This window comes from Hevea brasiliensis, chromosome 7 (genome assembly GCF_030052815.1).
Source record: "Hevea brasiliensis isolate MT/VB/25A 57/8 chromosome 7, ASM3005281v1, whole genome shotgun sequence".
In the NCBI taxonomy this organism is placed as follows: domain Eukaryota; kingdom Viridiplantae; phylum Streptophyta; class Magnoliopsida; order Malpighiales; family Euphorbiaceae; genus Hevea; species Hevea brasiliensis.
In genome coordinates, this window is record NC_079499.1 from 100699417 (window position 1) to 100765615 (window position 66199).

Genomic DNA, 66199 nt, shown 5'->3' on the forward strand with positions numbered 1-66199 from the left:
TATAAAGTAAGAGTAATTTCTATTTTGGGTTTATTTGATTTTGATTGGAAGCGGAATTTGAGACTAGCACCCTGGTAATTACTCCCTCTTTCGACCATTTTTATCCATTTGACCATTTTTATCCATTTTTATTTATTGCATTTAAAATTTTCTTTTATATAAAATTATTTGTCACATTTAGAAAACTAATAAGCATTAATTTTTTTTTTTTTAATTTTACTTTTTATCTTTATTAAATATAATAAATATTTATATAATTTGTAGGTCAAATAAAGGATAATTTAATTAATTATTAATATATTTTTATAAAAATGAGATTTTTCTGCAAAAGTCAAATGCGACAGATAAAAATAGATGAAAGTAATAAATTTTACCACAAAATAACATGAGTCTATGTTTATATATGCTCTAAGTTTAACAAGCTTCACCTGAAAGGGTGTATAAGGGGACAATAATAAAACCTATCTGGGACCCAGCTTAAGTTGATTATCACATTCAACTAAGTTGCATACATAAACAAAGCTAGATAATTAGGCACTCTGTCCATAAGGTAAAGAGGTGACTCAGAAAGTTGTTGCCCCAAGGTTAAAGAAGAAGAAATATCTCAGGACAAATTTTTATTATTAAGTAATTTAAATGCAAATCCACCAGCAACATAATATCAATTAAATCTTTAATTGGATCTTTAACAAGCTTGCAGTAGCAAGTTACTAAAGTGTGTATATAGTGCTAAGCTACTCAAAATATCTATATGCAATGCAACCTTCTATTGTATATAGTAGTGGCAGCAGGCAATCTGCTCACTGCGAATCATCAAAGCAGGGTTTCAGCCCTGTTACCAGACATTTCAATCTGCTTTGCGATCATTTCATTGCTTAGTAGGAGGTAGGGTGTGAATGAGAAAAGACTTCATGTGCTTGCACAGCTCTTTAGGCTTCTCTGCATTAAGTGCATGCCCCACATTTTTCATTATAACTAATTCTGCGTTTTCACCAATATGGCTGTAAAGGTAAAAGAAGAAAAATCATCAATCAATATTCAAATCAACTCAAGTTGCCTTTAAGGTTCAATGCTGGTAACACATTCCAGCGGGTTACTAAGAAGATGAAGATAACTGGGAGTAAAAGGAGGAGGTAGAGCAAAATGCTACTACATTCTAGACTAACCTTTTTAATCTATGTGCCAATTCCAGAGGGAAGAGCTGGTCATATTCTCCCCAGACTAGTAGCGTAGGCTGCACATAAGAGAAAAGTACACCATTAGAAGGTGATCAAGAAGATAAAAGAAAAAGTAAGTTGAACCAGAGAACAATAGAAGGAGCTAAAACCTGGGTTATCTTTGGAAGATTAGACAGTTTTCTATCCTTGCCCAATGCCTGAATCAGTTCTTTCTTCTCTTGACGATATTCTGTGCACATCACCTGCCCATAGAACCAAAATCGTAACACAACTTTCATAACAAAAACATCAGAACATATTCCAGTTTCTCACAATAAGAAAGAAATCAACTTTCTGCATCAAAAAGAATTTCCTTACATGGAATCACGGTGTTACTATAAAATTTACGCATGGCATAGGCGAACATCAACTCAAAACGGAGAGAAAGAAGCATATAACATGATCAATTGTGTTTAATCATCCAGAATTTCACTCTTTTTTCCACAACGATATCTATTTAGAATAGCATTCAGAGTCCTCTCCCTTGCTCAAATCAGTCTTTACCCTCACAATTTCAATTGCAAAGATGTGCAATCTACCAAAACAGAACATGCTGTTCTGAACACATAATTTCTCATGAATTAGTTGAAAAAAATCAAGTGAGATATTAACATTCTCTTCCTCTGGCCAACTACATAATTAGACTTATTAAGCAAGTCCTTGCTCTGTGGAGTTCACAAGAGCATTCAAATCAAATTTACTGGCATTCAAGGCCATTAACTGCAATTGAGATCCAGATAATTACATGAATTGAATTCAATGAAACTCATAAATATTGAAGAAAAAAAAAAGCAGGCAATTCAAAGGATAAAACTGGATTAATCAGACCTCAATATAATCATTTAGAACGCAAGTAGGAAGGGTCTGTGGAGGTTTGTGAAACGTCAATCGCATCAACTCTCTAGCTTTCTCGGGAGTCTGAGGCAACAAAATACTAACGGCCTCATCCACACTGCTCATCTGAGACAACCCTTCCTCCATGTCCTTCTCTTCTAAGCTCACTCCAGCGCACCCCAGCACCACTCGCCCCACCCGCTCCTTAAACTGAGCCGCCATGCTGTACGCCACGAAACCACCATAACTCAGCCCCATGACATCCATCTTGGCAACATTAAGCGCATCCATAACAGCCATGACACACTGGGCCTGAAATTCCTCGGTCCTTTCGGGTCGGGTCGTGTAGGAATCGCCGAAGAAAAGGAGGTCCGGGACGTAGATATTGAATTTGGACTTCAAGAGAGGGATGAAGTAGTTGAATTGCCACATTGCATTGGCACCAAAGCCGTGGATCAAGAGCAGCGTAGGCTTGGATTGGACATGAGTTTTGGGGACCCAGCAGTGCATGTGGGTGCCATCACCGAGATCGGTGGTGAAGGATTTGAGGCCCGCCTTATTGAAGGAGCAGCGATAGCAGGAATTTCCCAAGGCACTGAAGCTCAAACACTTGGCCATTCTTGTCTCTAACCTGGGGAAAATTTTGATTTAATTATTATTTTCATAAAGTATTAAATATTAAAATATAAAATATTAGAATAAGATTTGAATTTAAAATTTAGAATTTAAATTTAAATATTTAATTTAAAATTTAAAGTTTATAACTTTTAAAATATTTTATTTAGTTGATAAAAAAATTTATATAAAAGTGCTTAGAAGTTATTATGATTTGTTTAATAATATTAATTATTTTAATAATTATTACTTATTTTATTAATAATTAATTATTAAATATTATCTATTAATAATTAGTTATTTATATAATAATTTAAAATAAAAATATTATAAAAATAATAATAATATCTTATTAATTATATATATATATTTAATTATGTTGAGATGAATAATTATTTTAAATTTTTAATTTTTAAATTTATCATGATTATATGAATTTTAAATATTTAAAATAATATATTTAATTTAAATCCAAGGGGATAAAATGAAATTCCTTAACCCAATCATAATATTAATGAATTCGGCTGCAATAATTGTTTTTTGTCACATTAAACATTAATTTCAATTGTTTAATATAAAATAATGGATAAAATTTTCCCTTCCTTATTTGGATAATGAACGAAAACTGTAAAAGGAAAGAAAATAAAATGTATTTCCCTTCTATACCATTCTCTCCATTTTGAGAGAAAATGAAGAAAGGAATGTGAGATTACTTATTCAGCTTTTATATTTTGAAGATATAATTGTAAATTTATAAAATATTTTTTCTTTTTAAATTTTTTTCTTCTCAAATGAAGGAAAATATAATTATTTTTTATATTTTTTTTATTTTCCTTTAATCCAAATAAAAGAGAGAAAAATAATAATGAAAAAAATTAATTATTTCTTTTTATTTTCTTTCCTCCCTCCTATATGTTACTAAATGGAGTATTAATATAGATAACAAGTCTTTATTATTTTTTTTCTCTTCAAACTTTTTATTTATTAAATGTGCTAAAAATACTATAACATTTTTTAAATCTTTTTTAATTTTTGATTTTTTCTTTATTTTCATCATTTTAATTTGACTGATTGAGATTTTTTTAAAATTTAAAAATTAATTTTTAGAAATCTAAATGACATTATTAAAAAAATTCATTTTAACAAAGTTTATTGTATATAGCTATTTTCAAGAGTCTCTCTTTAATGTGATAACTTAATAATTAATTAAATTCATAATAATCGATAGAATAATTAAAATTGTAAATGGAAAATCATCAAGTTAAAATAAATAAAAATTCTTATCTTTGTGGATACGGTGATAAATAATTCCAAGCATTGTTAATAATGAACTTTATATATAATAAATTAAAATTCTATATAGAAATAAATAAATATATATATTATAAATTTAGATTTTTCATATTTAATGATTAAAAATTAATATACAACTAATTTTTTTTACTTAATTAACTAGTTATCTATCCACAGCAAAAATTTTAATTATTATATTAATTTATATATTAATATATATTAATTTAGTAATATTTTATTTAAAACAAAATAATCGACTGAATTAAAATTTTGATTTGATATTTTCCTTATTTGGTAATTAAGTTTGATTCCTTTTAAATTTTTTAAAAATTAATTTAATTAATTTTGATTTTGATAAAAAAAAATTAATTAAACCAACTCAAAATCACAAAAATAAAAAAATATCGATTCAAAATTTTAATTTAATCATATATTTTAGTTTAAACTAAATACTGTTAAATTAATACATATTATCAGGATATAATTATTAAATTAAAAATTATCTAATACTAATAATTTAATTTATAAATTAAAAAATATATATCTTTAAATTTCAAAATCAATCACACCTTACCTAATAAAACTAATTTCACTTTTAAATTAAAATATATATATTAAAACTGAGCCTTCAAAATGGCTTTACCATAGTGTACCACCTATATTAGTAAGGAGACTTAAAAAATCGTCATGTGGTTTTTTCTTTCTTTTATATATTTTAATGCAAAATTTATCTTATTATTGTGAATACCAACTTTTTATTTAAATATTTTCAAATTTAGACTATTAAAATTTTATTTTAAAAAATAATAATTATCTAAAAATCTTTTTACTATATCTTTTAAGAATTTTAAAATTCTTAAAGCTACAATCTCAAACATTATAAAATTATATTCATTATATTGATTATATATCTCTAAAAACAATTTTTTTATATAAATTTTCAATTAAATTTAAAATTAGTCATTTATTTTTTTAAAAAAATTATATTAATATATATTTAAATCATTATTCATTAGAAATTATTTAAAAAATCTAGACATGTATTTTACAAACATTTTTTAAATTTAGATTCTGATAATTTTAATAATGAGACCTTAATATATATATATATATATATATATATATATATATATATATATATATATATATATATATATAATTTTACTATTATATGCCAATAAATTTAAAAAGTAATAAAAAATAATCTGTTAATAAATTTATTTTAAAATTTAATATTATATAAAGAAAGAGTGTGTGTTAGTTAGTTGAGCCTTAGAAATGACGTTATAAAAATGTATGACATAATATAATGAGATTACTAATTATCATGTGACACATTCTAATCTTCTAATCTTTTAAAAATTTTAAAATTCTTAAGTTTACTATTATCATATTATATATTTAAAAAATAATTACTTTTTAATTAAATTTTTTATTAGATTAAAATTTTTAAATTATTTTTTAAAAAAATTATATGTATAATCAATAAAACTTTTTATAAAATTTGAAAATTTAATTTTAAAATCATTCTTATATTTAAAGTCAAGAATTTTAATAATAATATTTCAAAAATCGACATACATTTTTTCTAATTTATTTATCATTTTGTTGATATATAATTATTTCAATTACTTAAAAAAATAAAAAAATAATCTCTTAATAACATATATTATCAATACATAAAATAAAATTATAATTAATTAAAAATTTTATCATAATAAAAATTTATAATATAATTATAAAAATAATAAAATTTAAAAAATATAAAATAATAAATAATTTTTACAACTAGGACAAAATCACTTGTTCTTAAGTAATGATTGATTTTTATGGGCCAATTAATTTTTTATTAGTTGTCAATATTCTAATAATTTTTAAATAACAAAGAATTAATAGGCTCCTATATGTACTAAGTGGGCTAATTTTAATTTGACCTAATATTCTTTGTCATTAGTCCATATTTAAATGGGCCCAATTAATTAATATTTTTTAAAAAAATTTGACCAATTTAAAAAAAATAAAATATTGATTATTAATAATTTTGGGGGAAAATGATGACCCACCCTAATCTTAGCTCATTAATATTTAAATGTTATAATTTATTAATTGAATGGGCCAACAAATTTTTAATGAGCTAAATAATGTAAAATTTAGTTGAATCAATTTAATTGACCAATTTTGTTTAATAGTAATAGTTTATTACACAATTTAATTTTATATGGCCATATTAAATTATTAGGATAAAATATGGGTTAATTTTAACTGTAAATTAATTTAAATTAACATTAATATTAATATAACAAATATGGCTCAGTAACTTTTTATGATACTTTGTGCTATAAATACTGTCACTCATATTCTTAACAACTTAATAATAGAATTTCTAACAAAATATCAATGGACATTTTCTATTACACATAAATATATTATGTAAATGGAAAAGTAGAAATGTCTTTTATTAATAAAACATATATAAAATACATACTAAATGATATACTCTAAGGCATACTACTAACACTATTTTAATCTAATAAATTAAAATTTTAAAAGGAAATCACTGTAAATTACTTTTGTAAATCTTGAATGATTTAGATTTAAAATATTATACATATATATATATATATAATTTATTAAAAAATAAATTTGAAATGTTTTATCCTTTTTAAATTATAAATATTTTATATTTTTAAATAAATTATTATTTAAATATTTTATATCTTTATTTATCTTATATTTCAAATATCAATAATTATATATTTTAAAATAAAATTATTAAATTAAATATTATATAATAATATTAATTATAATTATAATTAAAAAAAACGATGAATTGAAGTGATATATAAAATTATTATATTTATTAATTATATATGCCAAGTATAAATTAATAGTGAAGCCAAATGTCAAATATTAGTTAAAAGTTTTGAATCCTTAACTTTTATATATATATATATATATATTAAGTTTTTTAGTAATTAATCTATTTTCTTTTATCTATATCTATATATATCTATATTATAATTAAAGTAAAAAAAAATCTCTCTATGTTTAGCATTATCTTTCTATTTTTAAGAAATTCTAGATTTTTTCTTATTTTTCTTGTTTTAATTAAATCAATTGAAAATTTTCAATTTTAAAAATTAATATTTATTTATCATTACAAATATATTTAAAAAAATTTTAAAATATAAATTACATCAGTAGAAAATTTCATTTTATAAAATTTCATTGTACATAGCTATTTTCAAAAAATTTTTCTTTAATGTGATAACTTACTAATAAATTAAATTTATAATAATTAAAAGAATAATTATAATTGTAAATGGAAAGCCTTTAAGTTAAAATAAATAAAAATTCTTATCTTCTATGGTACGGTGATAAATCATCCCAAGCATTGTTCATAATAAACTTTTTATATATATAATAAATTAAAAATGGAACTAAAGTTTTTTTTACTCATTCATTAGTTTTTTTTTTAATAATAAATCTATTTATATTTTATATTTTTTTACAAATTTTGAACTTTTTTTATTTTCTTCATTTTAAATTGACTGATTGAAATTTTTTAAATTTAAAAATTAATAATTATTTATTATTAATTTTTTATCATTAATTATAACTTTAGAAATATAAATCACAGACTTCTTTTGGAATATATTATTTATAAGAAAACCAATTAAGAGTAATATAGTTAGTCTTTTTATGCTTTAAAAGTAAAGAGGGTGGAGAGGTTTCGAGTTAGAATCTCTTTATTTATCTCTTTCAAAATTATTTAACCTTTTTTATTGCTATTTCTTTTTAAAATATTTTTTTTAAATTGAAAAGAGTTAAATTCTTTCATTTTCAATATGAAAATTAATTAAAAGAAATTAATTAAATTAAATTTTTAGGAAATTTTAGTTCTCAAACAAGACAATAAAGTTCATTGTGTATGAATATTTGCAAGAGTCTCTCTTTAAACAATTTTTTATTTTTTTTTATGAAATTTTGAATTTTTAAAAAAATTTTTAAAAATTATTTGGATTTCCTCTCATATGCATGTATTACTATTTATCTTTTTCACATGGGGAACACTAACTTCATAAAAAATTAGGATTTCTTTTTAGTAAATCATAGTTATCTTCTAATCTATTAAATTAGATCTGATCGCGCCGAAAAGATTCATTATAAAGATAAAATACTCTCAATGAAGATTTTTTCCATTAATAATGATCAACACACTCAAACTTACTTGAGTATTACCATTCATACCAAACACATAGTTTAAGCATAAAGAATTTTAATATATATGTCAATGCACCTCTTAGATACTCACAAAGAATTTGCCCCTTCTCTTTATAAGGGCTACACTTTAATTCATTCAATAAATTTGTTGTCTTTTATTATTTTTTTTCCTATATTTCATTTCTCATATCATTCCTATACAGAATCCACTGATTGAGTAACATAATTAAGATATTTTAATTTTATTTGTTTTGTAAAAAAATAATTTATATATAAAAATTATTTTTTAAGATAAAAACATTTTTCATTATTTATTTATAATATTAAATTAATTATATATTTTATATCATGTATATATAAATATTTTAATATTTTATCAAATTATTTTCTTTAAAAATTACTTTATTTTCACTTTAATTTAAAAAATAATTTTTATTAAATTATTTTTTTAAGTGTCTTAAACGTTAAAAAAAAAACAAAAATATATTTTACAAAACAAACTACACTTAATGTGTTTTGCAACATTTATTTTTGGACCAGATTAATTTGTCAGGATTCCATATCAGCAGAGAAGCAAAGGTTACAAATAAATAACTAAATAAATAAATATATATTTATATTTATATTTATTTATTTATAAATATTTAATAATAACATTACAATTTATTAAAAAAATATTAAAATATAAATCCAAATATCAGTTTTCTTCATTTATATTTTATATTCTTTTAGAAATTTTGAACTTTTTCTTATTTTCTTCATTTTAAATTGACCGGTTGAAATTTTTTAAGTTTAAAAATTAATAACATATTAGCAGAGAAGCAAATGTTTGGGTTTTTTATATTTGTCCACTCAGAGACTGTGAAGCTTTCATTGTTTAGAGGGAACCCTTATCTTATCTGTGACTCATACTGCACATGCAACATTAAAAAAGTTCATTTTACTCATTACAAATACTGGCATTCACCCTTAATTGGGCTTCTTCTGACCCATGCCCACTGGATGGAGATCGTGCCCACTGGTGGAAAAATGAATAATAATTGTTTGGTCCTACAATTGATTTCAAAAATTATATAAATAAATAAATAACCAGTGAAGATATGCCAGTGAGCGGACAAGGACCCATCACTGATGTAATTGAATGATAGGCTTTGTGTCCTTGACTCGACTCAAACTCAAGCTTAATGGACTGCGGTGGCCATGCCATTAATTTTGCCAGCTCTTACAATTCCAACTTGCAGCGGTGCTAAGAAAATTTTCCTTTAAAATTAGTCAATGGTTTAGGCGCCTTTATTTGGCTGTGTGACACTCTTTGCTCATTGATTATGTAATTGATTCTATATGCAATACAAATAATTTTTTATTAAATAACTTTAATATTATTAAAACAAAATTCATTAATAGTTAGAATTTTTAAAATCAATAGTCAATAGAGATATAAGCACATGTATGATAGTAACAAAATCCAATTAGATTAGGTAGATGGTCCATTTTGAACTAGTTTAATTTGAAATCAGAGACATGTATGGTTAATAGAGACATGCCATAGTCTTCCAAAATCACAATCCCTAGTGATGGAAGAGCATGGTTTAAAATTCAATCTAAGCATGTCGGTTAGCCAATCGTATGTGAGAATAAGAGACAAACCAACTTGCTTACTGGGCAATGGCCACCACTCTTTCCCAGTTCCCACCCATCTCAATAATTATTATTCTTTATTTTTTCTTTCAATTAATTATTATAACTATAATACTCAAAGAGCCTTTATTATTATTTTAAAATAAATATATACACATATATCAGTGTAAAATATTTAATTTATTTTCATAAAAATTTAAATTTATATTAAATGTATTTTATATTTTTTTATGTAAAAAATTTTATAAAAAAAGTGGCATTATGGACAATTAAATTCACCCCATATTATAAAAAAGATAATTAATTATTATGCTGTTGAAATAAATGACACTGATATTGATTAATGACTTTACCTTTTGACCACTTATTATGTATTTATATATAATCATATCTTATTATTCATTATATTTAGAAAGCAAATATACACACCAAACTAGCATTGACCAGGCATTATTAGCAACATCCATGATGGCATATTCCATGACGGTCCAGATTGAATTTGAAATTGAATTGAGATAGGCTTAATTAAATTCATAATTAAAATTAATTAATGGTTTACGAGTTTAATTAAAATAATTTTGAATTTGATTAGAATCCTAATTTAATTTTATATATACGCGAGAAAAATTATTTATATTAAAAAACAATCGAATAATTTGTCACATGGTCGTGCCTCATGTTCTTCTCTTTTTGAGACCTAAATTGGTGCTCCTGCTTTGCAAGACTGTCGGCAGAATGATTATACTCTCTAAACAAATGAAAAAAAAAGACCAAGTTGACCTGTTACAGATGCCTTTAACTTCCTTTTATTCAAATTTCTGCATTATTTTTTCTGGTATTATTGTCCTTGGTCTTTGATTTTGAGCTGGTGATCAGCTTTTACATGAAGAAGAAGATCCTAATAGGATTATTATTTTTATAGTGTTTGAAATTAATGTTATTTGAAATAGGTAATCATATTTGTCTTTGAAATTATTTATTTTGCCATTTTATCTTAAATTTAAGCCTAACAGATTAAAAAAAATTAACAATTTAAAACATAAAAAATGATTAATTATTAAAAAAATATAAAAAAAAACCATTTGCAATTATAACGTGAATTTGAAACTATTTACAAAAAGTAATGTTTGCTTAAAAAGGCCATTAAAAAGAGAGGTTTTAAATAAATGTTTATAACAAATAAAAAGTTACTCCCAATAAAATTTTTAAGTGTGTTCAAGTTTGTGTCAAGACTCTGCAGAAAATATTTATTTACTCTTAAAAATGCCACTGTGAATAGAGTTTTATTTGACAAGTTAAATCACTAAGTTTTTGATAGACTCTAAAGTTAATACTCTTAAAAACATCACTAAAAGTAGCATTTTCAGAGTCACGTCATATCATTAAAACGCCATTGTGAATGACATTTTCATAAACATATGAAAATGTCACTTTTAATGGCGTTTTTAGTGGTTCTTTCCATCTATAAAAGATTAGCCGAGTTTTACTATTTTATTTTTCTACATTCATTTATTTCTTCGGTTAGTCATTTTTTTCCCCATAATATTATGTAGCAGTACTTTTAACATTTTTATTATCTTAAGGTAATTTGGCCATCTTTCGATATAAGAATACTGATATCCAAGTTTATATTTTGATACATTTTTTTTTATAAATTTTAATGTTATTATGAAATATTTATCATTTTAATTTTAGCAATTACAAGAGGTCTCCTTCTAACAAAAAAATAAAAATAAAAACTTATAAATATTTCACAATGTCTTTAAAATTTATTAAGAAAAAATATTAAAATATAAGCCTAGATATCAGTGTTCTTCAATTATGGAGAGCCAAATAATCTGAAAATAATAAAATTGTTAAGAGTACTACTACATAATATTAGGAGAAAAAACATGAGAAGAGAACTAACTGAAGAATTGAATGGATGTAGTCACAGAAAATAGTAAAGCTCGACTAGTCCTTTTTTAGATAGCAAAAATCATTGAAAACACTGTGAAAAATATCACTTATAATAGCATTTTCATAAGCCATTTCCCATCCAATCACTCTCCAATGATTGTGTCGTACTAGGTGCGTAGAAGTTGTGAAGATTAATGTGACATGACTCTGAAAATTCTACTCCTAATGATATTTTTAAAAGCATTAACTTCACATTTTGCCAACAAGCCGATTATTTGACTTGTCAAATAAAACTATATTCCTAATGACGTTTTTAGGAGCAAATAAATATTATCTACAGAGCATCTGACACAAACTTTGACGCACTTAAAAATTTTATTGGGGTTTCATTTTTTAATTATAAACCTTTATTTGAAACATTTCTTCTCAATAGTTTTTTTTTAAGCAAACACTATTTTTGCAAATAGTTTCAAATTTACACAGTTCTAAATAGTATTTTTTCCACTTTTTTTTTAATAATTAATCCATAAAAAAAGTGTAAATAATATATCAAAAAATATATAATTAAAATTTTCAAAACAATATATATTTATAAAATAAGTGTATATATATATAATGCAGGGATATTAGTTAAAATAAATGTCATTTGATTTAATGAGTAAAATGATGTTTTTATTAATTTAGGATTAATTGCAAAAATTAATTAAAAAATTAGCTAATATTGATAATGTTGAAAAATATTTAAATTTTTGTATCAATTTAAAAATTCAATTAAGTTAATTGCTAACAGTGAAATTAATGTATAAGTTTGAGAATTAAACTGATAAATTAAAAGGTTTTACTAATTTTTTTTAAGAAAATAAAAAATAGGGCTTTCATTAAATGGAAACATAATACAAATAAAAAAAAGTTTCATGTCATTACAATTTTAAATAAAAAATTTAAGACAAATCAATCATATAAAATGTAATAGTAATTATCTTGATTTAAATGACCTAATCTCATTGACAGAGAATTTTATTTGGTAATTTAGTATAAAACATATTTCATTCGATGATAATTTATTACTATTTTACCTCATGATCTTTCTATGAGTCCGATTTAAAATCATTAAATTTTAATGTCCTGATGAAAAAAAAGTCTATACTTTCTATAATTATATATCTACTTAAATAATAAAATAAAACATACGATAAGTTTATAAAAATAAAATAAAAAAAGAATATATATTTATAATAGAGAAAATAATAAATTTTTATAAAGGGCAAAATACTAAATTCTCATATAAAATAATAAATTTTCTAAAAGAATAAAACAAAATTTAAATAAACCGATAATAAATATAGTTTTATTTCAAAATAATATGGATATATGAAAATTATTACTTTCTTATTAATTATCCTTTCTTTATCCGTCTAAACAAAGCTTAAGAAGAAAAAGAAAAAAAAAATTTAGAGAGACGACAAGATTTGACTAAAAACCTCACAAAAGTTTTATTTTTTTGGTCATTTGGTCCTATTATAAATATATTAATTTATTATCACATTGCCACATGCATTTTTTTATTTAAATTAAAAAATCAAATTGAATTGAGTCAATTTTATTTAATTAATTTAATTTTAAAATTTAATTAATTTAATTCAGTTTTACATTATAAAAATTTTGGTTATTTTAGTTCGGTTCGATTTTGAAGAAAAAAAATTAGTTAAACCAAATCTAATCGAATAGTAATTTATATAATCAATCAAACTAAATCGAACTAAAATGATTTATTTCTATGGAAAATTTATGAATTATATTTAATTATATATATATATATTAATTGTTTAATTTCATTGATTAATAGTTATTAGGTTCAAACCAAAGTTAAAATTAGATTAAATAACTTGAAAATCAAGTCTAAATTAAAAAATTAATAAAAAATCAAACGATCATTTAAACCGAACCAAATCGAAATATAACATTTCGATTCGATTCAATTTTTTACATATTTCGATTTGGTTCGATTTTTAAAATTTACAATTTAATTTTTATAATTTAATTTAATTCGATTCGATTTGATTTGAACTAAATGCTCACCCCTATCTATTATTATTAAAATTTATTTAAAAAATCATATTATTAAGAAAAATTATCACATAATATAAAAAAATATATCTTAAATTCACTTATAAATATATTTATTGTCCACTTGTAATTAAAAAATTAATTCGGTTGCATAATATTCTTACAACGCATCATTATGACCTTTCCATAGGTGTTACTGTGGCCTGGCGGCTGGCTGTACAAAGAACAAACAAATCCATGGGCCCATCTATTGGAAATTTAAACAAGCCAATTGATGCTATTGCCTACTTTAATGAATAATGCTGGAAATGGAATTTTAATCGTCTCCATTTCTCTGCTGATTTTGACTACTTTATAAATTTAATTCTAAAGATTTCTTAAATTACAATTTAAATATGAGCTATTATCATTTTAAATAAAATTTATAATTAATTTAAAATTTATATAATAATAATAATAATTAAACTTTAATTTTAAATTAATTAAAATTTATTATATAAAATTTTTTTCGTGTTTCAATTCTATAATAAGGATCTTTCATTGTAGAAAAATTATTAAGTTTTAGTTGACATTGATGTATCATAATCTTTTTTTTTATGAATTTAGAATTGATTATATTTTATTATGTTCATAAAAGTAAAATTAATTAATTAATTTAAATAATATAAATTAATAAAATATAAACACTCAAATATAAATAGGTATATTCTGATAAAAAAAATATAAATAGGTATTTTTCATTGCTAACTTACCAAGTGCGTTCCAAATTCAGCTCCACATCTTTGACCGTACATTTTTTTTTCATTTTCAAAAAAAAAAAAAAAGTCCCTCATAAAAAAATAAAAATAAAAAATATATTATATAAGAATAATTCTGTGAGTTAATATTTTGGCGTTTCATATCACTTTATAAAAATATATGTATTTTTATTAAAATAATTATAATTTTAATAATAATTTATTCACATCACTAAACTTTATATGTATATATTTTTCATCTCTTCAATAAAAAAAAATCAATTTAATAACTTAGATTTAATTTTATAAAAATTATTATGCTTCAATTTAATCTTATTTTTATATTAACTTATTTTACTTTATTAATTTAATAAAATAAAATAAAATAATCACTCAATTATAGTTTTAGTACTATATTCTAACTTTTATGATGTACCTTGACTTTAAATTTTTTTATTTTTTATTAGTAATAATTATTAATTAAATAATTTTATTTATAAAATAATTGATGGATCAATAAGTTTATTTAAAATTTTTTAATTTTTAATTACAGTTATCTTTATGAAATTAAATTAAAGTTTAATAAATTTTATAAAATAAATTAAAATTAAGTAATTTTTATAAAAATATTTATAAAATTGATTAAACATATATAATAATTATCTTATTATAATTTTAGTTTTGTATCTCAAGTTTTATTAGTAATTTAATTTAATTTTAATTGCAATTTGAAAATGTCAATTTTATCACATTTTAAGGCTCCCTAAAACAAAAATAACTTATATATATAAAATGTTTTTTATGAAAATTATTTTTAAAAGAATATTTATCATAAAAATAATTATTTAGTTATAATGTTAAATTAATAATATGTGTTTTATATTATGTATATATAAGCGTTTTTATATTTTAATAAGATTGTTAAAATTAAAAAAAAATTATTTTCTTTCAAAATAACTTGATTTTCTCTTTAATCAAAAAAATATTTTAAATTGACCTATTTTTTAAATAATTCAAATGCTAAAAAAGCAAAAATTGTGATGAAAATATTTTTTACAAAATAAATGGAGTTTAAATCTTAGAGAGATAGAGATCTATTTTATTTTTTTCTTAATTTTAAAGAAATTGACGGATTAAATTACATATAATTAAATTGAAAATATTGAAAATTAAACTATTCAAAATCATAACAACAGCTTAATTATGATAATATTGACATAAATTTTATTTTTATTTTTAAATAAATTGATGTATCAAATGGATCAAATTAAAATTATTGAAAATCTGAATTATTGAGAATCATAATTCAAATGCTCTAACTAAAACTGAATTTAATTTACTTAATTTTTTTAATCAATTCTTATATTTAAAATAAATATTGATTTTTTAATTATTTTAAAAGAAATAAAATCCAAAAGTGATATGAAAATTTTGCATTAATTTTAATTTTTATTGCTTATTGTTTCATTTCTGATTAGCATAATCTTTAACAAACACTAAATAATTAATCCACTTTTTTGCATATTGAGAATTCCACGTAAAAATATTTATAAAATGAAAAGATAAAATATAAATATAATTTAATTACAATTTAAGAATTAAACAATAATTTAGAATTAATTTTATGAATATTCCTAATTTTTATTATAGATTCAAGAAATTTCACACTAATAAGAAGTGTGATACGAAATGAATTCTCTTACTCTTTGCTGACATGACATTCAACAAATCAAAGGAAGATATATATATATATATATATAGAGAGAGAGAGAGAGAGAGAGAGAGAGAATAATTTTCTGTTTTTAATTTTCTGTTTTATGTCTTTTACGAAGAAAGATAAAATAATCATCTTTTGCTAATATAGTGAAATCTTAAGTGTCATTTTATTACAAAATAAATTAAAAAATTATTTTATTAATATAAATATATTAAAAATTTATTTATTTTTTTAATAAAAAAATTAAATTATTATTTATTATATTTTAAACACTAAATTATAAACCATCATATTAATTAACATTTAAATATTGAGAGTGAGCATTCAAAAAAAGAGAGAGAATTTAGCATTAACTGATGCACAATAACGTACAAAAGACATCCCTCTTAAAACGGCAAAGGCAGTGTTTGGAAGACAGTCATAAGACAGTGTTTGGAAGTCAATTGAAAGACAGGCTGTAATAAACTAATAATCTCAAAATTTTCCTTCAAGTAAAATCCATTTGATGGTTTAATATTTTAATGACACAACAAAACGCGAGATATCAGAGAAGCCAAAAACAGAACCCAACACAGGGAAACAAAGGGAAGAAAAAGAAGAAAGCAGAAAGACATAGGTTTCACTTTTGATTTTCTTTGACTGTTTAACAACACAGAGAAGCAGACAATGACCCAAAGCACACTTTAGTTAGCAAGCCAGCTCAATCCCTCCAAAAAGCCCCAACTCTGATTCGCTTCTTCTAAGCCAATCAAACAATCCAACCCATTTATGTACTTTTGCCTCATGGAAATTCCTTCTCTTTTTCCTCCAGCCTGAATTTTCTCCTAAAAAAGGTACCTTGTGTTCATTGAAGTTCCTTCTCATGTGCTTCTTGATTTATTTATTTATTTGGGTTTGGTTTGTTTGGTCTTGATTTCAATTTTCAAGCTTCTGGCAGTGTTTGGTTTCTGAGAAAATGTGGAGAACAGGAAAAGAGCTATGATTTTTAGCTTTTCAATTAAGTTTTAGCTACCAAATGGAATGATTGAGATTGGTTGAAATTGTCCGTGAATGCTTTTTTTAGTTATTGCAAGTTTGTGCATTTTTTTCCTCTTTACCTACTTTTCTTTTTGAAGTATTTTCCTGTTGTGCGTTTCGTGTTTCTCTACTTATTGCTGTGTGTGTTGCTATTGATTTATGTTTTGGCTTTAATTGTTTGGTTTTAATTGCTAAATCTATATTGACGGATGTTTAGCGGTGGCTTAGAATTGTATTGGGATGGGGCTTTGCATTTTCCCCTGAAAGTAGAGGAAGATTTGATGGCAATAATAGTTTGCTTGAATTTTCTATGAAACTTGTTAAAATTCCATTATAACTATCCTACAACATGAGAGCAAAATCATTGACTTAGATGCAATCTTCTTTGTTAGTCAACTATTCTTTACTCCATTTGGTATTCTTGAAAGTCTCAAGGATCCAATTCCTATTTTTGTATTGACTCGACTACACAATTTTTAAATGATTGGAGAATTTTCTTCTTTTCATATTGGGAGTAAGCCTGTTGCTAGTGGGAATGATTACTCAGAAATACTAAGAACATGGAATGACATGCAGGATTTATATGCAATGAACTTTGCAAACTAACCTCTAATGTACTTGGAAAATGTCCTAAAAATGAAATGATGGCAGTGGACCTTTTTCCCCTGTTTTTTAAATGTCAAATAATGTATACCATTAATTTGATTGTCTAAGCTTTGTAAATTGTGTGGAGGAATGAAAGGATGGGATATTTAGTTTAAAACTTTAAATTCCTTGAACGAGATTTAGCATGCATATATATATATTTCCAGCTTTCTTTAATTGCCTAGATTCATGAATGGAAATTAGGTCATGGATATGGATGAAAATTTGATTGAGGATGAATTTGAAATACAGGTTAAAAAAAGGGTGCAATTTCAAATGCACTCTATAAGATTAGGTCAAAGCTTGTTTTTCCCCTCTTTAGAAGTTAAAAATACAAGGTTAGGTCAAAGCATGTTTTTCGCCTCTTCTTTAGAAGTTAGCTATTTAATATTTATACAATTTGAGCTAAAAGCTTATATTCAAATCCAGGGATTTTAACTTCCATCTGGAAGTATATTTAAGAATATTATCATCTTGTTTGTCCCTGTGAACAAAAGTAGCAGCTAGTAGGGAATGCTATCAGCATACATGCACATGCATGCAAGCATGCAGAAACATGTTTTCTTCCTATCTATGTATATTGCAGCTAGGCACTTTTTGCTGCTTTTATGTCTATATTATTTTCTTTCAATTTGTTGGTGTGTCATGATATACATTTATAATTTAAAGTGTGGATGTTTTTTCACAGATGGACTTCAATCATATCTTCATTCGGGTTCATGTGTTTCCGTGCATTGTTGACTCAAGTTGATGTCATTGAAGATGGAACTGCTTTTTGGAGCTTTATTACTGGCACTCTTACATTCTTTTGTGTTGTCTGATTTGCAAGGTATAATGGTCCTTATTTGGTATTCTGAGAGTAGCAACTGTTCTCACGTTTAGAGGCTTTTCACTTGATGTGTAATTTTGATATTTCTAGGAAATAATGGACAAAGTGAATCAGATTCTGGTGAATATCAATATTTCTCTCTGTTTCTTTCTCACTTTTTCAAAAAAATTTTGTGTATGCTTGGTTCTAAAGCCATTTGACTTGATAATATTTCTTTTCAGTGAGAGTTTGCCTGGTATGCAGAAGTTTTATCTTAGAAAGCTAAAAAAAACTAAAACCGCTTTTTTAAAATCTTTTTTGGTCTGAAGAGATTGAACTTAGGGAAAATTATAGAAAAATCCCTTGAGGTTTGATTCTCCTTCTTTTAAAGTCAAACAGTTTTGGTCTTCTATTTTTAAAAGAGGCAAACACATTGGTCCTAAATTGGCTGAAAATAAGTTAAAATCAATGTTCTTCTTGTAAACACATTGTATGGTCTATAAAAGAACTAAGTGTTCACTTTTATAGAACTCAGGGATCAAAAGGGTTTGATTCTGAACATGGGGGGACTGAAATCTGTATTAGGTCAATCCTCATGGGTTTTTGTAACTTACTTTTGAACTTTACCAATTTAGTACTTTCCCAGAACTAGGTGCTTTAAAATAGAGGAAGGAGTTTTATATACTGGATTAAATGATAAATCATTTAGATGGCATGAAGATGCTTTGTGGGAATAAGATGTCTGGAATTGAATATTTTCTATTTCCTATAAAAGCACCTAAAATGTAAGGTTGAGCAGAAACCATTGATCAAAATACCACTTGCTCAATATTCAAGTGTTTGCTAAGGGGGATGCCGAAAATATATTCATGAAAGCTAAATTCTTTTCAAAGCTATATAGAGTTCTTGGGACATGAGAAGGGGAGGAGATATGAACAAATTGGCTTGAATAATTGTGTTAAGGGTGAGGTTGACAAGATCTTTCTTGGAGAAGACAAGTTCAATGAAAGTTGAAGAAAGAATTTTGACAAAATGTTATCAACTTAGATGACTTTTGACTTTGGAGATCTTACTACCCCAGCTAAAAGGTGACAATGAATGTTAATTGTTTATGGAGGATTAGATTCTTTGAAGTAAAAGAGAAAAAGCCTTATGGAAGCCATGTAGAAGTTTGAAAGTGCTTGGTGTAGCCGTGTAGGTGGGTATCGTATGATTGCCTGAACTATCATAAAAGATACTATAAACAAAGAAGATGATTGATCAGTGTAGAGAGAGCATTCTTGTTCTTATTTATAAGAATAAATTTGATATCTAAAGTTTCATAGGTACAATCTTGTGAGTTTTAAAATCTTGGGAAAGAATGATTGAGCATAGATTAAGGTGTGACATAACGATGTTAAAAATTTTGTTATAGTGTGGGTTGCGACTGTTATACTTTGGTTGTGACAACTTGATATTATGAACCCAATTTAAAATGTTGCCCTAGGGTGATTTGCATTTGTATTTGTTTATCTGTAGTCCATATGGGAAAGAAAAGGAGAATGTAATGATCCACATCCTGCATTGGTAGTATAAAATGTTATCTTAATGATTAGATGGATATAATGAACATACATGAGAATGTATTGATTGGTTGAGCTCTTTTAAAATATATATATAATTATTCTTTTTGCACTGTCCAATGTCCATAAGTTTACATTTTCGTACTGATTGAATAAATATGGGGTGGTTTCTTGATTAGATGGTAAATGTTCATATCTGTGGTTTCAGGGGATGCACTATATCAATTGAAGCTTTCGATGGGTGCTCCAGCCAATCAGTTATCAGATTGGAATCCAAATCAAGTCAACCCATGCACTTGGTCAAATGTTATCTGTGACCCTAGTAATCAAGTCACTTCTGTGTATGTCTTCTTTGAAGCAGTTTTAGCTCTTTGAACATTGCTACACGATAATACTTTTATAACATAATTCAACACAATACTATGTACTTTAATTGCATAACTTCTCAACTATTCGGTACTTGCTCATATGTTTCTCTTGTTTGCAGAACATTATCTGGCATGAACTGTTCTGGAACCTTATCTCCTAAAATAGGAATTCTGAAGGCTCTTACTACACTGTACGTATGCAGAATGTTGCAACAATGAGAATATAGTTTTCAGTTTTTAGTTTTATAGCTTGATGCATTTAACTTTGTTAGGCTATTTTCCAGTCTTAAGACTATATAATAATTTTTATCAGCAGATATAGAAACTGTTTTCATATTGCAACTTGAAGCTTCTCGTAGTTTCATATTTGTTTTGTGAAATGTTTTGTTACAAATGTTTTGTGGTCTTTGTCTTGATTGACCATCTGTGTTGTTCACGTGTCATAGAGCTTTTAGTTACATGCCTTTGGGTTGTTCTCTTAGTTGAAAAAGAAATTCAAGCAGTTGTTCACAAGTAAAGTGCTAATATATATAGGGTGCATTGCATGCAGAACATTGAAAGGAAATGGCTTAACTGGTGAGATACCCAAAGAGTTTGGAAATTTGTCGAGTTTATCCAGCTTAGATTTGGGAAATAATCGTTTAAGTGGCGAGATACCGTCTTCCCTTGGCAATCTTAAAAGTCTTCAATTTTTGTAAGTGACGTCATCTATGTTTTACTTATGTTTTGAGCTTTGTAATATATCTGTGTTCATTATAAATTCATCATTAGAGGTGTGTGTTTTTTAATATTATGCAAACAGGACTTTGAGTCAAAACAACCTCACTGGAGCTATCCCTGAATCACTTTCTGGTCTCCAAAAGTTGATTAATATGTAAGTGACAAATTTGCAACTTGCTTTAATATTTTTATTCCTGGGCAGGTTTACAAGATGATCCAACATTTTTCTATAAGACTGAGTGTTAAAAGATAAAATGTTTGCATTCATGGGCAGCTTTACAAGTTTTTAATGGCATGGTTGAAATTTTCTTTGCAGTCTACTCGATTCAAATGATCTCAGTGGTCAAATTCCTGAGCATCTGTTCCAAATTCCAAAATACAAGTATGAACAACAGTATATATAATAGTTACTGCCTCCTTTTTTGGCATGCACAATGGCTCTGCTTATGAATTGTTAATTTGTTTTATATTTTTCTGCCCATTTATTCTCTCTCTCTCTCTCTCTCTCTTTCTCTCTCTCTCTCCCTTTGTGGCATTGGTTGTAGGCATTTAATTTAAATTTTATTTGGGTTCACTTGTAACAGTTTCACTGGAAATCGCTTAAATTGTGGTGCAAACTTTCCCAAACCCTGTGAATCTGATAGTAGTGATTCAGGTAGCTAAACTGAACTACAACCATTGAAATTTTCTTTTTTTAGCAGCGCATGCTTATCCTTTTCTCTGTTGGCAGGTGCTTCAAATAAGCCAAAGATTGGTATTATAGTTGGAGTTGTTGGAGGAACTATAATTCTTCTTCTTTTTGGAGGACTTCTCTTTTTTGTTTGCAAGGGTAGACACAAAGGTTACAAACGTGAAGTGTTTGTGGATGTTGCAGGTTTGAGTTATTTTTTGGCATGTAGAAAACTAAATGAATGACAGCCACTGATTGATACTATGTGCATAAACATGAGAAGTAGCCTATCTAGGAGCTCTAAAATTCCAATGAGAAAACCTGTTTACTCTTGTATTTTTATATTAACCTATTGAGCAGCAGAAATTTTTATTTTAAAAAAAATTAAAATCAATTTCGATGCCTCAGTGATGCATGTGAAAACACATGCACTGACATGACACAGATAGACGTATTTTATAAAATATTGCTGTATGTTGGCACGTCTACAAAATCCAGCGTGCTACACCTTCATAAGTGAAACTGTTTCTCATCATTATCATCATCAATATGTCTTTGCTCAAAACATCTAAACCATAAAAACATCAAAACCATACTTATCTCAGTTAATCCAAATCTTATTTAATCCCATCTCACCTATTATACCAGCACTATCCATCCATTTTAGTTTACATTTTTTTTTCTTTCTGATAGTGCATGAAGGGGACCAATTACAAATAAATGACTTTTTAATTGAAAATTTGTCTCCATTGCCATGCCATTTTTGCAATTCAAAAGAATGTCAAAAATAGTCAGTGCCACCTTTGCTTCCTTTTCAGCTGTTACATTGATCATATGAATCTCCTTTGTCGCATTTAGGCAGCCTCTTGTACCATTTCCTTTTACAGTATGTTTGGGAGGAAATTTTTGGAGGTAAGGTATGAGTTTTTAACAAGTCCGGATAAAGGAGGAGGGTTGCGGTAGGTGACAACCAGCGTAAAAATTTCGTCACACCCTATGATATGGATTCAAATGATATAAACGTTGGGGCGTCCTCTACTAACGACGCGCTACATCGGAGCCCGGGTGTAGTGATAAATATGCAAGGGTGTAGGGCGTTCACCGAAAGCGACGCGCCATGCCGGCGCCAGGGTGTGGTGTTAAGTGAGCAAGGGTTCCCACATCATGGACGGGTGTGGGTAAATAAGTTAGTCCATAAGACAGATAATAGAACAAATAGTGGAACAGAACACAAGATAGACATAGAAAATAATAGAAGATATCATAGAAGGAGACCAATTAGGAAGGAGCAGGATAGGAGGAGGATCAGGGTTGGTACTTGGAATGTTGGATCACTTACAGGAAAATTAATGGAGCTTGTGGATACCTTGGAAAGGAGAAGGGTGAATATTGCTTGCATTCAGGAGACTAAATGGGTAGGAGAGAAAAGTAAGGAAGTGGGTAATTCAGGGTACAAATTGTGGTTTACCGGAAATGAGAGAAACAAGAAGGGTGTGGGTATATTCAGAGACTGGCCATTGAAAGACGCAGAGTAGTCATGTGAAAAGTGTAGTAGATATAATTATTCTAGTAAATCTTGTACTTGACGGAGAAACTATAAATATAGTTAGTGCTTATGCCCCACAAATAGGACTAGACAAAGGAGAGTAAACAAAGGTTTTGGGAAGATATGGATGATTTAATGCAAAGCATACCGAATGAAGAGAATGTTTTCATTGGTGGAGATTTGAATGGACATGTAGGAAGTGATAGGCAAGGTTATGAGAATGTTCATGGAGGTTTTGGTTTTGGCAGTCGAAATGAGGAGGGAAAAAGCATCATGGATTTTGCTATGGCATACGACCTAATACTAGCAAATACCTACTTTATAAAAAGAGAGTCACATTTAGTGACTTTCAAAAGTGGGCAACATAGAAGCCAAATCGACTTCCTCTTAACCAGGAAGACAAATAGAGCTCTATGCAAGGATTGCAAGGTCATTCCAGGAGAAGCTTTAACAAGTCAACATAGGTTGGTGGTCTTGAATGTCAAGTTTAGGAACAATTCAAGTAAGGTCAGAAGAAATAGTGTAGCTCGAACAAAGTGGTGGGAGTTCAATGGAGTAAAAGCAAGTGAAGTTCAAAAATGAGCTTCTTGAGTCTGAAGTATGGAAGCTAGATATGGAGGCCAATGATATGTGGATACAGATGGCATCAAAGATTAGAGAAGTAGCTAGAAAAGTACTTGGGGAGTCTAAAGGACATGGACCACCCTCAAAAGAGAGATGGTGGTGGAATGAGGAAGTACAAAAGGCAGTGAAGAGAAAAAGGGAATGGTATAAGAAATTACCTAAATGTGATAATAATGAGGCATATGAACAGTACAAGATAGCAAAGAAAGAGGCAAAAAAGGCAGTTAGCCAAGCAAGAGCACAGGCCTTTGAAAAGTTATATGAGAAACTTGGAACTAAAGAAGGGGAGAAAGATATTTATAGATTAGCAAGGAGTAGAGAAAGGAAATGTCAAGATCTCAATCAAGTTAGGTGCATTAAGGATAAAGAAGGAAAAGTGTTGGTGAAAGATGAGGACATTAAAGAAAGATGGAGAAATTATTTTAATGATCTCTTTAATAATAGTCAAAATGGAAATAGCGTGAATATAGATTATAGAACAATAGAAAAGAATGTAAATTATACTAGAAGGATTAGATCTTTAGAAGTAAAGGAAGCACTTAAGAGAATGAAAGTAGGTAAAGCCTGTGGACCCGATGAAATACCAATTGAAGTGTGGAAGTATTTGGGAGATATAGGAGTGGCATGGTTAACTAAATTATTTAATAAGATTCTAAACTCAAAGAAAATGCCTGATGAATGGAGGAAGAGTATTTTAGTACCTATTTTTAAAAATAAGGGAGACATACAGAGTTGCTCAAACTATAGGGGAATTAAACTCATGAGCCATACTATGAAGTTGTGGGAGAGAGTTGTGGAGCATCGACTACGTCATGATACTTCTATCTCTCTCAATCAATTTGGTTTCATGCCCAGTCGTTCAACTATGGAAGCGATCTTTCTCATTAGAAGCTTGATGGAGAAATATAGAGATGGGAAGAAAGATCTACACATGGTTTTTATTGATTTGGAGAAGGCTTATGATAGTGTTCCAAGAGAGGTCTTATGGAATGCGTTAGAACAAAAGAGGGTATCTATTAGGTATATACAAGTATTGAAAGATATGTATGAAGGAGCAACTACTATTGTGCGCACAGTGGGAGGGGACACGAGATTTTCCGATCTCAATTGGATTACACCAAGGATCAGCCATAAGCCCTTACCTTTTTACATTAGTTTTAGATGAACTGACGAAACATATACAAGAGAGTATTCCTTGGTGCATGATGTTTGCGGATGATATTGTTCTGATAGATGAGACACGAGAAGGAGTCAATAGGAAGCTAGAACTTTGGAGAAGTACTCTAGAGTCAAAGGGTTTTAAGTTAAGTAGAACGAAGACATAATACATGCATTGAAAGTTCAGTGAAGGCCAAACTTGTGATAGGTAAGGAGTTAGTTTGAATGGAGTGGCACTGTCCCAAAGTAATCACTTTAAATATCTAGGCTCGTTCCTTCAAGTAGATGTGGGATGTGAGGAGGATGTTAGACATAGGATTAAAGCCGGATGGTTGAAGTGGAGACGTGCCACGGAGTTTTATGTGATCGTAAGATTCCCAATAAATTAAAAGGAAAATTTTACCGCATGACCATACGACCGGCTATGCTATATGGTAGTGAGTGTTGGGCCTTTGAAAGAGTCCTACGCATCTAAGATAAGAGTTGCAGAGATGAGAATGTTAAGGTGGATGAGTGGCCATACTAGACTAGATAAAGTCCGTAATGAAAGTATTAGAGAAAAGGTAGGAGTGGTGCCAATTGAAGATAAGTTGAGAGAAGGGAGATTGAGGTGGTTTGGTCATGTGAAGCGTAGACATACGGAGGCTCCAGTTAGACAAGTAGAGCACATTAGGCTAGAGGATAGAAAGAAAAAAAGGGGTAGACCTAAATTGACTTGGAGGAGAGTAGTACAGCATGACTTAGAAGCATTACACATTTCTGAGGATTTAACCCAAAATTGTTCAGAGTGGAAAAAGCGAATCCATATAGCCGACCCCAAATTTTTGGGATAAAGGCTTAGTTGAGTTGAGTTGTAAGGTATGAGTTTTTAAAGTAGTGGGTTTGTTTGGAAAGAAGTTTATCAAAGGAGGTAAGGTTTTTGGAGGTTTCAAAACTTTCAAAAACCTCACTTTTTCAATCCACCAATTTGGCGGGTTGGGAGATTTTGATACCTTACCTTTCATTATTTTAAAAAACCTTCATGCACTCCATCCAAACATGCTTTAGTCTTGATTGCCCTTTGCATTTCTTCATTCCACAAGCAAACCTCTTTTGAAGGTAGTCCATTGCCTTTTAACTCATCTAGCACCTCTATTGCCCTGTTCCTTGTTTCAGTTTCCATCTTTGTCCGCAGGTATTTGTTTGTGTCAAAATTCCATGTTCAGTGCTTTAGGAGCTCAACCTTGAATCTCAGTTTCTTTTCTCCTTTTAAATTCCACCGCCTTGCTCTTGTATATGTGTTTTGAAAATAACACTCATACAAAATAAAGAACACAAAATTTAACATTGTTCGATTTAAGCTTACTCTACCAATAAATCCACTAATAAAAGAAAAAAATAATTATAACAAATTATTTTTCTCACCCACAAATCACTCACAAATTACCTCACACAACACTCAAAAAATGCTCACACTTCAATGGACTAAATCGCAACTCTCCACTCTCACAAGTCCTCTCAATGGATTGCATTCCACACTTTATGAGCCTACTTCGCTATGACCTTATGGCCTTTGTCTTTTATAGGCCACTAGAAGACGAACAAGAAGTCCAATTTAGACTTAGTTTCCTACGTCAGCTATAATTAGGTGATTACTGAATTTAACGGCAAAACTTTTTTTTTTTTCAATTTCTTCCTAAATAAACTTAACTTAAACTTATAATTAATTTTAACTTCCTATTTAATTGTAAACCTAATTCTATTTGGCTTGGAATTCCAACAATATTCAATTCTTTGATTCTTTCCAGCTAATCTGTAAATTCTCACATCCAAGACCACCAACTTATGTTGAGCAGTAAGTGCCTCTTAGTATGTACCTGGTCAGAGTTTTCTTGTGCATAATGCAAATGGTTTTCTTGATGAGAGAGAGAGAGAGAGAGAGAGAGAGACTGAACACTGTGTCTGCAATATTTCCCTTAACATGAAGAAAATGATTATAGTTTGTTTCTTTTTTTGGTTGTGATAATTTGCCCTTTTTCTTTAAACAATTCTTTCATGAATGTTTTAGGCTTTTGGCCTGTAACATCCCTTGCATGTAGATTGGATTCACCTACTTTTTCAGGTTTTCAGTGGAGTAGATTAAAATTCTAACCTGTTTATTTTAGCTGGATTTTTTTTTTGAATTTCTTCCTTGTACTCAGTGTCCCATTAATTTGATGTGTAATGCTGTAGGATAATTTAACAAACTTTAAAAATGAATTGCACATTTGTGAAAATTTCATTAAAATATTAATATTCAATTTCATTGAACGTCTTTCTTGTGCTCAGGTGAAGTTGACCGACGAATTGCTTTTGGTCAATTGAAAAGATTTGCATATCGGGAATTACAGCTGGCAACAGACAGCTTCAATGAGAAAAATATTCTTGGACAAGGGGGTTTTGGAAAAGTTTATAAAGGAGTGCTTCAAGATAACACAAAAGTGGCTGTTAAACGTTTGACTGATTTTGAAAGTCCAGGAGGAGATGCAGCTTTCCAACGTGAAGTGGAGATGATAAGTGTAGCTGTTCACAGGAATCTACTACGGCTGATAGGGTTTTGCACTACACCATCAGAGCGGCTTTTGGTGTATCCATTTATGCCAAATTTAAGTGTGGCTTATCGTCTAAGAGGTATTAGTTATTCGTACCAGATATTTGAATAAAGATTCTAATAGTTGGGTTTTTTTTTTTTTTTTTGTATCACAGTTGTTGCTAATTTTATATACTTCTGTAAGCATATGGCAACCATATTCATAATGCAATATATGGTCAGTCCCTAGTAAGGCAGTGTGGGTTTAGAAGGGTGGACTGTGGAGTGGGTGGATCATCTGTATCTAGCAAATTGAGGACGGCTGTTTGACATGCCTGTTATAACCTGATTCAAGGAGATTAAAGAATCCTTTTGTTTTCTGTAATTAAATTTTGGCTAAAATTCTTTTTTGATAATGTATTTATCGAAGATGTGCAAGAGAAATTTTATGAAATTTGCTTTTGAGTCTCACTATGAACAATGCTTCATGTTACAAGCCTCCAGTGTAAAGAGCCTGTGGCTGCTGAAATAGATAATTTTAGAGCATGTTATAAATTTCCTGTCAACTTCATATGGCATTCTATGGTGTTCATTATTATGTGGTAGCAGCAACAAAAATCACTGTTGAATCCATATTTTTGGGAGGGTGGATTATTAGTGGAGATTAGATGTTTGAATACAGGAATGTAAATTTAACTGGGCCGTCTAATATAGTTAAAACTAGTTTTAGTGCTGACCTATCTAGGACAATCATTAGCAAGCCCCATTGAACACCAAAATAGCATTGAATTTATATATGCTCTTTTTTTCCCCCCTGAAAGCTGGAGCCTGGAATATTATTGAATTTTTAATATTTTTAACAATGTGATGCCTGTGTGATGAATCTTGTGCACATCTTTCACATTTTACCTTTATTGTTGGATATAGGAAATGCAATTCAATGGTCTGTAAAGATTATTGTCCAATAAAATTTATAGCAGCCTCTCTGGTGTGTGACACATTTTAGATCTTGGGTGCAGAACGTAAACCTGAGGAGCCTGTTTTAGGTTGGGAAACAAGAAAAAGAGTGGCATTAGGTGCAGCACGTGGACTGGAGTACCTTCATGAACATTGCAATCCTAAGATTATTCATCGGGATGTTAAGGCTGCTAATGTACTATTAGATGAAGATTTTGAAGCAGTTGTTGGTGACTTTGGCCTGGCGAAGTTGGTGGATGTAAGGAAGACTAATGTGACAACTCAAGTTCGTGGGACAATGGGCCACATAGCTCCTGAGTACTTATCTACTGGGAAGTCATCTGAAAGAACGGATGTTTTTGGTTATGGGATTATGCTTCTAGAGCTTGTAACAGGTCAACGGGCAATTGACTTTTCACGGTTGGAAGAGGAGGATGATGTCTTGTTGCTCGACCATGTGAGATAATCACTAACATTTCAACACGTTATTATTTTGGTTTCTCTGCATGAATCTTCTCTGTTTCCTACCTATATTTATGTAGTTATTTACATGATAAATGCTTGATGAGATAAGAACCTAACCTTAGTTTGGAGTATGATGTGCCATTGACTTGTCATCCTGGTTTCTAGTTATTATTTTAACTTTCATGTTTCACAATCTTCCATGTTCTTGTTTGCTGATTGTTCTGCTCCTCATGTATTTGCTTATGAAGGTCAAAAAGCTGGAGAGGGAAAAAAGACTGGATGCTATTGTAGATCGCAACCTTCATAAACATTACGACATTCAGGAAGTGGAGATGATGATCCAAGTTGCATTACTCTGTACCCAAGCATCACCAGAAGACCGTCCAGCAATGTCAGAGGTTGTGCGAATGCTGGAAGGAGAGGGTCTGGCTGAGAGATGGGAAGAGTGGCAGCATGTTGAGGTTACACGCAGGCAAGAATATGAAAGGCTGCAGAGAAGATTTGACTGGGGAGAAGATTCATCATATAACCAGGATGCTATTGAGCTATCTGGTGGAAGATGAGGGTGGCAGATTTCCACAATGCATTCGAAGCATGCAATTCGTTTTCTTGGGCTAGTTTTGATGTTTTCCTTCACTGTAGCAATTATGAATTAAAAATGAATTGACATATGATTGGTTGCTCATGTGAGAAGATCTCCTCTTTCACCCTTCGTTTCATTTCAAATTTGCCTTTTTGTGTAGCCGCTTTTTGTATAATGAAGCTTTTCTTGATGCTAATATGGACTATAATTTCATTGCAAGTTTGCTTCCGATGTGATTTCAGCAAGTTTCTCTACATTATCAATTGAGGAGTTGTAGATTTGGTGTCTGCAAAATATAAAAAAAATGTTGCCATCCGAGGGGTTTTCAGTAACTAGAACAATTAATTTAGCGAATAGGGGAGTTTGTCAATGTGATTTGATGAGAACGGAGTTGAAGTATCAATTATAATTATCAAATAAATTTTAATTATTTATTTTAAAAGATTAAAATTATACTAGTAGGAGATAGAATTATACTAGTAAAGTTAGTACTAGAAGGAGAAACGATAAATATAGTTAGTGCTTATGCCCCATAAATAGGACTAGACAGTGAGAGTAAACAAATGTTTTGGGAAGATATGGATGATTTAATGCAAAGTATATCGAATGAAGAGAATGTTTTTATTAGGGGAGATTTGAATGGACATGTAGGAAGTGATAGACAAGGTTATGAGAATGTTCATGGAGGTTTTGGTTTTGGCAGTTGAAATGAGGAGGGAAAAAACATCCTGGATTTTGCTATGGTATACGACCTAATACTAGCAAATACCTACTTTATAAAAAGAGAATCACATTTAGTGACTTTCAAAAGTGGGCAACATAGAAGCCAAATCGACTTTCTCTTAACCAGGAAGACAAATAGAGCTCTATGCAAGGATTGAAAGGTCATTCCAGGAGAGGCTTTAACAAGTCAACATAGGTTGGTGGTCTTGGATGTCAAGTTTAGGAACAATTCAAGTAAGGTCAAAAGAAATAGTGTAGCTCGAACAAAGTGGTGGGAGTTCAAAGGAGCAAAGCAAGTGAAGTTCAAAAATGAGCTTCTCGAGTCCGAAGTATGGAAGTTAGATATGGAGGCCAATGATATGTGGATACAGATGGCATCAAAGATTAGAGAAGTAGCTAGAAAAGTACTTGGAACTTAGTCTAAAGGACATGGACCACCCTCAAAAGAGAGATGGTGGTGGAATGAGGAAGTACAAAAGGCAGTGAAGAGAAAAAGGGAATGATATAAGAAATTACCTAAATGTGATAATAATGAGGCATATGAACAATACAAGATAGCAAAGAAAGAGGCAAAAAAGGTAGTTAGTCAAGCAAGAGCACAGGCCTTTGAAAAGTTATATGAGAAACTTGGAACTAAAGAAGGGGAGAAAGATATTTATAGATTAGCAAGGAGTAGAGAAAGGAAATGTCAAGATCTCAATCAAGTTAGGTGCATTAAGGATAAAGAAGGAAAAGTGTTAGTGAAAGATGAGGACATTAAAGAAAGATGGAGAAATTATTTTAATGATCTCTTTAATAATAGTCAAAATGGAAATAGCGTGAATATAGATTATAGAACAATAGAAAAGAATGTAAATTATACTAGAAGGATTAGATCTTTAGAAGTAAAGGAATCACTTAAGAGAATGAAAGTGGGTACAGCCTGTGGACCCGATGAAATACCAATTGAAGTGTGGAAGTATTTGAGAGATATGAGAGTGGCATGGTTAACTAAATTATTTAATAAGATTCTAAACTCAAAGAAAATGCCTAATGAATGGAGGAAGAGTATTTTAGTACCTATTTTTTAAAATAAGGGAGACATACAGAGTTGCTCAAACTATAGGGGAATTAAACTCATGAGCCATACTATGAAGTTGTGGGAGAGAGTTGTGTAGCATCGACTACGTCATGATACTTCTATCTCTCTCAATCAATTTGGTTTCATGCCCGGTCGTTCAACTATGGAAGCGATCTTTCTCATTAGAAGCTTAATGGAGAAATATAGAGATGTGAAGAAAGATCTACACATGGTTTTTATTGATTTGGAGAAGGCTTATGATAGTGTTCCAAGAGAAGTCTTATGAAATGTGTGAGAACAAAAGAGGGTATCTATTAGGTACATATAAGTATTGAAAGATATGTATGAAGGAGCAACTACTATTGTGCGCACAGTGGGAGGGGACACAAGAGATTTTCCGGTCTCAATTGGATTACACCAAGGATCAGCCATAAGCCCTTATCTTTTTACATTAGTTTTAGATGAACTGACGAAATATATACAAGATAGTATTCCTTGGTGCATGATGTTTGCGGATGATATTGTTCTGATAGATGAGACACGAGAATGAGTCAATAGGAAGCTAGAACTTTGGAGAAGTACTCTAGAGTCAAAGGGTTTTAAGTTAAGTAGAACGAAGACAGAATACATGCATTGCAAGTTCAGTGAAGGCCAAACTGGTGATAGGGAAGGAGTTAGTTTGAATGGAGTGGTATTGTTCCAAAGTAATCACTTTAAATATCTAGGCTCAGTCCTTCAAGTAGATGGGGGATGTGAGGAGGATGTTAGTCATAGGATTAAAGCCGGATGGTTGAAGTGGAGACGTGCCACGGGAGTTTTATGTGATCGTAAGATTCCCAATAAATTAAAAGGAAAATTTTACCGTACAGCCATACGACCGGCTATGTTATATGGTAGTGAGTGTTGGGCACTGAAAGAGTCATATGCATCTAAGATAAGAGTTGCAGAGATGAGAATGTTAAGGTGGATGAGTGGCCATACTAGACTAGATAAAGTCCGTAATGAAAGTATTAGAGAAAAGGTAGAAGTGGTGCCAATTGAAAATAAGTTGAGAGAAGGGAGATTAAGGTGGTTTGGTCATGTGAAGCGTAGACATACGGAGACTCCAGTTAGATAAATAGAGCACATTAGGTTAGAGGATCGAAAGAAAAAAAGGGGTAGACCTAAATTGACTTGGAGGAGAGTAGTACAACATGACTTAGAAACATTACATATTTCTGACGATTTAACCCAAAATCGTTCAGAGTGGAAAAAACGAATTTATATAGTCGACCGCAAATTTTTGGGATAAAGGCTTAGTTGAGTTGAATTATATTTTAAAATATTAAAATAATAAGTGTTTACAAGTATTCTAATAAATTTAAATTTATTAAATTTAATAATATTTTAAAAATTTTAATAAAAAAATTTTTTGTATAAAAGGTTATATATATATCAATTGACCCATGTAGCTCCGCCGTTGGTGTTAGATGCTATGGACAGCAATGATATATTTTTAATGTGTTATTTATTTTAGTTGTATGGTGGAGACTTCGAGAGGGTGTGCTGATCGCACGTTTTTTCTGAAAACGTTTCCTCCGTTATTTGCAGAGTCAGAAATTTAGTTTAGAGGGTCTAATTAAAATATGATATTTATTAAATAAATTAAAATTGATAAATTTTTTTTTATAAAAGTTAATATGTTATTATAATTAATTTATAATAATAAAATTAAATATCTTAATTTTTTAATAAAATTAACTTATTAAAAATTAAATAGAACTATTAATTCAAAAATAAATATTTTATATTATGAATTACTTCAACGGCTTAAAATTAAAAAATTTATTTTAAATTTATTTTTTTTAAATAATAATAAAAAGTAAATTTAATTAAAAAAATATAAAAAATTATTTTAATCATCTTAATTTTAAATATATTTTATCACACTCACATATGTCTAGTAGATATATATATATAATTTAAAAAGTGAGAAAGTATTTATTTTAAAAAATATAATGATTAAGTGTAAGTTTCATTAAAATGATAGAAATTTAATTATTTCAATTAAAAAAGATGTGAAACTAGGAATCTATAGGGGAGGAAAAAAATATTAATAAGAAACAAATGGTATACACAAGGATAAAAAAACTCCTAAAATCTTAAATTTAAAATTATAAAGGGTATATAGTCAATTTTTTTCTTTTAAAAAATACATCAAATTTATAGGATAATTTTTTAATTTTTGAAACTGCCCTTAAATTAAAACTTACTTTAATGACATGATATGAATTATTTTGTTGATGGATTATAAAGTGAAAAATTAATTTTTTTGATTTTGATAATATATGAATTAAATTGTATACTTCATAAAATATTAAATATTAAAATATAAATTATCCTACAAATAAAAATTTTTTAATTAAACATATTAATTTTTTCAATTATGCATATAAATTTTTAACAGATGTCAGTTGTATCGAAATATACACGTAAAACCCTCTAACTGTTAGTGTATATGATAAATATTTTATTTAAAAAATTCATACTATTATTATATAATTATATGCTATGTTTCAATGTATAATCTTCTTCAAAAAATTACACTATAATTAACAATAACATTAACTTTGTTGCTATAAAATTAATCTATAGTAGCAATATAAACATTTACTGTTACTGATATATAAAAAAAATGACAATAATTATTATTTATTGTTAATAAATTTTTAGAGATAATAATAATTATTGTCAATAAATTTTTTAAGTAATTACAATTTTATTATAAAATATCTGCTATTATAATTTTTTAACACTAACATATAGTAATTTATATATTGTTATAATAAATTTATGATAGCAAATTTTATATTTTTAAGGTAAAACTTTCAATATTTCTTGTAATTATAGTAGCTATATTTTTAAAATTTTGAATTATTATTTAACACCTTAAAAAAAAACCTGTTCAGCATTCATATGTAATTTTTTAAAATAAAGAATCTATACCATATAAGCAATTTAATAATTTAAATAAGCACATGAAAAATTATTTCATGAGATTCATTAGATAATTATTTCATACTAGGCTATAATAGAAAGAATAATATGTGTATTTTTCATTTCGAAAAGCTTCTTTTAAGTAAAGTGAATTTTACAATAATTAATAAGTTTAATAAATTCATTATAAATATATTGATTTCACTCAATAATTTTACCTTTATTAGGGTCTCCATCTATTCTTCTAAGATAAATGGAAAACAGTATACAGGTGGGAAATAAGACTTTATATAAGGCAATTTTATATAGGAAAAGGAGCAATTGCAAAAGATACAAGATGAAGAAGTAGCCACACAAATATTATTTTGAGAGTTTAGAAGTCTAAATAACAAGCAGTTTGTAAGCTTACCCCGCTAATTACATTACACATAACTAAATGATTTTTACTTGTTTTTGCATATCATAAAGGTTCTAAGAACTCAGATTCATCCCTCTCTTTCAAGGTGAAGTAGGGTAGAGATGAGTAGCCAAACGGGGTGTAGCAAATGCAGAGATGGGTGTAGTAGGAGTAAGCTCATCGAGGGTCTCAGTGAGATCAATCTTGGTAACATTCGCTGGTGGAGTCCAAGTAAAGCACTGAAGCATTCTGGCTAGCAACATCGTAATCATGGCACTTCCAAGCAAAGCTGCTACGCATCCACGCCTTCCAGTGCTGAAAGTTACGAACCTTAAGTCATGCTCAGTTAGCATCACCTCTCCCTCAATCAAATGCCTTTCCGCGTCGTACTTGAGTGGATCAGGCCGTGTCTTTGGGTTCCTGCCAAGCCCGTTGGGGCTAAGAATGGCCCAGCTACCCTTTGGAATAAAGTAATCACCAATAACTGTGTCTTCCATAGCCACATGAGGGACATTGAAGCGTGCAACGGGATGGAGCCTAAAGGCCTCTCTTGCGCAGGCTTTGACGTAATTAAGGTTGGGGATATCAGATTCTTACACAAGCCTATCTTTGCCAACCACCATGTCAAGTTCCTCTATGGTCTTTGCGAGGATTTCAGGTTGATTTATATTCGATTGCGTTTAATGGGTTATCTACTGTAAGTATCATAATTTCCTGCAACCATGTATCTATATTAGTTTCTTAAATATATGCATCTACAGAATTTATAAAGAAATATTGCTCAAATTGCTCAAATAGATGTATCCTTGATGCAAAAAGTGTTTCTTTTTTTTATTATTATTTTTTTATGCTGTGCAGTCCACTTGATTTATTTTGTTTTGTGATTTAATTTTCAATTATCTTTCAATATTTATATAATTATAAATATAATATGAATGATATGGGGTAATTTAATTACTTTTAGTCTACAAATGATGTAATAAATTAAATCTACTTAAGGAATACTCTTTTTTAAAATTGTATTATTTGAACTTAATTTATAATTAGATAGATTTATCTGTAAAATAAATAAATTATTAATCACTTCATAATATTCATATTTATTTATTATTATATGAATATGAAAGAATAATTAAAAATTAAATCACATATTGACCCATAATCATATTATCATAAAATAATTTAATTAACTTAATATTTAAGAATATGGCAAAGATTAAAGTGTAGATGATGAATAGATTCTTATTTGGCATTGCAATCCAATAATAGCATTTTTGTTATTTATAGGAAGAATATGCCATTGTGATTTGTCTATCAATATTGGAGCATAAAGGCGAATTCTTTTGGATAGGAAATGTAACATCCTCCTTGTAGCAATTTCGTACATTCTACTGTTTCAGTGACCAGTGTCGGTCCAGACATCTATAATGTCCGGAAAAATATTTAAACTAAAGTGTGGAACCATAATTAACTCAAATATTAATAAGAAAAATTTAGGAAAAATTTTAGAAATAAAATATGTCACGACCCAACCTATGGGCCGGACCGGCACTAGGACCTGGGCCAGCCTAAAGCCCCCGAGGCCCGTAGTAAGCCTAACTGTTCATTAACCCAACTCTAAGGCCCATTTGGGCCCAATTTCAAGAAATCAAACGGACAGAGTCCGGCCATAAAATGGACTTTCCAACGGGGAGTTTTCGACTCACCCGACCTGCAATAAATACTCAATTGGGGAGCTCAGCTCACCCTCCACATACTCATATTCTCATAAAAAATAAATGGGAGCTCAGCTCCCTCATCCAATCCATCAAACATGCATATCATTATACGTTTACAGGTCCAACATAATAATAATATTACAGACCATAACCAAATAAATAATTCTAACACATGCGGAAATTCTAGGAGTAAATAAAATTACACAAATATTGATAAACAACCTGCGAAGGAGAAAAGCAGGTTAATCAAAATAAAATCCTCCTGTAGCCTGAAAAAAATATTGAACAGGAATGAGCGTTCGACTCAGAGAGTAAAATATCAATTTTAACCATAATCTCTATAACTATCTAAAACTAATGCACCCTGTAGAGTGAAATGTAACATCAACATCATTTTCATATCATAACATCAAAAAGGCAATTTGGAGCACTCACGCACCCTGTAGCATCAATCGTAATATATGGGAGCTGATCCCCTATACAGCTCTCTTAAATCCAACCTGGTGCCAGCGAAGAACTCAAGCCGGACTTTCGCTTAATAAACCAAATCGGGGGTCCCAGTGAAGAACTCAAGCTGTGACTACCCCCCCAAGGATCGGGCCCCAGTGAAGAACTCAAGCCGTGACTACCCGTCCTATCCATAGTCCACACCACATCACACGCACGCTAACGCACGCACACTGCTCCAAATTACCACAGCAACATACATGGCACTTTCACAGTTATGAATGCATCATAAATCATGCCTAAAGTTTATCTACATAGATATATGCATATAAGTGATGCATGGGCATGCTTGAACATATAATAATAGTGAAATTACAATTAAAATTAATATTTTACTCACAGACTGGACAACGGTCACTGTGGCGACTGGGCGGAGGAAGAAGGCTGTCCCGGCTCACCTGACAATTTTATTACAATCATTTAATAAATCTGACTCAATACAAACAAAGAAAAAGACCAATACGTCCTAAGTCGTGCCGAAAATCCTGCAGAGTCTCCCCTATACCTAGGACCTACCCAACCTGCAAAAGGGCTCAAAACACACTTCTATACTCACAATCCATATATCCACAACTCAATCACATCACACAGCCCCTCCTGGGCCCATCAAATCAGTCATCCATCACAATATGTAAAATTTCAATTCAGTCCTTATAATTGATCATTTTTGCAAAAATTACCCAAACAAGCTCTAAAAATTCTAAAACTTTGTCCCGCGGTCCCTAGCAATATTACTAGGCTATTGCAAAAAGAATCATAATTTTCTAAGCTACCACGAATATTTTATGGATTTTTAATCCTATTTAAGCACTAGAAAATTATGAAAAAGCAAGGTTCGGGTTTACCTTTGCCGATTCCGACTTCGGGAACGCGCTCGGGACGTCTGACAATAGGGGGATAGCCAAAACCTCGATCCAATTCGGAGACTTTTCCAGAACGGTTTGCATGCCGGAAATTCACGCATCTTGGTCAACTGTCGAATTTCCGCGAATTGAGGATACCTACACGAAGCCCATAACACGGGGGTTAGTAAATAAATTTGTCAGAATTTTCTAAGCTCATTAAATGCTCGGAAAAACACTGCGAAGTTCCGTGGGACCCACTGAAAAACGGTGTCGAAAAAATTCAAAATTTATGTCGCCGAGAAGCTCTCGACGAGTGGAGCGTGCTAGTACCCTCGGTTTTCTCGTGGGATTCACGGTTTTCAAGAAATCTAGCCTAAAAGTCGAAATGGGCTAAAATCTTCCCGAGCAAAAATCGGACAAACCGCTCGATGGATTTCGGTGTTCTTGGTGTTTATGGAAAGCTCTCGTCGAGTAGATGATTTTAGACACAAGACTCGGTCCGATTGGTGGCCGGATCGGCCGGATTTTGGCCGGAGAAGTCGAAACGCCGCGCGCGCGAGGGAAGGAATTACGCGGCTTCCGTGCTTCGGGCGCCACTACCGGGCTGGGAGGTGGGTGGCGCGCCGGTGGGGTGGCAGGGGGAGGTGGCTGGCCGGCGGCAGGGGAGGGAGGAGAGAGAAAAGAGAGATAAAAGGGAGAGGGAACGACGGGCGCGGGAGAAAGAAAAAGGGAATGGAGCCGGTCCGATCCGGTCTGGTTCGATTCGGCCGGTTCGATTCGAAACACAAAATTTTGAATTTTTACTCTGCCTCGGGACCGAAAACGAGGTCCAAAAATTCCGAAAAAATTTCAGAAAACTCAGAAAAATACGTAGACTCCAAATATATTTTTAGTTTTGTCACGTGGTCTTTAAATTAATTTTTAAAAATCATCAAAGTTTATATTTTCCGAAAATCGAACCCGATTTTTAAAATCCGAAAAATCTCAAAAAAAATTCCAAAAATTTAATAAAATTAAAATACCAAAAATGCTCATAAAATTTAAAATTTTGGGGTGTTACAAAATACAACCAAGTTAAGTGAGCCGGTGTCCTAGCGATGGGTAACCTAGTGAGAAATTGCGGTTCTCGCAACTAGGAGCCCTATACCAAGGGAAAAAATTATAAAATAATTTTTGGGACTCCAGAGAAGGGTCATTGAGATTCTTGTGGCATTAGAATGCCAAGAAGATGCTTAGAAAAATTTTTCAATTGGTACAGATAATTTTGGCTCGTTAAGCCAAACGGAGGGCATTTTGGTCATTTCGTCTTCAGAGATGATTTTTGGCCAACTTGTCCAGTTAAATAAATAATTTATATAACATAAAATATGAATAAAAGTTGTTAAAAATTTAATTACAATTAAATAGACAAGAAAAAGAGAGAAAATGAAAGGAAATGGCATTATGATATCATAAGGATGTCGTTAAAATTTCCCCAACCAATCCAATGTTGACACATGGCATAACTTTACTTAAAAGAGATTATATGGGCTAGAAAAATGAAAAAAAATCAGAACTCTTTCTTCTTCTTTCTTCTTTGCCGTGACCCTCCTCCATAGCCACCCATTTTCAGGCTTTTGAAAGCTTAATTTCACTAGCTTCTACCCCACTAAACCTAATACTCCCAACACAAAAAAGTGTTCTTACACCTTGGAGATTCTTTTGGGAGTGAAAAGAAAAGGAAAACGAGAATCCTAGCAAGTGGGGAAACTTCACTCCATAGAGGTTAGTGACCTAACCTTAGTTTTCACCTTAAATTCATGTTAAGGACTATGTATGAGTGTAAATTACAAAGAAAATTTGTTGAATACCATTTGTATGCCAACCCATAATTTCGGCAGCCTTGGTTAAGGCAAGATTATGATGATTTTAATTAAGTTAAAAGGCTAGTATGGCTGCCCTTGATATGCATCTTGTAAGTGGAGTGATGAAATGCCATGATAATGCATGGTTTGTGATATTTGAGTTAGGGTTTGGGGTGAAAAATAAGACTTTGAACATGTGATAATGAAAGTAGGTTTTAATGGTCAATTAGTGACCATTTGGTATTGTTTGAATAAAAAATGAAGTGCATTGTGTAGTGGGATTGGAGTTTGGTGTGGCTGCCCTTGGTGAGCTGCAAGACTGGGCATGAGTCCAGCAGGTTTGGGCAGCAATAACTTGATTTGTAGAGGTTCAATTGGTGCAAGGCCAATGGGACATGAAACTAGACACATAATGGCACAACTTTGGTGAAGAAATCATGCCCAGAAAACCAAACCAAGTTGATCAAAAGTTTGCCCTAATCCGGGTGACCTGCATTCTGCCTGGGCAAAATAACCAAATGAACAATGTTTAGTCATTTGGCCATAAATCAGTGTAGAAAGGCCCAATGACCCGAAATTTTACAAGCAACAAGCTGAGATATAGACCAACAACTTTCATGAAGAAACCCAACCCAAATTATGACCAGAACATATTCAAAAAGTGAGTTGCAGTCACTGTTCCTAACACTGTAGATTTGGTCAGTCCAGAAATTCTGGACAAAATTTTAATCTAGCCAGTTGTTGTTTTTGAGCCATAACTAGAGCTACAAAACTCCAAATGGAGTGATTCAAAAAAGCAAATGCAACTAGACAAAATAAGGAACAACTTTCATGTTGATCATTTTATCAAATTCCCACTGCAAAAATGACTAATGGAACAGTAAAGACAAAGCATGAAAACTGAAAATTCTGTCCAATTAACATTAAGTTTAGAAATGGTATTGGCAATCAATACCAACAAATTTAAAATGCAAAATGTGGTATTTTGGGAGTATTAGAACCAATGTACCAATTGCCTATGCAAAAGTCAACATTTTTGTTGACTAATGAATGGAATAGTAACACTAAAACTTAAATTTCAAAAATTGTGAAACTTAAAAGTGTAAAATGCCCTAGTATACCTAGCAAGATTAGTTTGGATAGGTTGGCATGCCAATTGGGTTCTGTTAGCAGTACTGCATATGGCTTCATGCCATTCTGTGTTTCATGGCTTCCCATGCCATTCTGTGACATAATAGCCTTTGGCTATGTTATTTGAGTTGTTACACTCGGGTTTTATCCCTGATAATTATTACAGCTTATTAGCTGTTCTGTTGCACACCGGGAGACACAATGTGATCGATGGTGTGATGGTCTGAGGTACTTAGTACCCAGTGCCAATTTAGCCGTTTATCCAGTCCAGTCGACTAGTATGGGTTACTCGGGCAATGTTAATAAATCTTACCAAATTTAAATCGAATAATACTACAAATAATATCAGAAATTAAGTCTACCAAAAAAATGTAAACATACATTCTACCTGCTTATTTTATTTTATTTTATTTTATATTGTCACCACTAAGCAGAATTGCTTAGCTTGTCGCTTTTGTCACGCGCAGGTACTAGAGACCTAGCTGGAGAGCCCAGCAGACATCAGACAGGGTGAGCATTCAGAGCTGCATCCGGAGTCCAGAGTCACCTCACCTCTGCAGTGCATATGGTAGGACATTAGGATTTTGGGTAGCATTTTGTATTTTGTATTTTGTATTAGTTTTGGGATTGTAACTATAAACTCTTGAAATTATTTGATGATGTAAATATATGAAATTTCATATTATTGAAATTTTCTGTATATTATGTTGAGAAATATTTATGAATGAGCTTCCAGTGATGATGTGAACAGAAAAGATAAATTTCTGAAAATAGTGTTGTGATTTGAGATTGAGATTTTGAGATTGACTTGAAATGTGTATAATGGAGTTTGGATTTGGAAATTATATTAGAAGTATTTTTAAACAGGTTCAGAAGAACTGTTTTTCCAATTTACAGCCGGCACTCTGCTGGATTTTCTATAAAAATTGCGTAAAAATTTAGATTTATCAAAAATTGTAAACAAATTAATTAAAAGGGATAAATTGTAATAGAAATATAAATTGGTGCTCCGGCACACTGAGTGGCATATCTTGCTCGGCTACACTGTAGACGGGTAAGGGGTGTCACATTTAGTGGTATCAGAGCATCAGTTTAGGCGTTTCTGGGCCTAGATAGAGTGCATACCATTGCATTGCATTTGTAAGTGTTGAGGTGACACTGATGCAGATCTGTTTGTTTTCTTATTTTGAATAGGATATAGATCCTGCTTCGCAAAGAGCAGTTGATGAAGAGGTGGAGAGTCGTGCTCCACCAAGGGCTGAATCTGGGGGCAGGGGAGAATCTACTCCAACAGCAGCTGAGGCACCTGCCCAACCTCAGTTTGCTCTATTTCAGCAAATGACTGAATTCTATCGGCAAATGATGGGGGCAATTCCACCACCACAACCACAACCACAGCCACAGCCACAACCTCTGCCAGTACCACAGAAATCTCATCTGAAGAAACTGCGAAAGCATGGGGCTATAGACTTCTTTGGGAAGAGGGAGGATGATCCCATGACCGCAGAAAACTGGTTGGATAGAACCATCAGAGTGCTGAAATAGCTAAACTGCACCCCCGAGCAGAACCTGGTGGGTGCTGTGTCCCTACTTCAGGATGATACATATCAGTGGTGGGACACAGTAACCAGTGAGGTGCAACCAGAACGGATCACCTGGGAATTCTTCCTCACAGAGTTCAGGAAGAAATATGTTAGCAAGGTGTATTTAGAAGAGCGAAGAAGAGAATTTATCAGTCTGAGACAGAGGCAATTGTCAGTGGTGGAATATGAGCGTGAGTTTGTCAGACTGAGCCGATATGGGAGGGAGATAGTCCCTACAGAGGTAGAGAGGTGCCAAAGGTTTGAAGAAGGACTCAATGACAATATCAAAGTCATGATCACAGCATTGGAGATTACGGATTTTGCTAAATTAGTAGATGCTGCATCAAAAGTGAAAAAGGTCCGAATAAATGAACAAAATAGAAGGGAAAGACAGCAGATGAGGTGTTCGGGTCAGTCCAGTACATTTTCTGCTCCCAGCAAGAAGAGTAAGGGTCCTCCCGCTCAGAGTTCAGGACCACCACAGGTCGTGGTCGGCCTCGGGGCCTGCACCACAATTCACACCTAGGAGAGGCCGTCTACACCATCGGTGGGCGCTCCGGGGGCGGTGTTTAGGGACCAGCCCCAACATCTTCTCGCTCACAAGATGTCGGCGAAGTGGCATAAGGGGGATTATTGGCGAGTGACCGGTGCATGCTTACGGTGTGGATCTACAGAATATCAGATCAAGAATTGTTCGAAGAGGACTACTACAGTTGCTCCAACACAAGCTGACAGACCTGCTCCTGCACCACAAGGGGTAGGAAGCCCAGTAAATCTGAGGCAGCTGGTCCACCACTGAGGCCTGCATCCGAGTCAGCTGAGAGGCCAGACACTAGAGTACCTGCCAGGGCTTATGCCATCAGAGCTCAGAAGAGCAAGATGTCTCGGATGTCATCAGAGGTATGTTTTCCCTCTACAACACTTCTGTGAATGCATTGGTGGATCCAGGATCCACTCATTCCTACATTTGCATCAAACTACCCGTAGAGAGGGGAGTTCCAGTAGAGGAGAGTGATCAAGATATTCTGATCACAAATCCACTAGGCCACAGTGTTGTAGTGAATAAGGTGTATAAAGGTTGCCCGTTGAGGATTCAGGAGTATGATTTCTCAGCAGACCTAATTGAATTGTCCTTCCACGAGTTTGACGTGATTTTGGGAATGGACTGGTTGTCACGTCATCAGACAATAGTTGATTGCAAATTAAAGAGGATTTCTCTGAAAACTTCTGAGGGTAATGAGATTACTGTTGTGGGTGAAAGGATAGATTTCCTGTCCAATGTTATCTCAGCCACAATTGCAAGAAGATTGATGAAAAAAGGCTGTGAAGCTTATCTAGCACACGTGGTTGATACTAGGCAGGCTAAGCCAAACCTGGGTGATATACCCACAGTAAAAGACTTCCCAGATATATTTTTTGAAGAGTTTCCTAGTTTACCACCAGTGAGAGAAGTCGAGTTTGCTATTGAGGTAATGTCGGGTACAACACCTATTTCAATTGCTCCTTATAGGATGGCACCCACTGAATTGAAGGAGTTGAAAACTTAGTTGCAGGAGCTACTTGATAAGGGGTTTATACGCCCCAGTGTGTCACCATGGGGAGCTGCGGTGCTGTTTGTGAAGAAGAAGGATGGAACTTTGAGATTGTGTATTGATTATCGGCAGTTGAACAAAGTAACTGTGAAGAATAAATATCCGTTGCCTAGAATTGACGATCTGTTTGATCAGTTGAAGGGAGCCGATATATTTTCAAAAATTGATCTCAGATCAGGGTGTCATCAGTTAAGGGTAAAGGATGCAGATGTGTCAAAAATTACATTCAGAACCCGGTATGGGCACTATGAATTTTTAGTGATGCCGTTTGGGTTAACAAATGCACCAGCAGCATTTATGGACCTTATGAACCGTATCTTCCATCCATACTTAAATCGGTTTGTAGTGGTCTTTATTGATAATATTCTGGTGTATTCCAAGATCAGGGAAGAACATGATGAACATTTGAGGATTGTTCTGCAAACCCTGCGAGAAAAGAAGCTGTATGCTAAGCTGTCCAAGTGTAACTTCTGGATGAGTGAAATCTCCTTTCTTGGACACATAGTATCAAGTGAGGGGATTAGAGTGGATCCCAAAAAGGTAGAAGCAGTGATGGAATGGAAGCCTCCCAGATATACAACTGAGATCAGAAGTTTCTTGGGGCTAGCTGGGTATTACAGAAGATTTGTGAAGGGATTCTCTCTTATAGCTGCTCCAATGACCAAGTTGTTGTACAAGAATGTGAAATTTGACTGGAACGACAAGTGCCAAGCCAGTTTTGAGAGGCTGAAGGCTATGTTGACAGGAGCACTAGTGTTAACACAGCCAGTGTCGGAAAAAGACTTTGTGGTCTACAGTGATGTCTCACATAATGGGCTAGGGTATGTATTGATGCAAGAGGGAAAAGTGGTCGCCTGTGCTTCCAGGCAGTTAAGGCCACATGAACAGAACTACCCTACTCATGACCTGGAGTTAGTAGCAATTATTTTCGCATTAAAGATATGGAGGCATTATTTATATAGTGAAAAATGCTACATCTATACAGACCACAAGAGTCTAAAATATTTGCTAACCCAGAAAGAGCTCAATCTTAGACAGAGGCGATGGATTGAGTTCCTTAAGGACTATGATTGTGTGATAGATTATCATCCTAGGAAGGCAAATGTAGTTGCTGATGCTTTGAGCAGGAAGTCCATTACAGCTTTAAGATCACTAAATGCCTGTCTGTCCTTAGCTCAAGATGGAGCTATCTTGGCTGAGTTGCAAGTGAGGCCAACCTTGCTACAGCAGATACAAGATGGGCAGAGGGCAGATGAAAAATTAATGACCATTGTGGGTAAAATTTCAGAGGGAAAGGAAGCTGATTATGAGGTAAAAGCAGATGGGTGTCTGTACTACAGAGGAAGAGTGTGTGTACCAGATGATGGGGAACTGAAGACTAGTATTCTGAAAAAAGCACACACTAGTGTTTATGCTATGCACCCGGGAAGCACAAAAATGTATAATGATTTGAAGCCTCATTATTGGTGGCCTGGTATGAAGAGGGATATATTTGACTATGTGACTAAGTGTTTGACATGTCAGCAAGTTAAAGCAGAACATCAAGTTCCATCAGGATTGCTACAGCCTATAAGCATACCTGAATGGAAATGGGACCGGGTCACTTTGGATTTTGTTAGTGGTCTACCTCTCACCCAAAAGAAGCATGACGTAGTATGGGTGATAGTGAATAGATTGACGAAGTCAGCACATTTTCTGCCAGTTAGGATTGACTACTCACTGGAGAAGTTAGCAAAATTGTATATCAGTGAGATAGTTAGACTGCATGGAATTCCACTTTCCATCATATCTGACCGAGACCCAAGGTTTACATCGAGATTCTGGAAAAAGTTGCAAGAAGCCTTAGGCACACAACTCCATTTTAGCACGGCTTTTCATCCCCAGACAGATGGACAGTCAGAATGAGTAATCCAGGTAAACCTAGAAACTAATTGAATTTTCGCAATTAATAAATTGAAATGATAGTAACAATGTGAATTATGTGATAGATCCTGGAGGATATGCTAAGAAGTTGTGTCATTGAGTTTGAGGGGAGTTGGGACAGATACCTCCCACTGGCAGAATTCGCATATAACTATAGCTACCAAGCTAGTATTCAAATGGCTCCATATGAAGCACTATATGGGAGGAAATGTAGAACCCCAGTGTGTTGGACTGAATTGAGCGAAGATAAGCTGGTAGGACCAGACCTGGTGAAGCAGACTGAGGAGAAAGTGAAGATAATCAAAGTTAACCTGAAGGTTGCCTCAGATAGACAGAAATCTTATGCTGACTTGAAGAGAAAAGAGATAGAGTATGCAATTGGCGATAAAGTGTTTCTCAAAGTCTCACCGTGGAAGAAAGTACTAAGGTTTGGAAGGAAGGGTAAGTCAAGCCCTAGGTTCATTGGCCCATATGAAGTCATTGAACGTGTGGGACCAGTGGCCTATCAGCTAGCTTTACCACCAGAACTAGATAAAATCCATAATGTATTCCATGTTTCTATGTTGAGAAGATATCGGTCAGACCCTTCACATGTCATTTCCATGGAAGAGATTGAAATCCAATCGGACTTGACATATACAGAAGAACCTATATAGATCCTAGCTCGGAAAGTGAAGTAACTGAGAAATAAACAAATTCCATTGGTGAAAGTGCTTTGGAGGCACCACAACACTGAAGAAGCAACTTGGGAAAGTGAAGAGACGATGAGGCAACAGTTCCCTCAACTGTTTGCATCAGGTAAATTTCGAGAACGAAATTTTTTCTTAGAGGGAAAGAGTTGTAACACCCTCCTTGTAGCAACTCCGTACATTCTACTGTTCCGGTGACCAGTGTCGGTCCGGACAACTAGAACATCTGAAAAAATATTTAAACTAAAGTGAGGAACTATAATTAACTCAAATATTAATAAGAAAAATTTAGAAAAAATTTTAGAAATAAAATACAATCAAGTTAAATGAGTCGGTGCCCTAGCGATGGGTAACCTAGTGATAAGTTGCGGTTCTCGCAACTAGGAGCCTAGACCAGGGGGAAAAATTATAAAATAATTTTTGAGACTTCAGAGAAGAGTCATTGAGGTTCTTATGGCATTAGAATGCCAAGAAGATGCTTAGAAAAATTTTTCAATCGGTACAGACAATTTTGGCTCGTTAAGCCAAACGGAGGGCATTTTGATCATTTCGTCTTCAGAGATTATTTTTGGCCAACTCGTCCAGTTAAATAAATAATTTATATAACATAAAATATGAATAAAAGTTGTTAAAAATTTAATTGCAATTAAATAGACAAGAAAATGAGAGAAAATGGCATTATGACATCATAAGGATGTCATTAAAATTTCCCCAACCAATCCAATGTTGACACATGGCATAACTTTACTTAAAAGAGATTAAATGGGCTAGAAAAATGAAAAAAATCAGAACTCTTTCTTCTTCTTTCTTCTTTGTCGTGACCCTCCTCCATAGCCACCCATTTTCAAGCTTTTGAAAGCTTGATTTCACTAGCTTCTACCCCATTAAACCTAGTACTCCCAACACAAAAAAGTGTTCTTACACCTTGGAGATTCTTTTGGGAGCGAAAAGAAAAGGAAAACAAGAATCCTAGCAAGTGGGGAAACTTCACTCCATAGAGGTTAGTGACCTAACCTTAGTTTTCACCTTAAATTCATGTTAAGGACTATGTATGAGTGCAAATTACAAAGAAAATTTGTTGAATACCATTTGTATGCCAACCCATAATTTCGGCAGCCTTGGTTAAGGCAAGATTATGATGATTTTAATTAAGTTAAAAGGCTAGTATGGCTGCCCTTAATATGCATCTTGTAAGTGGAGTAATGAAATGCCATAATAATGCATGGTTTGTGATATTTGAGTTAGGGTTTGGAGTGAAAAATGAGACTTTGAACATGTGATAATGAAAGTAGGTTTTAATGGTCAATTAGTGACCATTTGTTATTGTTTTAATAAAAAATGAAGTGCATTGTTTAGTGGGATTGGAGTTTGGTGTGGCTGCCCTTGGTGACCTGCAGGACTGGGCATGAGTCCAGCAGGTTTGGGCAGCAATAACTTGAATTGTAGAGGTTCAATTGGTGCAAGGCCAATTGGACATGAAACTAGACACATAATGGCACAACTTTGGTGAAGAAATTATGCCCAGAAAACCAAACCAAGTTGACCAAAAGTTTGCCCTAATCCGAGTGACCTGCATTCTGCCTGGGCAAAGTGACCAAATGAACAGTATTTAGTCATTTGGCCATAACTCAGTGTAGAAAAGTCCAATTGACCCGAAATTTTACCAGCAATAAGCTGAGATATAAACCAACAACTTTCATGAAGAAACCCAACCCAAATTATGACCAGAACATATTCAAAAAGTGAGTTGCAGTCACTATTCCTAACACTATAGATTTGGTCAATCCAGAAATTCTGGACAAAATTTTAATCTGGCCAATTGTGATTTTTGGGCCATAACTAGAGCTACAAAACTCCAAATGGAGTGATTCAAAAAAGGAAATGCAACTAGACAAAATAAGGAACAACTTTCATGTTGATCATTTTATCAAATTCCTACTGCAAAAATGACTAGTGGAACAGTAAAAACAAAGCATGAAAATTGAAAATTCTGTCCAATTGACATTAAGTTTAGAAATGGTATTGGCAATCAATACCAATAAATTTAAAATGCAAAATGTGGTATGTTGAGAGTATTAGAACCAATGTACCAATTGCCTATGCAAAAGTCAACATTTTTGTTGACTAATGAATGGAATAGTAACACTAAAACTTAAATTTCAAAAATTGTGAAACTTAAAAGTGTAAAATGCCCTAGTATACCTAGCAAGATTAGTTTGGATAGGTTGACATGCCAATAGGGTTCTGTTAGCAGTACTGCATATGGCTTCATGCCATTCTGTGTTTCATGGCTTCCCATGCCATTCTGTGACATAATAGCCTTTAGCTATGTTATTTGAGTTGTTACACTCGGGTTTTATCCCTGTTAATTATTACAGCTTATTAACTGTTCTGTTGCACACCGGGAGACACAATGTGATCGATGGTGTGATGGTCTGAGGTACTTAGTATCCAGTGCCAATTTACCCGTTTATCCAGTCCAGTCGACTAGTATGGGTTACTCGGGCAATGTTAATAAATCTTACCAAATTTAAATCGAATAATACTGTAAATAATATCAGAAATTAAGTCTACCAAAAAAATGTAAACATACATTCTGCCTGCTTATTTTATTTTATTTTATTTTATATTGTCACCACTAAGCAGAATTGCTTAGTGCGTCGCTTTTGCCACGTGCAGGTACTAGAGACCTAGCTGGGAGCCCAGCAGACATCAGACAGGGTGAGCATTCAGAGCTGCATACGGAGTCCAGAGTCACTTCACCTCTGCAGTGCATATGGTAGGACATTAGGATTTTGGGTAGCATTTTGTATTTTGTATTTTGTATTAGTTTTGGGATTGTAACTGTAAACTCTTGAAATTATTTGATGATGTAAATATATGAAATTTCATATTATTGAAATTTTCTGTATATTATGTTGAGAAATATTTATGAATGAGCATCCAGTGATGATGTGAACAGAAAAGAAAAATTTCTGAAAATAGTGTTGTGATTTGAGATTGACTTGAAATGTGTATAATGGAGTTTTGATTTGGAAATTATATTGGAAGTATTTTTAAACAGGTTCAGAAGAACTGTTTTTCTAATTTACAGCCGGCACTTTGTCAGATTTTCTATAAAAATTGCGTAAAAATTTAGATTTATCAAAAATTGTAAACAAATTAATTAAAAGGGATAAATTGTAATAGAAATATAAATTGGTGCTCCGGCACACTGAGTGGCATATCTTGCTCGGCTACACTGTAAACGAGTAAGGGGTGTCACAGGAAAAAAAAGGACATTTCTAAAGCAAAAGTTGCAACCATAGAAAGTAAATTAAAGCTGGATTTGTTTTCTTAATTCTAATGGATTATCTCATTCTATTGCTTGCTCACTGTTTTTGCAGGCAGGATTTGGTTGGGGATTTTAGTTGGTCTAATTTTCATTTGAGCAACTTGATATATATATATATATATATGTACAGGGAACTTAATTTATTGTTAGATGATGCTTGGATTTCCTCTCTGTGGGATTGGTGTGATCTTTTTCTAAGAAATGACCCTTTGTAATGGTAAGTGAAAGTTGTAAGGCATTAAAGTTAGGCCACATTTGGTAGAGCTTCAAAGAACAAAGACTAGAAGGAATAAAGGTGGAAAGGGACGAGCATATATGCACTAGGAAGGTTAGTGTAATACTTATAGACTATAAAGTAAGAGAAATTTCTATTTTGGGTTTATTTGATTTTGATTGGAAGCGGAATTTGAGACTAGCACCCTGGTAATTTGTCACGACCCAACCTATGGGCCGGACCGGCACTAGGACCTGGGCCAGCTTAAAGCCCCCGAGGCCCGTAGTAAGCCTAACTATTCCTCAAATCCATAACCAGACCCACAATTTAGACCCAATATGCATATAAGATAATTTAAATTAAACTGTTATAAATTCATTTTGGGCCAACTTAGCCCAGAACTTTTCAGAAAACTAAAATCAAGGGAGCCCAGCTCAATCCTGTTACCTCATTTATAAACTGTTTAAATACCATACAAATCTTCATTTATAAATCTCAAAAATTTAAATTAACACAATTTCTAATAAGGTCCACACTATTACTAACACATGCGGAGTTTTAAATTTTAAATTTTGAAAAGATAGTAAAATAATTAAATAATCTACGTTAAACCTGCGAGGAAGAAAACAGTTTACTCTGTAAAATAACTCCTCCTGTGGCCTGGAAAAATATTGAACAGGAGTGAGCGTTCGACTCAGAGAGTAAAATATCAATTTTAACCATAATCTCTATAACTATCTAAAACTAATGCACCCTGTAGAGTGAAATGCAACATCAACAACATTTTCACATCATAACATCAAAAAGGTAATTTGGAGCACTCACGCACCCTGTAACATCAATCATAATATATGGGAGCTGATCCCCTATACAGCCCTCTTAAATCCAACCTGGTGCCAGCGAAGAACTCAAACCGGACTTTCGCTTAATAAACCAAATCGGGGGTCCCAGCGAAGAACTCAAGCCGTGACTACCCCCCGAAGGATCGGGTCCCAGCGAAGAACTCAAGCCGTGACTACCCGTCCTGTCCATAGTCCACACCACATCACACGCACGCCAACGCACGCACACTGCTCCAAATTACCACAACAACATCCATGGCACGTTAACAGTTATGAATGCAACATAAATCGTGCCTAGAGTTTAACTACATAAATATGCATATAAGTGATGCATGGGCATGCTTGAACATATAATAATATCGAAATTACAATTAAAATTAATATTTTACTTACAGTACACCGATGACTATTGTGGCTGCTGGATGCAGAAAAATAGCCGACCTCGATCACCTAATAATTAAATTATAAATTTATTAGTACTAAGTTAAGATAAAACTCTAAAGAGGCAATAGACAGCCTAATTCATGTCGGAAATCCGGCAGAGTTTCCCCTATACCTGGGACCTACCCAACTTGCAAAAAGGCTCAAATAACACTTCTAAATTCTCAATTTCCACAACCACATCTCATCAATATCACATGGCCCCTCCTAGGCCCTCCAAATCAGACAATACTCAAAATCTTAAAAATTACGTTTTAGTCCCTATAATTGACATTTTTCAAAAATCCACTCAAACAAGCTCTAAAAATTCTAAAATTTTGCCACGCGGTCCTTAATAATATTATAAGGCTATTGCAAAATGAATTGTAATTTTCTAATCACCCATGAATATTTTATTCAAGAATTTTACTCGATTCCATAAGTTTCCAACATCTAACGTATTCTTAATTCAACCCAATTAAATATTTACATATTTAAACTTCCATCCTCTTCAACCAATTATATAAAATTTAATTATCTTAATTTCAAATAATCTTATATGCCCATATGCTAAAAATCTAACTAAAATCTATCTATATTTTTCAAAAATATTCTACAATCACTCAAAAATTCAACAAACACCATAGAATATCTCCAAATAATTTTACTTTCATCATATATTTTTCTTAGAATTTTTCTCCAATTTTTTCTGTTTAAGAAACATCAGATTTATGCTCTGTGCAGATGAGAAATAATAGAAATTATCTTACCCGAAGTTTATCTGTGTCTCAAAAATTCCAAAAATTTATGAGGAAGCCTCTGGAAATTGAACCATCTCCATAGCTCACCGGAGCCATCGCCGGCACCACCGCGCACGGTGGCCGGCCGCCGGTCGCCGGCGACATTTGCCAAATCTGATCATACCACCATGTTCCTCTCCTCTTCCTCAGTCCATAGGTGGTCTCGGATTGTCGATCCAACGGTCGGATCGTCGTAGATCTGACGAAAAAGCTCGAAAAACCCGAAACTTCTCTCCTCCATATCTCACTCATCCGACCTCCATTTGCTGCAAAATTGGTGTCAAAAGAAAGCTCTCGGAACAAGCTTTCCAACGCCACCAGAATCACCTTGATCGGACGTCGGATGAAGCCGGAATCGCTACGGAAGCAAATGCCATCGCGCGCGTTTTCTCTCTCTTCTCCCTCTCTGCCGCCGTTTCGTGGTCCCGTGGTCGCCGGAGGGTCGCCGCTGGTGGGGATCTGCTTGGGAAGTCGCCGGCGGTCACCGGAGAAAGGAAGAAGAAGAAGAAAGGGAAGGAGAGGAGAGAAGAGAGGTTTGGGGGTTCCTCCTCCGATTTTTGAAGGTTTTTTTTTTTTTTTAATTAGCACGTGATGGGAAACCCACTGTCACACGCCAATCCCATCATTCAAAAATTTTTTTTTTTCTGGATGTTACATTCTTCCCCCCTTAAGAAAAATTCGTCCTCGAATTTTCGAATAAACAAGAGATAAGGAAAAGAAGATTATTAGAACAAGCACAATCATTACTTCTCCAGCTATGCAGAAATTGATAAAACATTTATTCTTCAAACTCTTCGTATATTATATATGACATTCTATTGTTCTCTGATTCTACTATAGTGTCCTATTTGTCATCATCTCTTTCTAGAGGGCTTTTATCTTGTAACTATTCATTGACCATTTTTCTGACATTTCAAGTATTCGCTATACCTCACTGTTCTTGACTTGATGTCTCATAACTTCAATCAACTTTGGTGCTTACCTCACTTTTATTACGCCCCAACATGTCTCTTGGTGACTTCAGTCATCATTCCTTTGTTTTAATAATCTCTGTTTCCCCAATGACATAACTTATGTTCCTTATTCCATGGTATCCTATGAGTAGCTTTCCTGTAGCACCTAATCTAGGCATCTTGTTCGAGATCTTTACTCTTCCTATGACTTCAGTGGTCAACACCTATAAATCTTCTCAATCCCATGCTACTTCAAATTCTTAATCTCTTTTGTGTCATTACTAAGGTACTTAGACCAATCCTCTATCCATCTTATGTAACTAGTCAGGTAGAGTCTCCTCCAAGGGCCAAGTGTATCATTTATCAACATTGGAAAGTAAACTGGGTCTCTCCTTCTAGGTAACAAAAGTGTTTATATTCCCTGACAACTCAATCCATGCGACTTTATCAATTCTCACTCCTTCTCTGGAATGAAAATATCCAGACTTCTTCCTTTAGCTTCTTAGTATGTGGCCTACTTCTGACACATTGGCACTCAGATCGAGGCTCCACTACTCCTTTAATCTATCATCTCATAATAACTTATTTTAAACATCCCTTAGTGTGTTCCTAGCATACCTATTCCTCCTTATCCTCATCATTATAACTGGCTCTATCGAGCTTTCTTCCTGTCCTTTGCATCTTATCCACTTCCCTTTTCCTGTTTCTACTATTGTTGATATCTTTCCAACCTACTGTACTTATTCTTTAACCTTTGTTTTCTCTCGTTCTTATACTTTTTCCTTCAAGGATGTCCATTCCATCATCAACTTTAACTTTCATTTTATTACTTAGTCTTATCTTGATTACTAATTCTATTACTTCGGGAATTCTAACCTTACGATTTACTCCAACCAGCACATTTTTCACCTTATGTAACACTTATAATTACCTATGGAAATTTCTTTTTGTATCTCCTTTTCCAACTTAACTATCAGAACATTATCATTCCCTACCAGCCTTAGTAGGAAATTACTTATCCTGGATGGATATGAGCCCCAAAAACTATAAGTTCCATCTGAACTAACACGGCTATGGAAAATGTGTGCCATGCCTTAATTCTAAACAATATACTTCACATGTTCATTCTCCTTAATATAATCACGTATACTGCCCATAGCTTTCTAAACTTCAACCTCAAATTATCCATCAGCAACAATTTCATCTATTGAAACTCATCCATAAATAGTACTTCATCTAGCTCATGGTTTAAAACAGTCGCAAGCCTTAGTAGCTAACTCAATTTAACTCCTGTCATTACTCTGATCGTCCTTTCATACTTAACACTAGGTATGCACTTACTGTCATTCTCATATCAGGAAATTGTATATGAATTGGTGCCTACCAAACTCTCAAATAACTCGGTCTCCTTGACTCAGTCTCTATTCCTTATATAACCTTCTAGAACCAAAAGCACAAGCTAAACTTGAAAAGAAAGAAAAATATCCTCTTATATTCAATTACGCCCAATTGTCCATATAACAACGTTTAACCTATGTTTCTTGGTCTCTCTCTTCAAATTTCATCATCTCCTAGCATAATTGTCCTTTACCTATAAGATATCATCTGTATGAACCCTTTATCGTACCATTGTCCTTCCTGACATAATATTTTATAATTTATTAATTTTACTTATACTCGACTTATGATTCATATCTATTATAGTTTATATTGTGCCCTTAACTTTTGTTGATTCCTGAAGGATTTCTCTCGCTAATAGATTCTTCCAACACTAATTCCACCCTTATCTAGGGTCATTAATTTGATCCTTGAACTTTCTAGTGATTTATAACCACCCAGACTTGTCACTTTTCGTTCTACCCCTACTATTGTCCTGTCGTTATTGCTTCACTACAAAGTGATTCTGTTGATCACACTAAAGACATTTGCCTGACATTCATAACGAACCTCTAACTACCTTCTCACTATCTCAAAAGTCCAACCTAAAGCCTCTGTGTCATTATCTATCATTCTTTTCCTCTCATCATACCTATTTGATCCCTTAGATTGACTTTTATTCAACTTACTGCTTACTAACTTCTCTTTCTCTGCCTAATTAGATAGTCCTCAATATCATCGCACACCTTCTACTTTTTACTCATTATTATTGTATTCCATACCTCCATCACTATTCTTGCTAATATGGTCCCATTTTGGGTTCTCCATCCTTGTCATTCACCTTGCCAAAAATAACACTTAGCCTACCCTATATCTTAACTTTGTTCCTTTTATTATGCGCTATTTAGGTTGTCCTTTCATTTATTTCCTTTGCAGAGTTTCCCCTATACCTGGGACCTACCCAACTTGCAAAAAGGCTCAAATAACACTTCTAAATTCTCAATTTCCACAACCACATCTCATCAATATCACATGGCCCCTCCTGGGCCCTCCAAATCAGACAATACTCAAAATCTTAAAAATTACGTTTTAGTCCCTATAATTGACATTTTTCAAAAATCCACTCAAACAAGCTCTAAAAATTCTAAAATTTTGCCCCGCGGTCCTTAATAATATTATAAGGCTATTGCAAAATGAATTGTAATTTTCTAATCACCCATGAATATTTTATTCAAGAATTTTACTCGATTCCATAAGTTTCCAACATCTAACGTATTCTTAATTCAACCCAATTAAATATTTACATATTTAAACTTCCATCCTCAAGCTTCAACCAATTATATAAAATTTAATTATCTTAATTTCAAATAATCTTATATGCCCATATGCTAAAAATCTAACTAAAATCTATCTATATTTTTCAAAAATATTCTACAATCACTCAAAAATTCAACAAACACCATAGAATATCTCCAAATAATTTTACTTTCATCATATATTTTTCTTAGAATTTTTCTCCAATTTTTTCTGTTTAAGAAACACTGTATTTATGCTCCGCAGACAGAGAAATAATAGAAATTGTCTTACCCGAAGTTTATCTGTGTCTCAAAAATTCCAAAAATTTATGAGGAAGCCTCTGGAAGTTGAACCATCTCCATAGCTCACCGGAGCCACCGCCGGCACCACCGCGCACGGTGGCCGGCCGCCGGCGACATTTGCCGAATCTGATCATACCACCATGTTCCTCTCCTCTTCCTCAGTCCATAGGTGGTCTCGGATCGTCGATCCAACGGTCGGATCGTCGTAGATCTGACGAAAAAGCTCGAAAAACCCGAAACTTCTCTCCTCCATATCTCACTCATCCGACCTCCATTTGCTGCAAAATTGGTGTCAAAAGAAAGCTCTCGGAACAAGCTTTCCAACGCCACCAGAATCACCTTGATCGGACGTCGGATGAAGCCGGAATCGCGCCGGAAAGCCGCTGCCCACTGTGCGCGCGTTTTCTCTCTCTTCTCCCTCTCTTGCCGCCGTTTCTGGTGGTCCTGGTGGTCGCCGGAGGGTCGCCGGCCGGTGGGGAGCTGCTTGGGAAGTCGCCGGCCGGTCACCGGAGAAAGGAAGAAGAAGAAGAAAGGGAAGGAGAGGAGAGAAGAGAGGTTTGGGGGGTTCCTCCTCCCGATTTTTGAAGGTTTTTTTTTTTTTTTTTAATTAAAAAGGCTGCTGTGACAGTGGGAAACCCACTGTCACACGCCAATCCCATCATTCAAAATTTTTTTTTTTCTGGAGGTTACATAATTACTCCCTCTTTCGACCATTTTTATCCATTTTTATTTGTTGCATTTAAAATTTTCTTTCATATAAAATTATCTGTCACATTTAGAAATCAATAAGCATTAATTTTTTTTTTTAATTTTGCTCTTTATCTCTACTAAATATAATAAATATTTATATAATTTATAGGTCAAATAAAGTATAATTTAATTAATTATTAATATATTTTTATAAAAATGAGGTTTTTCTGCAAAAGTCAAATGCGACAGGTAAAAATAGATGAAAGTAATAAATTTTACCACAAAATAACATGAGTCTATGTTTATATATGCTCTAAGTTTAACAAGCTTCACCTGAAGGGGTGTATAAGGGGACAATAATAAAACCTATCTGGGACCCGGCTTAAGTTGATTATCACATTCAACTAAGTTGCATACATAAACAAAGCTAGATAATTAGGCACTCTGTCCATAAGGTAAAGAGGTGACTCAGAAAGTTGTTGCCCCAAGGTTAAAGAAGAAGAAATATCTCAGGACAAATTTTTATTATTAAGTAATTTAAATGCAAATCCACCAGCAACATAATATCAATTAAATCTTTAATTGGATCTTTAACAAGCTTGTAGTAGCAAGTTACTCAAGTGTGTATATAGTGCTAAGCTACTCAAAATATCTATATGCAAGGCAACCTTCTATCGTATATAGTAGTGGCAGCAGGCAATCTGCTCACTGCGAATCATCAAAGCAGGGTTTCAGCCCTGTTACCAGACATTTCAATCTGCTTTGCGATCATTTCATTGCTTAGTAGGAGGTAGGGTGTGAATGAGAAAAGACTTCATGTGCTTGCACAGCTCTTTAGGCTTCTCTGCATTAAGTGCATGCCCCACATTTTTCATTATAACTAATTCTGCGTTTTCACCAATATGGCTTTAAAGGTAAAAGAAGAAAAATCATCAATCAATATTCAAATCAACTCAAGTTGCCTGTAAGGTTCAATGCAGGTAACACATTCCAGCGGGTTACTAACAAGATGAAGATAACTGGGAGTAATAGGAGGAGGTAGAGCAAAATGCTACTACATTCTAGACTAACCTTTTTAATCTATATGCCAATTCCAGAGGGAAGAGCTGGTCATATTCTCCCCAGACTAGTAGCGTAGGCTGCACATAAGAGAAAAGTACACCATTAGAAGGTGATCAAGAAGATAAAAGAAAAAGTAAGTTGAACCAGAGAACAATAGAAGGAGCTAAAACCTGGGTTATCTTTGGAAGATTAGACAGTTTTCTATCCTTGCCCAATGCCTGAATCAGTTCTTTCTTCTCTTGACGATATTCTGTGCACATCACCTGCCCATAGAACCAAAATCGTAACACAACTTTCATAACAAAAACATCAGAACATATTCCAGTTTCTCACAATAAGAAAGAAATCAACTTTCTGCATCAAAAAGAATTTCCTTACATGGAATCACGGCGTTACTATAAAATTTACGCATGGCATAAGCGAACATCAACTCAAAACGGAGGGAAAGAAGCATATAACATGATCAATTGTGTTTAATCATCCAGAATTTCACTCTTTTTTCCACAACGATATCTATTTAGAATAGCATTCAGAGTCCTCTCCCTTGCTCAAATCAGTCTTTACCCTCACAATTTCAATTGCAAAGATGTGCAATCTACCAAAACAGAACATGTTGTTCTGAACACATGATTACTCAAGAATTAGTTGAAAAAAATCAAGTGAGATATTAACATTCTCTTCCTCTGGCCAACTACATAATTAGACTTATTCCTTGCTCTGTGGAGTTCACAAGAGCATTCAAATCAAATTTATTGGCATTCAAGGCCATTAACTGCAATTGAGATCCAGATAATTACATGAATTAAATTCAATGAAACTCATAAATATTAAAAAAAAAAAAAGCAGGCAATTCAAAGGGTAAAACTGGATTAATCAGACCTCAATATAATCATTTAGAACACAAGTAGGAAGGGTCTGTGGAGGTTTGTGAAACGTCAATCGCATCAACTCTCTAGCTTTCTTGGGACTCTGAGGCAACAAAATACTAACGGCCTCATCCACACTGCTCATCTGAGACAACCCTTCCTCCATGTCCTTCTCTTCTAAGCTCACTCCAGCGCACCCCAGCACCACTCGCCCCACCCGCTCCTTAAACTGAGCCGCCATGCTGTACGCCACGAAACCACCATAACTCAGCCCCATGACATCCATCTTGGCAACATTAAGCGCATCCATAACAGCCATGACACACTGAGCCTTAGAAACTCCTCGGTCCTCGCATCCATCTTGGCAACATAAAGAGTGTGTGTTAGTTAGTCGAGCCTTAGAAATGACGTTATAAAAATGTATGACATAATATAATGAGATTACTAATTATCATGTAACACATTCTAATCTTCTAATCTTTTAAAAATTTTAAAATTCTTAAGATTACGATTATCATATTATATATTTAAGAAATAATTACCTTTTAATTAAATTTTTTATTAGATTAAAAATTTTAAATTATTTTTTAAAAAAATTATATGTATAATCAATAAAACTTTTTATAAAATTTGAAAATTTAATTTTAAAATCATTCTTATATTTTAAGTCAAGAATTTTAATAATAAGACATACATTTTTTCTAATTTATTTATCATTTTGTTGATATATGATTATTTCAATTAATTTAAAAAAAAATAAAAAATAATCTCTTAATAACATATATTATCAATACATAAAATAAAATTATAATTAATTAAAAATTTTATCATAATAAAATTTTATAATATAATTATGAAAATAAAAAAATTTAAAAAATATAAAATAATAAATAATTTACACAACACGGACAAAATCACTTGTTTTTAAGTAATGATTCATTTTTATGGGCCAATTAATTTTTTATTAGTTGCAAATATTCTAATAATTTTTAAATAACAAAGAATTAATAGGCTCCTATATGTACTAAGTGGGCTAATTTTAATTTGACCTAATATTTTTTTGTCATTAATATACAACTAATTTTTTTTACTTAATTAACTAGTTATCTATCCACAGAAAAAATTTTAATTATTATATTAATTTATATATTAATATATATTAATTTAGTAATATTTTATTCAAAACAAAATAATCGACTGAATTAAAATTTTAATTTGATATTTTCCTTATTTGGTAATTAAGCTTGATTCCTTTTAAATTTTTTAAAAATTAATTTAATTAATTTTGATTTTAATAAAAAAAAATTAATTAAACCAACTCAAAATCACAAAAATAAAAAGATATCGATTCAAAATTTTAATTTAATCATATATTTTAGTTTAAACTAAATACTATTAAATTAATACATATTATCAGCATATAATTATTAAATTAAAAATTATCTAATACTAATAATTTAATTTATAAATTAAAAAATATATATATCTTTAAATTTCAAAATCAATCACACCTTACCTAATAAAACTAATTTCACTTTTAAATTTAAAAAGAAATATATATATATATATATATATATATATATATATATATATATATATATATATATATATATATATATATATATTAAAACTGAGCCTTCAAAATGGCTTTATATTAAAACTGAGCCTTCAAAATGGCTTTACCATAGTGTACCACCTATATTAGTAAGCAGACTTAAAAAATCGTCGTATGGTTTTTTCTTTTTTTTTATATATTTTAATGCAAAATTTATCTTATTATTGTAAATATCAACTTTTTATTTAAATATTTTCAAATTTAGACTATTAAAATTTTATTTTAAAAAAATAATAATTATCTAAAAATCTTTTTACTATATCTTTTAAGAATTTTAAAATTCTTAAGGCTACAATCTCAAACATTATAAAATTATATTTATTATATTGATTATATATCTCTAAAAATAATTTTTTTATATAAATTTTCATTTAAATTTAAAAATTAGTCATTTAGTTTTTTAAAAAATTATATTAATATATATTTAAATCATTATTCATTAGAAATTATTTAAATAATGTAGACATATATTTTACAAACATTTCTTAAATTTAGATTCTGATAATTTTAATAACGAGACCTTAAAAATTATATATATATAATTTTACTATTATATGCCAATAAATTTAAAAAGTAATAAAAAATAATTTGTTAATCAATTTATTTTAAAATTTAATATTATATAAAGAAAGAGTGTGTGTTAGTTAGTTGAGCCTTAGAAATGACGTTATAAAAATGTATGACATAATATAATGAGATTACTAATTATCATGTGACACATTCTAATTTTCTAATCTTTTAAAAATTTTAAAATTCTTAAGTTTACGATTATCATATTATATATTTAAAAAATAATTACTTTTTAATTAATTTTTTATTAGATTAAAAATTTTAAATTATTTTAAAAAAAATTATATGTATAATCAATAAAACTTTTTATAAAATTTGAACATTTAATTTTAAAATCATTCTTATATTTAAAGTCAAGAATTTTAATAATAATATTTCAAAAATCGACATACATTTTTTCTAATTTATTTATCATTTTGTTGATATATGATTATTTCAATTAATTTAAAAAAAATAAAAAATAATCTCTTGATAACATATATTATCAATACATAAAATAAAATTATAATTAATTAAAAATTTTATCATAATAAAATTTTATAATATAATTATAAAAATAAAAAAATTTAAAAAATATAAAATAATAAATAATTTACACAACACGGACAAAATCACTTATTCTTAAGTAATGATTGATTTTTATGGGCCAATTAATTTTTTATTAGTTGCCAATATTCTAATAATTTTTAAATAACAAAGAATTAATAGGCTCCTATATGTACTAAGTGGGCTAATTTTAATTTGACCTAATATTCTTTGTCATTAGCCCATATTTAAATGGCCCAATCAATTAATATTTTTTAAAAAAATTTGACCAATTTAAAAAAATAAAATATTGATTATTAATAATTTTGGGGGAAAATGATGACCCACCCTAATCTTAGCTCATTAATATTTAAATGTTATAATTTATTAATTGAATGGGCCAACAAATTTTTAATGAGCTAAATAATGTAAAATTTAGTTGAATCAATTTAATTGACCAATTTTGTTTAATAGTAATACTTTATTACACAATTTAATTTTATATGGCCATATTAAATTATTAGGATAAAATATGGGTTAATTTTAACTGTCAATTAATTTATTAATTTAAATTAACATTAATATTAATATAACAAATATGGCTCAATGACTTTTTAAAATTTTGCTAAAAATTTTTTAAAACTAAACATGAAAAACAGTTAAAAATATATTCACATTTAAAAACTCTGAATTAAAAATAAAATTTTGAAAGGGGTTATTACTCTATTTTATTAGCTCTAACATTTTTTAACATTAATAATTATTTCCTTTTAACAATTTAGGTACATAAAATTATCATTAAAAGAATTTAAAAAAAATTAAATTATAAGTGAAGTGCTATTTGATCAATATTTTTTTTTAATTTTAATAGATTTTTATTACTAATCTTAATAAAATTGAACTTAATTTAATCAATTTAAAGGAATGACCATATTAAAAATATCAGAATATTAAAAAAAAAACAGTTATGTCTAATTAACTATTAAATTAAAATAAGATACATTAAAATAAAATTTTTAATATTTTATATTTTTAAATTCTAAATATTTTTATATTATTTTTTAATTATATTAAATGTTAATTAATTGTGAATACAAATCTTAAATGTTGGTTTATATATATATATAAGATCAAACGATGATCAAAATTAATCTATTATAAATAAATTATGAAATTTAATTAAAAAAATTCCGATCAAGCAATCCATATAACTTCGTTATGGACATTTTATTTACTTAAATTGATTTGAAATAATAATTTGAGATATACTAAATTAATTTATAGTATTCTTTTTAATGAACGGAAGCGTGAAAAACACAAGTTTATGCCATTGAATTCAAAATTTTCACCTAGGGTCACATGCATCATGTAAGATTTATTTTTATTTATTTGATTTCAATGATAAACAACATATTAAAACTCTTTTAATATGTTTTTGGATCTGTATTTGCCATTTAAGATTTTAAAATTAATCAGATTAATTTTAGAACCCTAGATTAAATCAAGAATAAATACACTAACATCTTGATGCACTGCAGTGTATTTGCGCCTTTGAGATGCGTCTTCAGGACACCAGATGTTGTCCTTCTAGCTTGTCCACACCAAGAACACCTATGGCAGCCCTTGAACAGCTTCTAAAGCTTTTTCTATTATTTAGAAAATCAAGTTCTGCCTTTTAAGAGATTAAAGATGTAAACAGGACACTATAAACGATTTCTAGTATTTTTAATTCAAGAGATTGATGGCTAATCTCTTTGAATTGATGAGAGATGAAGAAAAAAAGAAAGAGAGCTTCAAAATAGAGTGACAAAGGAGGAGTGGCTACTGGTTGTCATATTTTTAATTCATAACAACACTTATATAGCTAGGTCAACACATTAAACCCTTGTCACATGTCATCCTCTGATTGGTTCTAGGTTTAATTGACCCAATCACATTGTGCTAAGTGTCAAACATATATTTAATCTTAATTTTAATCATCATACATGATTAAAAGACATTTGGCAAGCTTATATGTAATGCCATGTGTCACCATCTCATGGTGCCACATGTCACCCTGTAAAATGACCAAAATGCCCCTGTGTCTTAATTTTAAGTTCTTAACCCAAAATAATTATTTTTCTTCTTCTAATCAATTTATATCAAATATAAATTAATTAATTAATCTCTATTAATTAATTTCTCATTAATTAAATTCATATTTAAATACTTTAAATATAAATTTAACTTATACTATACATCCAATAATCTAGATTTTGTTTCAAGTCATACTAGGGACTTTGCAATCTAATTGCAAACCAAACCTATTTAATTAATCAATTAAACTCTTTAATTAATTAATTAAATCATATTTAATTAGGTGATAACTTGTGTATGTGTGTGACTTACTAGGCTCATCACTAATTGGCAATGAGATATGATATCAACTCTTAATATCATCAGAACTCTTTCTTACCATAAATGATTTCTCTAAATCATTTTATGCACCTCATAAACCATGGTTAACACCTAGCATAGCATGCCATGGCCACCCAATTAGTAATAAGATTTACCTTAAATGAACCTATAATCATATGTTACCATACACTGGAATTTCTCTGTTACAAAATCCCAACTCAAGCTGGAGTCATAGTTTATGTCAAACTCCATTCGCTATGAATATTATGTTCTCTTTTAATTCCAGTTATTGATTAAAAAGATTTTCTCATCAGAAACTCTTTTCTGAATAAATCTATCTGTCCTGGCCAGGAACTTGAAACATCGAGAACAATTAAATAAACATAAGATTTTATCTCTATTTACTTAGAGGAATAGATTCCATCTTGATCAACACCTACCTCCATATATAACTAGTAGGAGCCAATACATGCCCATATACCCATACACAGTACAAGTATGGAAACAGTATCAAACTCAAACTACCTATATACAAGATAACTGTGCTATCTTAGTTCTAAAAATTATATGCACTGATATGATTTATGATAAAACATTGACAAGAGTAAACTCTATGTGCTTGTCATAAGTGTCACTGGTTCGACCTACTTATTATTTGTAAGTGCCTATCATGTTTATCATATGGCATGAGACTCACCATTCCATCTTATTTATATCTCATATAAATAACTTGGAAACAAATATGAATACAATTTTTCTGGGTAAGTCATGTCCTTATTATGAAGTATCCTCGATTGTGAACCTATTTATGATACTTTGTGCTAGAAATACTGTCACTCATATTCTTAACAACTTAATAATAGAATTTCTAACAAAATATCAATGGACCTTTTCTATTACACATAAATATATTATGTAAATGGAAAAGTGGAAATTCTTTTTATTAATAAAAAATATACAAGTTACTTACTAAATGATATGCTGTAGGGCATACTACTAACAATCTCCCACTAGCACTAGAGCTATTCATTACAATACCTTAGACCCATCTTCTCAAGATGTCGGTCTAACTGAGCTTGTGACGAAGGCTTAGTGAATGGATCAGCTGAATTTTTCAGCTAATGTTATTTTTCTGCATGGCTTTATCGCCTTGCCCAATTATATGTCTGATAATGTGGTAGTGCCTTTCTATGTGTTTGGATTTCTAGTGAGACCTTGGTTCCTTAGCCTGTATGACTGCTCTATTGTTGTCACAGTATAGTGGAACTGCTGACTCAATGGAAAGAACTACTGTAAGTTCTGTCACGAACTTTTTATCCAAATAGCTTCCTTTATAGCATTTGATACAGCAATATACTCAGCCTCTGTAGTGGAATCTGCAGTCGTGCTCTGTTTGGAACTCTTCCAACTGACTGCACCTCCATTACAAATGAACACATATCCAGAGGTAGACTTTCTATCGCGATATTTGATTGGAAATCAGAACTAGTATAACCATCCAATTGCAAGTCTCCACCTCCATAAATCAAGAATAAATCCTTAGTTCTTCTCAAGTACTTAAGGATATTCTTAACAGCTATCCAGTGTTCTAAACCTGGATTGGATTGATACCTGCTAGTCAAACTAACAGCATATGCGATATTCGGCCTAGTACACAACATTGCATACATTAAACTTCTAATATCCGAAGCATATGGAATCCTGGCCATCTTATCTCTTTCTTCAGGTGTCTTTGGAGACATCTCTTTAGAAAGATGGATACCATGTCTCACTGGTAACAATCCTCTCTTGGAATCAAGCATGTTAAACCTCTTTAACACCTTTTCCAAGTATAGACTTTGGGATAAACCAATTATTCTTTTCGCTCTATCTCTATAAATGCGAATCCCAAGAATATAGGTTGCCTCCCCTAAGTCTTTCATGGAGAATGTATTTGACAACCATACATTTATAGTTGTCAACATACCTGTGTCATTACCCATCAACAGTATGTCATCCACATATAAGACAAGGAAAGTGATAACATTGTCATTAAC

General features: G+C 31.4%; 5 protein-coding genes and 1 long non-coding RNA gene across 7 annotated transcripts in view; 2 read left to right on the plus strand and 4 right to left on the minus strand.

The window, feature by feature from the left end:
* The window catches only part of LOC110649554 (uncharacterized), a 2069-nt gene extending 1972 nt beyond the window's left edge, over positions 1-97 (plus strand). Inside the window, exon 2 of the mRNA XM_021804154.2 lies at positions 1-97. This exon is cut by the window's left edge and continues 287 nt beyond it. The gene's annotated coding sequence lies outside the window, so the exon portion shown is untranslated.
* A 488-nt stretch (positions 98-585) lies between these two features.
* Positions 586-2703, minus strand: LOC110649550 (uncharacterized). Its single transcript, XM_021804151.2, has 4 exons — positions 2046-2703; positions 1328-1420; positions 1167-1234; positions 586-1001 (listed from the first exon to the last, which is right to left on the minus strand). The coding sequence occupies exons 1-4, from the start codon at positions 2667-2669 to the stop codon at positions 869-871; spliced, it is 918 nt and encodes a 305-aa protein (XP_021659843.2). The 5' UTR covers positions 2670-2703; the 3' UTR covers positions 586-868.
* A 14064-nt stretch (positions 2704-16767) lies between these two features.
* Positions 16768-30131, plus strand: LOC131169255 (probable LRR receptor-like serine/threonine-protein kinase At5g10290). Of its 2 annotated transcripts, none has more exons than XM_058150319.1 (12): positions 16768-17074; positions 18592-18732; positions 20482-20614; positions 20761-20832; positions 21192-21335; positions 21444-21515; positions 21678-21743; positions 21946-22016; positions 22092-22235; positions 27667-28008; positions 28927-29321; positions 29578-30131. In XM_058150319.1, the coding sequence occupies exons 2-12, from the start codon at positions 18654-18656 to the stop codon at positions 29890-29892; spliced, it is 1833 nt and encodes a 610-aa protein (XP_058006302.1). In that variant the 5' UTR covers positions 16768-17074; positions 18592-18653; the 3' UTR covers positions 29893-30131. The 2 variants fall into 2 exon arrangements, with proteins under 2 accessions (XP_058006302.1, XP_058006301.1); XM_058150318.1 differs by lacking the exon at positions 16768-17074 and adding an exon at positions 17125-17313.
* Positions 30132-35141: 5010 nt separating this feature from the next.
* Positions 35142-35729, minus strand: LOC131169197 (valine N-monooxygenase 1-like). Its single transcript, XM_058150561.1, has one exon. The coding sequence runs from the start codon at positions 35563-35565 to the stop codon at positions 35170-35172; it is 396 nt and encodes a 131-aa protein (XP_058006544.1). The 5' UTR covers positions 35566-35729; the 3' UTR covers positions 35142-35169.
* Positions 35730-50855: 15126 nt separating this feature from the next.
* On the minus strand, positions 50856-57008 carry LOC131181581 (uncharacterized). The gene is made up of 3 exons (XR_009150119.1): positions 56428-57008; positions 51684-51740; positions 50856-51108 (listed from the first exon to the last, which is right to left on the minus strand). It is a non-coding gene; the product is annotated as an uncharacterized LOC131181581 (long non-coding RNA).
* A 610-nt stretch (positions 57009-57618) lies between these two features.
* Positions 57619-59574, minus strand: LOC131181420 (uncharacterized). The gene is made up of 5 exons (XM_058149476.1): positions 59566-59574; positions 59070-59453; positions 58361-58453; positions 58200-58267; positions 57619-58034 (listed from the first exon to the last, which is right to left on the minus strand). The coding sequence occupies exons 1-5, from the start codon at positions 59572-59574 to the stop codon at positions 57902-57904; spliced, it is 687 nt and encodes a 228-aa protein (XP_058005459.1). The 3' UTR covers positions 57619-57901.
* Positions 59575-66199: the final 6625 nt, after the last annotated feature.

Coding starts and splice junctions, on each gene's coding strand:
- LOC110649550 (XM_021804151.2), bottom strand. CDS start 2,669: ATGGCCAAGTGTTTGAGCTTCAGTGCCTTGGGAAATTCCTGCTATCGC. Junction 1,421..2,045: donor TTCTAAATGATTATATTGAG/GTCTGATTAATC, acceptor TTCTATGGGCAG/GTGATGTGCACAGAATATCG. Junction 1,002..1,166: donor TTGGCACATAGATTAAAAAG/GTTAGTCTAGAA, acceptor TTACCTTTACAG/CCATATTGGTGAAAACGCAG.
- LOC131169255 (XM_058150319.1), top strand. CDS start 18,654: ATGTCATTGAAGATGGAACTGCTTTTTGGAGCTTTATTACTGGCACTC. Junction 20,833..21,191: donor CTGAAGGCTCTTACTACACT/GTACGTATGCAG, acceptor CATTGCATGCAG/AACATTGAAAGGAAATGGCT. Junction 29,322..29,577: donor ATGTCTTGTTGCTCGACCAT/GTGAGATAATCA, acceptor TTGCTTATGAAG/GTCAAAAAGCTGGAGAGGGA.
- LOC131169197 (XM_058150561.1), bottom strand. CDS start 35,565: ATGGAAGACACAGTTATTGGTGATTACTTTATTCCAAAGGGTAGCTGG.
- LOC131181420 (XM_058149476.1), bottom strand. Junction 58,268..58,360: donor ATCTTCCAAAGATAACCCAG/GTTTTAGCTCCT, acceptor TCTTATGTGCAG/CCTACGCTACTAGTCTGGGG. Junction 58,035..58,199: donor TTGGCATATAGATTAAAAAG/GTTAGTCTAGAA, acceptor TTACCTTTAAAG/CCATATTGGTGAAAACGCAG.